The following is a 72089-nucleotide window of genomic DNA, read 5'->3' as shown; positions in this document are numbered from 1 at the left end:
ATATAACTGCTATAATACTGCCCCTATGTACAAGAATATAACTACTATAATACTGCTCCTATGCACAAGAATACAACTACTATAATACTGCTCCTATGTACAAGAATATAACTACTATAATACTGCTCCTATGTACAAGAATATAACTACTATAATACTGCCCCTATGCACAAGAATATTACTACTATAATACTGCTTCTATGTACAAGAATATAACTACTATAATACTGCTCCTATGTACAAGAATATAACTACTATAATACTGCTCCTATGTACAAGAATATAACTGCTATAATACTGCTCCTATGTACCAGAATATAACTACTATAATACTGCCCCTATGTACAAGAATAGAACTACTATAATACTGCTCATATGTACCAGAATATAACTACTATAATACTGCTCATATGTACAAGAATATAACTACTATAATACTGCTCCTATGTACAAGAATATAACTACTATAATACTGCCCCTATGTACAAGAATATAACTACTATAATACTGCTCCTATGTACAAGAATATAACTGCTATAATACTGCTCCTATGTACCAGAATATAACTGCTATAATACTGCTCCTATGTACAAGAATAGAACTACTATAATACTGCCCCTATGCACAAGAATATTACTACTATAATACTGCTTCTATGTACAAGAATACAACTACTATAATACTGTTCCCTATGTACAAGAATATAGCTACTATAATACTGCCCCCATGTATAAGAATATAACTACTATATTACTGTTCCTATGTACAAAAATATAACTACTATAATATTGCCCTTATGTACAAGAATATAACTTCTATAATACTGCCCCCTATGTACAAGAATATAACTACTATTATACTACCCCTATCTACCAGAATATAACTACTATAATACTGCTCCTATGTACAAGAATATAACTACTGTAATACTGCCCCTATGTACAAGAATATAGCTACTATAATACTGCTCCTATGTACGAGAATATAACTACTATAATATTGCCCGTATATATAAAATAACTAGTTTAATACACCACCCTTTCCTTTGAACTCTACTTTCAGAGTGTATATCTTCCTCTTCTGCAGTCTTTTTATAATTTATACATACTGGGGCTACATAAACAATTGTATTCTGATTATTTTGTCGCCGTCCTGTGGATCTTTCTTTCTCCATTTTCGAATTACATTTGGGTCAGTGCCGGCAGTCTGGCATTTTCTGCACTTGGCCAACAGATTTCGATATGATGTATCTTCAGAGTAAAGTCTTCTATTATTAATAAATGAATCCAGATTGATGCAATTAGCTGTGTAATCAAGCGAACTTAGAGATGAATTAGGTCAAGATCGTTTAGTTGAGTCTGTAATGTGAAATATAATTTATGTTGACCACGAACTGATTGCTGTGACCTCCTATCAACATAGTAAGGAGAACAATGTGACAGGGAAACTTATATCACACAATGCCTGGCGGTCACATAATCATGCATTTATATTTCAAAACATAAAGAAACCTTCAGCTAAAATATAAAGAGTGACAAGCAAAATAGATAGAAAGACAGACACATAGATATGAGATAGAATGATACTGTAAGTATATTCCTACATACAGTGATGACTGATGTAGCAGAGCTGGAAAAGCGATGAGAGATGGAGCAGAGCTGTAACACCAGTGACTGATGAAACAGAGCTGGCCCAGCAATGAATGATGTAGCAGAGCTTTGTCATCAGTGACTGATGTAGTAGTGCTGGTCCATCAGTGGCTGATGTACCGTAGCTAAGCTGGTGCATCGTTGGCTGAAGCAGCACAACTGGCCCATCAGTGACTGATGTAGCAAAGTTTTCCCAGAAATTACTGATTTAACCAAGCTGGTGCTTCGTTAGCTGAAGCAGCACAACTGGCCCATCAGTGACTGATGTAGTAGTAGGGCTGGTTAATCAGTAACTGATGTAGCTAAGCTGGTGCATTGTAGGCTGAAGCAGCACAACTGGCCAATCAGTGACTGCTGTAGCAGAGTTTTCCCAGAAATTACTGATTTAGCCAAGCCCGACTGAAGCAGCACAGTTGACCCAGAAGTGGCTGAAGTTGCAGAACTGGCCCAGCAAATTCTGGAACAGCAATGTAGCAGAACTGTAGCAATGGAGTTTAAATAGCAGTGCTAGAACATTAATGTAGCACAAAAGGAACCAACATGTTTGAAGAAGTTCAGCACATTATAGTGGGAGAATGCCATCTACCTGAATACTCCTGCGGTGTCCTGCCACCTGAGCCATGTTTAAAATATCAGGGATGATAACGTTATTAGAATGCATCAGGTTGCTGTGGCAACCTGACACATACAAGATGAAATAAGACCAGCTGCCAGTGTTTGGTCCTGAAAGTGGAATAGGTTACAGGAACAAGATATGCCATAGACTTTAGTAGCTTCTCCCCAAATGTGTCCCTATGCTTCATTCATTAACCCTTAATTCCAATTTCCTTTGATAATTCCTATGTTTACTTGGTCCAACCATTAATTATCACTAGATTGATTGGAGACTAATTTCTCTGGTAATTCAAGAATCTGTATTGGAGACATGTCATTTATTCACTTATCTGTAGGTGTCATTACATTTTTCCATGGTGGAGATAAATGTAAAACACCACCACATATCTCCAGTAATCTTTTTATGCCGGCGTTGATGTATGTAAATTTAGATATTTCTATGTCTGACTGGGCAGATTATCTTTAGTCATGTGGAGGTGGAAACAAGCAAAAATATATATACCCTTTAAGTGTCATGCAATTGGGGTCTCATCCATGGGGACTAAAACATAAATTGTTGCATGAGAATGGCGTCTATCACCTGTAGAAGCTATTTCTTGGCTCAGATCCTTTCATTTGCGTGGAGCATTAGTCTCTGCTTGGGGGAGGGGCCCGTGTCATCTTAGCGTTTGGGTGAGATCTATTAATAATACAACAAAAATATAAGATAAAAAATCAAAGTGCAAATGTGGAGATAAAATGACTCTCCGATCCAATCCTAGCTGCTTAATTAGCTCATTTACATAGAAATTACCTAAGCAAGTAGATGCATTCCTCTACCGAATCCTTAATTATTCCTATACCCCTGTGACCACAGAAACTGCAAATTATGCAGTAAACCGCATCCCTGACCACAGCACCTGGAAGATGTGGTCACAAGGACCCAAATAATGTCCTACAGAGCATCGCTCATACATTCAGATCATCGCTCATTTATATATACTGCAGATTATTACACCACTGTCCTTTCTCAAGATCAGTAGAACATTGCTCTGCCCCTTCTACCGACAGATATTCTGCAGACTATTGCACTACGACAGATCTGCAGAGCATTGACTACACACTAACTTGACCATTGGCCACTTTAAATAGACCATTACAAATATTGGATTTCTTTACCATGACCTTCTCGTCACCCTCATTGGAGTTTGTATCGTAACCTTCAATCTGTGGTTCTCCTTAATTAAACTGCCATCTTGGATGTCTGCTAACACGATTTCCTCCTTATGTAAAATCAAAGTAATGAGCGCTGCTCGATGTTATCTCAAACTTCTGCGGGATCCTATTAAAACTCTCCAAGATCTTAATTGCATCTGAATGTTGCTTTGTGCTTCAGTCTCAGGCCGAAAGCTAATGTGCGGCTCGCGATTTTTATGGTGACCTCTCCGGCTGCAGATTGATCGAAGGGTGCTGGGTCTGTTTGATCCTTAAACGATGCAACTTGTTTTATGAAGTAATAACACCTCAGAAGATGATCAGGAAAGGCCATTATTAGAATTTATGAAAGAAAAAAAGAGAAAGGAAAGAGCACCTTGTGCAGATCATACTAGGAAAACCTGAGTCTCGGTGTTGGAGGTTCTTACCTGCACCTGTTGTACAAGAGCAGGCACAATGCTGAGGAATAATGAGGTCAATCTGAATGGCTGCTGCTCCACCTGCTGGACTCCTTTGAAGTCCAGATAGAAATCACAAGGAAGGGAGAGAGATGGTGGTTTGGTTCTTCGCTGCCATGGGTAATGAGGTGATATACCACTGGGGTAACTGTATAAAAACTTTAATCGTTGCTACGAGTCTCGGAGCCGGTTTAGCTCCTTCATCAGGCAGGTGACACCGGCCCCAAAATGCGTAGCAATGAATAAAGTTTTTATACAATTACCCCAGTGGTATATCACCTCATTACTCATGGCAGTGCTGAACCAAACCACCATCTCTCTCCCTTCCTTGGATAATTAGAATTTAAGAATGTTAAGGCAGGGCTTACGCAAATGTGGGTGGACATACACTCAGGGCCAACGCCAAAACCTGGCGACCTCAGGTAAATTCTAGAGCCCTGCCAAAGTTTCAAGTAGAAAAAAAAGGGAAAAAGTATTTCAGCTCACCCATAGAAGCATTTGTTGTAATCCACATGAGATCCGAGCACGGAAAAAAATGTCTCTTTCCGACGTTGAAGCTTGTATGCAGGAGAAAAAAGGGATCCAGCTCCAGGAGTAAAAATATCAAAATTTTATTTCAACATGTTAAAATTTGGAAAACTGCTTACAGGCGATCGATTACACCATTCGGATGAAAGCTACCATGTAGCCGCGGCTACAGGTGTCCAGGAACAGATGTTGAGGACTTCAATGAGGGAGACCATCAGTCGAAAATAAGTATTTTACTGAACGATAACTTTGTGAGAATTATGTATAGAAGGTAGTTGGTACACAACTTCATGAATGCTTCCTTCACAATACAGAGCATTTTCACACAAAGTCTCAATTCCTTTCTCGCTGCTCGTTTGGTCTCTAGCTCTACTGTTTCACTCTCCTTCACCACAACTCAGTACCACAGTCCAGTTAGCAGGAGTCCTATTCTCAATCCGCGGTTCTGCGTCCTCTTTCCCCTCCAGGGAACTATGTTGATAGTATGGCCGGTCCTTAACTTCTTTGCTATTAACTACTTGGAACTCACAGGGCACTCTCTTTGTCTTATGTTCTCTGTCCCATCTTAGTTCATCACCTCTGAGTGACAAACTCTGAGCCGTATTGCTAGGAGTTCTGTCCCTTCTGTCCATTTTCCTTTTCTCTTTACTCTGGTTCATGGTAACCACCGTCTTGGTCTCTCCTCACTTCAGGACAGCCATGTCATGCGGCACTGTCCATCACCCAGACCCCAGGTCTGCTTCAGACGCTCACTCCACCTTTTCTACTTCCTGACAGGAAACTGTCTCTGTCCCTGCATTTTGTCCCCTCCCACTCTGGGCTAGTTCCAATTATTAACTCTCCTTACTATTGGGTAGAACACAACACTATCACCAATAACGTATGTCACAATACACATAACATATTAGGATACACTGCAACAATACATGTGTATTAAAGGGGGAATGTGGGCAGTATGTCCATCTCCTTACAGATTGTCATGGCAGCAGGGGGCCTCCTGCGTCTGCCATGTGTTTATATCTATTTTACAATAGACTTCAATTAGCAAGTATTTCATGGTATTGTACAAGCAATGAAATGATCATTGGTTCAAGTCTCCTAGGAGGACTAAAAAGAAGAAAAAAAAGAGAAAATATTTTTCAAAAATAAAAAATAGATTAATAAATAATTCAAATATAAAATAAATAAAAATACCATATTTGTTACCACCGTGTGTATAACTGTCCAATCTAATAAAATATTTCATGATGAACGCCAAAAACGAAAATAAATCTAAGTGGCCGAATCACTGTTTTTTGTTCACTTCACACTCCAATATAATGGAATTAAAGAAGATTAGGAAGTCGTACGGACCCCAAAATGGAGAGGATAACAACTACAGCTCGTATCGCAAAAAATGAGACCCTGAAATATCTCTAATGACTGAAAAATATTACTGTCAAAGCCAGTGGTGGAACAAGAAGCTTGTGGGCCCCAATGAAAAACCTCTAATGGGGCCCCCAATTCTTGCAAATCTTTAATCGTAATGGTCATTTTGGGCTCCAAAGGCTATGTGCACACGTTGCGCATTTTGCTGCGGATCCACAGCGGATCTGCAGCTGCGGGTCCGCAGCAGCTTTCCATGCATTTATAGTACACTGCAAAAACCAAATCCCACAGTATCAAATGTTAGGGACAAAGAAGAGATCCCACGTACTATATTAAAATCAATATTTTTATTAAGGCCACAAATGACAGTGAACTGTAAAAAACAATAATAAAAAAGCAAAATGCCGTCTAGGGGACGCCAGATTTACTTAAATAGGAAAATTCCCCACATGTAATTACTGATCAAATAAACTACTTTATTATCAACCAATTTATATCAATAAGTTCTTTTACTAACAAATCTAGTCCATCAAATGTCCAAAAGTTATCTATACACTGATATAACCAGGCTCAGTTTCTCAAGGCAGTCTATATTAACAATTATACCCTGTGTTAAATTAACATACGTCTCCGGAAGAAGCTGGCGGCGAAATGCGCGTCGGGGTGAGGGGACGCCAGGATTATCCACGCTGTAGGTAACTGTCAGCCTTTATTTATATTATATCAGTAATGCCATATCATTTCAACTACCACTATATACCGGGGAAGGACATTGGCAGGTATCCCTAGGGAGACTATGCAGTGATTACACTGGTCAACAGCATTTTTGGTGCCAAAGATATTTCATCGAATTTAGGGTATTTTTGGGGTGCTGATTCTAAATATGTCATCAGTTTTGCCAGATTGGCTCAAGTTTTTGAGATTTTTGGTATCTTATTTATAGCACTTGTTGGTAAATGCGACGCATCATCTCATTAATTTCTTTGGATTAGTACTTGAACTGAGCAGTTCTCAATATAGTTTTGTGTTAATTAGTGTTCTAAAAGTTTGTTCATAGCTTGATTTTTGCACTAACTTTATGTTGTTGTCTGTTTTCCAGTGAAAAGCATGAACTCATCAAGAAGAAGTTGTCTTAACGATCCAGACTCATTCTGTTACATTTGTGGTGAATACACACTGCCAAAACATAGAAGAAACATAACAGACTTCGTAAAAAAAGTGTATTTTGCCTATTTTGGGGTTATGCTTGGGGACCAAGACAAGTTTTGGGCACCACACATAGTGTGCAAAGCATGTATCGAATTATTACGAAAATGGAGCAAAGGACAAAGAAAAAGCTTCAAATTTGGTGTCCCAATGGTGTGGAGAGAGCCAAAAAATCATCATGATGACTGTTATTTATGGTAAACACAGGTACAGGCACATCTTCACAATGAGGGACAGGCCTTCTTGCAGATTCCATGTTACTCCCATTTTTGTTTCTTATGCTTATTGAATCCTTGCACTTGCACTGCACAGAAATAACAGTCATCATGATGATTTTTTGGCTCTCTCCACACCATTGGAACACCAAATTTGAAGCTTTTTCTTTGTCCTTTGCTCCATTTTCGTAATAATTCGATACATGCTTTGCACACTATGTGTGGTGCCCAAAACTTATCTTGGTCCCCAAGCATAACCCCAAAATAGGCAAAGTACACTTTTTTTACTTAGTCTGTTATGTTTCTTCTATGTTTTGGCAGTGTGTATTCAACACAAATGTAACAGAATGAGTCTGGATCGTTAAGACAACTTCTTCTTGATGAGTTCATGCTTTTCACTGGAAAACAGACAACAACATAAAGTTAGTGCAAAAATCAAGCTATGAACAAACTTTTAGAACACTAATTAACACAAAACTATATTGAGAACTGCTCAGTTCAAGTACTAATCCAAAGAAATTAATGAGATGATGCGTCGCATTTATCAACAAGTGCTATAAATAAGATACCAAAAATGTCAAAAACTTGAGCCAATCTGGCAAAACTGATAGCATATTCAGAATCAGCACCCCAAAAATACCCCAAATTCATTAAAATATTTTGGACACCAGAAAAAAAATTTTTTTTTGTTGACCTGTGTTATAGATATAAATTTTTCATTTCCCTGTATGTTAATTTAACACAGGATATAATTGTTAATATAGACTGCCTTGAGAAACTGAGCCTGGTTATATCAGTGTATAGATAATTTTTAGACATTTGATGGACTAGATTCGTTAGTAAATGAACTTATTGACATAAATTGGTTGATAATAAAGTAGTTTATTTGATCAGTAATTACATGTGGGGAATTTTCCTATTTAAGTAAATCTGGCGTCCCCTAGACGGCATTTTGCTTTTTTATTATTGTTTTTTACAGTTCATTGTCATTTGTGGCCTTAATAAAAATATTGATTTTAATATAGTATGTGGGATCTCTTCTTTGTCCCTAACATTTGATAATGTGGGATTTGGTTTTTGCATTTTGATGAAGTTCCCTAAAAAATATTGTAGAACATAAGTTGATTTGATTTACAGTACAATGTAAACCTATGGAAAACGCAATCCGCAGTGCCAATGCAGCGGAAAAAAACGCGTGGAAACGCTGCGGGTTACATTAGCAGCATGTCAATTCTTTGTGCGGATTCCTCTGCAGTTTACACCTGCTCCACAATAGGAAAATCCTCATAAAAACCGCGGTGAGGGTATGTGCACACGTCCGGAAAGTGTGCAGAAATTTCCTGAGAAAATCCTGAGGTTTTCCGTAGGAATTCTGCACGCGTTTTTGTCGCATTTTTATCAAGTATTTTGCGCGTATTGTGCATGTTTTTTGTGCGGATTTTTCACGTTTTTTTCTGGAGGTTCCCAATGCAATAGTATAGTGGGAAATCTGCTTAAAATCCGCAAAATTAATGAACATGCTGCGTATTTTTCCGCATGCGTTTTTTTTGCGGAAGAAAACGCAACATGTGCACAAAAATTGCAGAAACCATTAAAAATGATGGGATGCTTTATGTATGTGTTTTTAAGCGTTTTTGCAGTGGAAAGCTGCCGAAAACGCGCAAAAAGCACGAAAAATCCACGAATAATCCGGAACGTGTGCACATAGCCTGAATCCGCAGGTAAAATGCAGTGCCTTTTACCTGCGGATTTCTAAAATCCGCTGCAGAAAAATCCGCAGAGCTCCAAAATACGTGTGCACATACCCTTAGGGTATGTGTCCACGGTCAGTAAACGCTGCTTGTTTGACGCTGCACAGAGCTGCAGCGTCAAACACGCAGCGTCTAGATGTTCCAGCATAGTGGAGGGGATTTTATGAAATCCCGTGTCCACTATGCGTGGAAACACGCATCCGAGTTCCCTGCGACTCCGGACATGCTGCGCGTCTTTTCAGATCGCAGCATGTCCGTGCTACCTGCGGCAACGCTGCGTCGCCGCAAGTAATATCACAGGGCGCTATGCGAGGGTGCGATGATCCGGGATGTGTACAGTTAACACATCCGGCATCATCGCGTCCCAGAAAGGGGGCGGGGCTTAGCGCCGAGCGGCTTTGCTGCTCCGGCGATACCGCCGGCCATCCAGACCGTGGACACGTACCCTTAGGCTTCAGGACCCGGGTGCGATTGCAACCCTTGCATTTTTTTATAGCTATACCCCTGGTCACAGCTCTTGGTTGTCAAGGAGGAAAAAAAATAAAAAAAAATGAATTCTTGCCAAACATCCCACATAAACCTGTTGCCGTCCCATCCCGTCGGAGCTTTAGAAGGTACAATATGACGTTGTGGCCCTTTATGTTCTTTAACCTGTGGCCCGACATAAATAGAGCTGACTGCAATGCCGCACATTACCTGTACAAAGGTGTGGCGCTGTTTCTGATACAAATCAGCCACATTTTTGAACCCCTTTTAATTTAATTGATTTTTTTTGTTCAATGGATCACTTTTCTACAGGGGCCCCTGAGCATTAGGGTATGTGTCCACGTTCAGGTTTGCTTCAGGCTTTGGTCAGGATTTTATGCAGGTAAAATCCTGACCAAAAATGCACCTGAGGTCACTGGCAGGTCACCTGCGGTGTTCCTGCGTGTTTTGCTCATTGTAGCAACATGCTGCGTTCTGAAAAAACACACCACGCATGTGCGTTTTTGCGGGAAAAACGCATGCGTTTTTTAATGCACAGTGGAGACGGGATTTCATTAAATCCCCTCCACTATGCTGTAACATCTGGACGCTGCGTTTTTGACGCTGCGGCTCAATGCTGCGTCAAAAACGCAGCGTTTCCTGAACGTGGACACATACCCTTAGGGCCCAATTGGAGGCACATTGAACAGTCACCGTCATGTCCACTATGAAGGTGCTAGTTACAGTGTGTCAGCACACGCTGCGATACAAGCGGAGCGTGTCTCAGCTCTGAGAGAAGCCTTATCTCACCTCGCTCTTCTAAATAATTATTGATTTTAGAATAAATCCGCTTTCTGGATAAAGTTCTTTTAATTTAACGCTAGGGAGACCTCTCGCTGAGTTACACACCCCATAAACCTTATGTCCTTCCAATGCTGAATATTATATTAACCCCTTCACACTAGCAGAGGAGCACAGCATCCAAACATGGGGCCTAGTCCTTACAAATATATACCGGACCTCCATTATCAGAGACGTCTCACAGTAAGGCTGGAGTCACACTAGCGAGTTTTACGGACGTATGAGCGCAGAAAATACGTCCGTAAAACTCGCCAAACACACGGCACAATTATTCTCAATGGGGCTGCTCCTATTAGCCGTATATTACGGCGACGTATTATACGGCTTTCTACGGCCATAGTAAATCGCAGCATGCTGCATTTGTCAGCGTATTGCGCAAATAATATGCCAATGAAAGTCTATGGGGGCGAGAAAAATACGGATTCCACACGGACCAGCAGTGTGACTTGCGAGAAATACGCAACGGTGTTAGTGAAAAGCCAGTAATTCAATTGCCGGCTTTTCATTTCTCCTTCCCCAACCCGACAGGATATGAGACATGATTTACATACAGTAAACCATCTCATATCCCCTTTTTTTTGCATATTCCATACTACTAATGTTAGTAGTGTGTATGTGCAAAATTTGGGCGCTGTAGCTGCTAAAATGAAGGGTTAAATGGCGGAAAAAATTGGCGTGGGCTCCCGCGCAATTTTCTCCGCCAGAGTGGTAAAGACAGTGACTGAGGGCAGATATTAATAGCCTAGAGAGGGTCCATGGTTATTGGCCCCCCCTGGCTACAAACATCTGCCCCCAGCCACCCCAGAAAAGGCACATCTGGAAGATGCGCCTATCCTGGCACTTGGCCACTCTCTTCCCACTCCCGTGTAGCGGTGGGATATGGGGTAATGAAGGGTTAATGCCACCTTGCTATTGTAAGGTGACATTAAGCCAGATTAATATTGGAGAGGCGTCAATTATGACACCTATCCATTATTAATCCAATTGTTTCAAAGGGTTAAAAACACATATACACACACACACACATGATTAAAAAATATTTTAATGAAATAAACACACCGGTTGTTTTAATATTTTATTGCTCTCTCAATCCATTTGAAGCCCCTCGCTTGGCAAAATAATAAACCCACAATATACATACCCTCTGTAGAACTGTCAGGTCCCACGAGGTAATCCATCTGAAGGGGTTAAAATATTTTACAGGCAGGAGCCCTGCTAATGCAGCTGTGCTCGTGCCTGTAAGCCCCGGCGAATGAAGGAAATGTAGGTCAATGACCTATAGTTACCTTCATTCACGGTGATGCGCCCCCTGCTGGATGTCCTCATATGACCTGGAGCGTGGGAAAAAGTTCCCAGGCTGCAGTTCATGAGGACATCCACCAGGGGGCGCATCACCGCGAATGAAGGTAACTATAGGTCATTGACCTACATTTCCTTCATTCGCCGGGGCTTACAGGCACGAGCACAGCTGCATTAACAGGGCTCCTGCCTGTAAAATATTTTAACCCCTTCAGATGGATTACCTCGTGGGACCTGACAGTTCTTCAGAGGGTATGTATATTGTGGGTTTATTATTTTGCCAAGCGAGGGGCTTCAAATGGATTGAGAGAGCAATAAAATATTAAAACAACCGGTGTGTTTATTTCATTAAAATACTTTTTAATCATGGGTGTGTGTTTTTTAACCCTTTCAAACAATTGGATTAATAATGGATAGGTGTCTGTTATGATCCTTAGTGGCTGAGGATCACAGAAATAACTAGCTAAGTTACTGAACATAGAACGAGCTCTAGGGAGGTGGTAACTGGACTGACCGCAATCCTGATCCTAACCGATCACACTAAAGGTAGCCGGTGAACGTGCCTGAATTCCTAGACGTCTCGACGCAGCCTGAGAAACTAGCTACCCCTAGAGAGAAAGAAAGTAAGACCTCACTTGCCTCAGAGAAATAACCCCAAAGATATAGAAAGCCCCCAACAAATAATAACGGTGAGGTAAGGGGAAAATACAAACGTAGAAATGAAACAGATTCAGCAAATGAGGCCCGCTGATACTAGATAGCAGAAGACAGATAGGAAACTGTGCGGTCAGTAGAAAACCCTATACAAAATATCCACGCTGAGAATTCAAGAACCCCCACACCAACTAACGGTGTGAGGGGAGAAACTCAGCCCCCTAGAGCTACCAGCAAGCGAGGAAATCACATATTAGCAAGCTGGACCAGGACAGATAATAAACCAAGAAACATATTGAACACTGATGATCAAAAAATGAACAAACAGAAACTTAGCTTCACTTGAAGAGACTGATAACGAAGGTAGGCAGGAGAGATCAAAATAGCACTGAATACATTGACAGCAGGCAACAACTGAAAGTCCAGGTGCGCTAAATAGGAAACCAACCAGCAGATAACGAGACAGCTGATCCCAGCCACAGACCTGCAGAATGACAAAAAGAGCCACCAGAGGGAGCCCAAAGATAGCACTCACACAGTACCACTTGTTACCACAAGAGGGAGCCCAAAAACAGAGTTCACAACAGGTGTCATAATTGATGCCTCTCCAATATTAATCTGGCTTAATGTCACCTTACAATAGCAAGGTGGCATTAACCCTTCATTACCCCATATCCCACCGCTACACGGGAATGGAAAGAGAGTGGCCAAGTGCCAGGATAGGCGCATCTTCCAGATGTGCCTTTTCTGGGGTGGCTGGGGGCAGATGTTTGTAGCCAGGGGGGGCCAATAACCATGGACCCTCTCCTGGCTATTAATATCTGCCCTCAGTCACTGGCTTTACCACTCTGGCGGAGAAAATAGCGCGGGAGCCCACGCCAATTTTTTCCGCCATTTAACCCTTTATTTTAGCAGCTACAGCGCCCAAATTTTGCAAATACACACTACTAACATTAGTAGTGTGGAATATGCAAAAAAAAGGGGGATATGAGATGGTTTACTGTATGTAAACCCTGTCTCATATCCTGTCGGGTTTTTGTGAAGGAGAAATGAAAAGCCGGCAATTGAATTACTGGCTTTTCACAGATATCGCGCTGAATTAAATATAATACAGAATATATATATATATGTGTCTCAATGACATATATATATATATATATATATATATATATATATATATATACTGTAATATATGTTTTACTGAACATTTGAGCACATAAATCCATTAGATGTCGGTTTTGCAAGCCTGCGAGAAAATATCGCAGTACGGACGCCATACGGAGGATGCCATGCGCAAAATACGCTGACACACCCTGCCTACGGAGGACATACGGATCACTATTTTGGGAACATTTCTCCGTATTACGGCTGTAAAAAACGGACCGTATTGTCTTACGCTGAGTGTGACTCCAGCCTAAACACTGTCCTTAGCAACCAATCAGCGCTCAGCTTTCATTATACCAGAGCAACCAGTCAGAACTCAGTTTTGCCCACGGCAACCAATCAGAACTCAGTTCTTTATCAGAGAACCCAATCAGAGCTCAGCTTTCCTTTTACCTCAGCAGTGTGAGAAATGACTGAAGTCTTTGTCTCCTTCCTGCCGGTCACTTGTTCTCTGTGGAGATTAGTAGTGAAATGTGCGACTATGTTATGGTGTATTGTCATAGTACAAGTCGATGTACATACAGGATTATTCATAGAAACACGCAACAGTTCTGACGGACAATTTCTAGACCTTTCAGTTTCAGTAGAAAAAAAAACACTGTACATGGTTTGGTGTGAAAATGGTGTAACACAGGATCTGTCCACACACAGTGCCTAAAAAAATAGACATTTACATTGTGTATTGCAGACGTCCAGGAGAGGAAAAGGAGAAACCACTGCAAATTGATGTGAAAGCAACCCCTGAAGAAGCACGTCAGCAAAACAACATGGCTGCATTTACTGAATTCAGGGAGATGGTCGTGTGGTCTTCTAATAAGTATGTAGTTCTTCCATTACTTCTATTATACTTGTGTATATCTATAAATGAATATGCAAAAGATGATGAAGGCAGCACATCAATGGCTGAAATTTCAAGTGCGGTTCACCATGTGCAACATTTCGGTCCCAAGTGTGGACCTTTCTCAAGCAAGGGCTGCTTGAGAAAGGTCCACACTTGGGACCGAAATGTTGCACATGGACCAATAAATCGCACGTGAAATTTCAGCTATTGGTGTGCTGCCTTCATCATTTTTTGGATCTATTGTAAAGGTTTGGTACATGCCTGGAAGGCTTTTGCACCCTATTGTAATTTTGTGCTGCCTTTTGTTTTTAAATTATTAATGTATATGTATGTGCAGCGCTCCAAAGTCCTGGTCATTGCAGTATTGTCGCTCTTCCACCAGGGGGAGTGATGGTACGTCTGATGGCACTAAAGGAGTTCACCTGACCAGGTATCACAGTCACACACACACTTCACACTCCAACCACCAGGGGGAGCAAAGGGTTCTATCTATTAGGCCACTCCTCACACTCGGGTAAAACTGGGGGTTGGATAGGAAGTTAGGGAGAGAAAGCTGCTGGGTGAGACCCAGGAAAGACCTGTCAGGCAGACAGGGAGAGAAGGAGGAACATCTGAGCTGCAGACAGAGGTCCCTGTCAGGGGTGGGATCCTGACAGAGACTTAGCAAGAGATAGAACGTTACGGAGCTGCGCCTGCACCTCATTGCGGCAGCATCCTAAGAAAGGACAAGAAGCAGAGTATATTGTGGAGAAGTGAGAAACGAGATCACAGCACAAGGAGATAACACCAGGAGGAGTCCTGCCTTAAGATCGGTAACATCCTTCTGAGGCGCGTAGCCGGTGGCAGGAACACCGAGGGAGTAATAGGCTCTACGCATTACTTCAAACAACGGCAGGACAGTTAATTCCAAGTTGGCTGCCCAACCTTTAACCTAATGAAGACAACGGAGGCAAATTGTGGGAGAGGGGCGTCACTAGAGTCCCTATAAAATAGCTCCAGGCCTACCCCATCATACGGGTCGTCCTATCCATAGCAACTGGGGGACGGAGAGAGAAACAGAAACATACACGACAGTTGTTGTGAGGACTATCCCGTGGTGCTCAGCAGGGAAGTACTACAACACACAGGTGCTAGTAGGAAGGCTACTGATTTCCACCTGCAAAGGGAACTCTGGATGTGCCTTCGGACCGGCCGGACTCAGCCAGCCCTGTGAACAGTGCTCTGGACTGTGGACGTTGAAGTCTTCAGTAAAAGGTAAAGAGACTGCAACCTTGTGTCCTCGTTATTTACTGCCACCTACACGATCATCATCTACCTTACTGGGAAGCCCTGGGGACATACTTTACCTGTGGGAAGGTATTCCATCTAGCTGCCATAACATCAAGCCAGCGGACCCCTAAGCAGCGTCGGTCACCCTGACCGAACACCACAGGTGGCATCACGAACACTTGACAAACTACACCTTTAAATTGGGCGCCCCTTGGCAGGGCCACGGACCGGGTCGGGCCACCGTGACATCCCCAGAACCGAGACAGAGGGACCCGGTACCGAGTACCCCACTGCCCTGCGCCTGGGGGCGATCCATATGTATATATCTATCATGTAATCAACGATAGGTCCTTCTGTCCGGAGTCTCCAGTGCCTGCGCAGTGTTGCTCAGCGCATGCCGTACTACCATTATCTCCAGGGCATCGGCTGGAGAAGCAGCTTTGAGAGAGAGAGAGAGAGAGAGAGAGACTGATAAAAAGAAATGGGTTTAATAGCTGGTATATATACAGCTCTGGCAAAAATTAAGAGACCACTGCAAAATGATCAGTTTATCTGATTTTCCTCTTCATAGATATATTTTTGAGTAAAATGTAAATTGTTCTTTAATTCTATAAACTTCTGACAACATGTCTCCAAATTTCCAAGCAATACATTTTGTATTTTTTTCTGACAAAGAAAAGTGGTCAAAATTAAAAAAAAACAGGGCTTTCAGACCTCAAAAAATGCAAAGAAAACAAGTTCATAATCATTTAGAAACAACAATACTAATGTTTTAACTCAGGAAGAGTTCAGAAATCAATATTTTGTGGAATAACCATGATTTTTAATCACAGCTTTCATGCGTCTTGGCATGCTTTCCACCAGTCTTTCACACTGCTTCTGGCGCAAAAATGTAAGCAGCTCTTCCTTGTTTGATGGCTTGTGACTTCCATCAGCCTCCTGAAAAACATTCCAGAGGTTTTCAATGGGGGGTGGTCTCTTAATTTTTGCCGGAGCTATATATATATATACATATACATATATATTGTAGGGTTTCCACTCAGTCTTTTGCATTTGAAGTAAGCACAGGAAGCTGTTTCAGTAAAATGTCTGGGCTGGTTTGTTAACCCCTCAATGACCGAGCCAATTTTGATCTTGACCCCTTCACCCCCAAAGGTGGTTTGCACGTTAATGACCAGGCCAATTTTTACAATTCTGACCACTGTCACTTTATGAGGTCATAACTGTCAGGGAGAGACTTGGTGAGCGAGAGCTAATAACCCGGGCTCCTGCAATTTCCCTAAGACTAGGGAAATCCTGACTGACCCTCTACCTGAAGTTTACACTGATGGTGTGCATGTTCAGGCCTTGAACCTCACCCTAACTCCTGAGCTCAGCCCTAGGCTGAAACCTCCACCCACCACCCAGTGAAGAGGTAATACTTAAATACCCACAGTTAGCACAGACAAGGATAAAGGAAAATATACACCACGCCGCAGACACTCAGGAATACACTATAAATGTGCAGGGCAAAATAAACACATATATAGGAAGGAGTAAATAAGACGAAGGAATATACACCACCAGCAAGGAATCTCCAACCACCAGCTCTCCACTCCAGACCGAGATAACAACGCAAGACAGAAGCTATAATCGGCGACGCCCAATGATGAGGAGAACTATTTAAAGGCCATGGAAATGGCCCAGCTTCCAATCCGAGGATCAGGTAAATTAACCCCGGAACAGCTAGACAAAATCTAACAGACGCCAATGAGTAAATAGTGGTCAAAAGCGGAATTACCGCTGTCTGTCGGACGACCTGGTCTGAACAGCGTCCGACATGACAGTACCCCGCCTTCTACGAGGGACCCCAGGGCCCTCACGGCTTATAGGACCCGGCTTGTCCGGATGACGGCGGTGAAACAACCTGACCAGCAGGTCAGCATGAACGTCCGAGGCTGGTACCCAGGACCTCTCCTCAGGCCCATAACCACGCCAGTGTACCAAATACTGTAAAGTGCGACGCACTACACGAGAGTCAACCACCTTGGAGACTTCAAACTCCAAATTACCATCCACCAAGACTGGAGGTGGCATAGGCGCCGCGTCCACAGAACCCATCACCTTCTTTAGAAGAGACATGTGGAACACGTTGTGTATCTTATACACCGTATGGAGCTCCAATCGGTACGCAACTGGGTTAATGACGGCGGTGACCCTAAATGGACCAATAAACCGTTGACCCAATTTAAGGGACGGTATCTTGAGTCTTATGTTTTTTGTGGATAACCACACCCAGTCATCCACACTCAGGTCCGGACCTGGCACACGCCTACTGTCAGCCACACGTTTGTACCTAGCACCCACACTCAACAGGCGCTGTTTAACTCTCCTCCAGACTGATGATAATTGTGTTCCTAACTGGTCCTCCTCCGGAACGCCGGAAGAGCCCCTCTGACTCAAGGTACAAAATTGAGGATGTAGCCCGTAAACACAAAAAAACGGAGACTCCCCAGACGACTCCTGGCGGTGATTATTGATGGCAAACTCAGCCAAAGGAAGAAAGGTAGACCACTCCTCCTGGTTATCAGAGACAAAGCAGCGTAAGTACTGTTCCAAATTTTGGTTCATACGCTCAGTCTTTCCATTTGACTGAGGATGAAACGCCGAAGAATGAGATAACTTGATTCCCAGCCGTGAGCAAAGCGCTCTCCAAAATTTTGCCACAAATTGAGACCCCCTATCAGACACGATGTCAGACGGAACCCCATGAAGTCTGACCACCTCCTGCACAAATGCCTGAGCCAGAGTCTTAGCATTAGGCAACGCAGGCAAAGACACAAAGTGCAACATTTTAGAAAAACGATCAACAATCACCAAGATGACCGTGTTTCCAGCTGATGAGGGCAAATCAGTGATAAAATCCATGGAGATTTCCGTCCATGGCTTACTAGGTACCTCAAGAGGAAGTAGTGTGCCAACAGGACGGGAGCGTGGCGTCTTAGCCCTAGCGCACGTGGTACAAGCTGACACGTATGAAACCACGTCCTGTCGGATCTTGGGCCACCAAAACCGACGTGACACCAACTCCAAGGTACCTCTAACCCCTGGGTGACCAGCCAGGACGGCATCATGATGCTCCGCCAAAACCTTTAGGCGGAGATGAAGCGGAACAAAAGATTTGTTGACGGGAAGCTCAGATGGTACCTGTTGTGATCCTAATCGCAGAGGATCTCAGGGTCTTCAGCAAAGTCTGCAAACATAAAAACTAGCTCTTAGGGAGGTGGTAACTGAGCTGACCACATACCTGATCCTAGCCCACAAATAATAGCAGCCGGGGAACGTGCCTACGTTGGTTCTAGACGTCTCGCGCCAGCCGGAGATCTAACTAACCCTTTCAGAGAAAATACAGACCTCACTTGCCTCCAGAGAAAGATACCCCAAAGTAGATACAGGCCCCCAACAAATAATAACGGTGAGGTAAGAGGAAAGGACAAACGTAAGTATGAACTAGATTCAGCAAAGAGAGGCCCACTAAATAATAGCAGAAATATAGAAAGCGGACTTATGTGGTCAGCGAAAAACCCTACCAAAATATCCACGCTGAATATCCAAGAACCCCCGCACCGACTAACGATATGGGGGGAGAATATCAGCCCCCTAAGAGCTTCCAGCAAAATCAGGAATCACATTATGAACAAGCTGGACAAAAACAGAATAATACAAATAAACAAAAAAAAACAAGAAAGCAGGACTTAGCTTATGTTGCAAAAATCAGGACCAGTAGACAAGAGCAACCAGACAAGGACTGATTACATGGATGCCAGGCAATGGACTAAGACTCCAGGAAGTTTAAATAGAAACACCCAGAGTCTTAACGAAGCAGGTGACTACAAACCTGGGGAAAGAGTATCCAAGAGCCATACCGCGAGTGACCACAAGAGGGAGCCCAAAAGTATAGTTCATAACAGTACCCCCCCTTTAAGGAGGGGTCACCGAACCCTCACTACGACCACCAGGGCGATCAGGATGGGCAGCGTGAAAGGCACGAACCAAATCGGCCGCATGAACATCAGAAGCGACCACCCAGGAATTATCCTCCTGACCATAGCCCTTCCATTTGACCAGATACTGAAGCCTCCGTCTAGAGAGACGAGAATCTAAGATCTTCTCCACCACGTACTCCAACTCGCCCTCAACCAAGACCGGAGCAGGAGGGTCAACAGCAGGAACCACAGGCACAATGTACCGCCGCAACAAAGACCTATGGAACACATTGTGGATGGCAAACGACACAGGAAGATCCAAACGAAAAGACACCGGATTAAGGACCTCCAATATTCTATAAGGACCAATAAAGCGAGGCTTAAACTTAGGAGAGGAAACCTTCAGAGGGACATACCGAGAAGACAACCAAACCAAATCCCCAACACGAAGTCGGGGACCCACACCGCGGCGGCGGTTGGCAAAACGCTGAGCCTTCTCCTGTGACAACTTCAAGTTGTCCACCACATGATTCCAAGTCCGCTGCAACCTATCAACCACAGAATCCACCCCAGGACAGTCAGAAGGCTCAACATGACCCGAGGAGAAACGAGGATGAAAACCAGAGTTGCAGAAAAATGGCGAAACCAAAGTAGCGGAACTAGCCCGATTATTGAGGGCAAACTCAGCCAATGGCAAGAAGGTCACCCAATCATCCTGATCCGCAGAAACAAAACATCTCAAATAAGCCTCCAGCGTCTGATTAGTTCGCTCCGTTTGGCCATTAGTCTGAGGATGAAAGGCAGACGAGAACGACAGATCAATGCCCAACTTAGCACAAAAAGATCGCCAGAATCTGGACACAAACTGGGATCCTCTGTCAGACACGATATTCTCAGGAATGCCGTGCAAACGAACCACATTCTGAAAAAACAAAGGAACCAGATTGGAAGAGGAAGGCAACTTAGGCAAGGGCACCAAATGGACCATCTTGGAAAAACGATCACACACCACCCAGATGACAGACATTCCCTGAGACACCGGAAGATCTGAAATGAAATCCATGGAAATGTGTGTCCAAGGCCTCTTCGGGACGAGCAAGGGCAAAAGCAACCCGCTGGCACGAGAACAGCAAGGCTTAGCCCGAGCACAAGTCCCACAGGACTGCACAAAAGCACGCACATCCCGTGACAAGGAAGGCCACCAAAAGGACCTAGCCACCAAATCTCTGGTACCAAAAATCCCAGGATGCCCTGCCAACACTGAGGAATGAACCTCGGAAATAACTCTGCTGGTCCATTTATCAGGAACAAACAGTCTATCAGGTGGGCAAGAGTCAGGTCTACCAGCCTGAAATCTCTGCAACACACGTCGCAAATCAGGAGAAATGGCCGACAAAATCACTCCCTCTTTAAGAATACCAGCCGGCGCTGAGACTCCAGGAGAATCAGGCACAAAGCTCCTAGAGAGAGCATCAGCCTTCACATTTTTCGAACCAGGCAGGTATGAGACCACAAAGTCAAAACGGGAGAAAAACAATGACCAACGAGCCTGTCTAGGATTCAGGCGTTTAGCAGACTCGAGATACATCAGGTTTTTGTGATCAGTCAAGACCACCACACGATGCTTAGCTCCCTCGAGCCAATGACGCCACTCCTCAAATGCCCACTTCATGGCCAACAACTCCCGATTACCAACATCATAGTTCCGCTCAGCCGGCAAAAACTTCCTGGAAAAGAAAGCACATGGTTTCATCATAGAGCAACCAGAGCCTCTCTGCGACAAAACAGCTCCTGCACCAATCTCAGAAGCATCCACTTCAACCTGAAAGGGAAGTGAGACATCAGACTGGCACAAAACAGGCACCGAAGTAAACCGACGCTTCAGCTCCCGGAAGGCCTCAATGGCCGCAGGAGCCCAATTAGTGACATCAGAACCTTTCTTGGTCATATCCGTCAGAGGTTTAACAACGCTAGAAAAGTTAGCAATAAAACGACGGTAGAAATTAGCAAAACCCAAAAACTTCTGAAGACTCTTAACAGACGTGGGTTGAGTCCAATCATGAATAGCTCGGACCTTAACTGGGTCCATCTCCACAGCAGAAGGGGAAAAGATAAAACCCTAAAAGGAAACCTTCTGCACTCCAAAGAGACACTTTGAGCCCTTCACAAACAAAGCATTATCACGCAAAACCTGAAACACCATCCTGACCTGCTTTACATGAGAATCCCAATCATCAGAAAAAACTAAAATGTCATCCAGATAAACAATCACAAATTTATCCAGATACTTCCGGAAGATGTCATGCATAAAGGATTGAAACACTGAAGGAGCATTAGAGAGCCCAAAAGGCATCACCAAGTACTCAAAATGACCTTCGGGCGTATTAAATGCAGTTTTCCATTCATCTCCCTGCCTAATGCGCACAAGGTTGTACGCACCACGAAGATCTATCTTGGTGAACCAACAGGCACCCTTAATCCGAGCAAACAAGTCCGACAATAGTGGCAGAGGGTACTGAAATTTAACCGTGATTTTATTCAGAAGCCGATAGTCTATACAAGGTCTCAAAGATCCGTCTTTCTTGGCCACAAAAAAGAATCCCGCACCAAGAGGGGAAGAGGATGGACGAATATGTCCTTTCTCCAAAGACTCCTTTATATAAGAACGCATTGCGGCATACTCAGGTACCGACAGATTAAATAATCGTCCCTTAGGAAACTTGCTACCAGGAATCAAATCTATAGCGCAGTCATAGTCCCTATGAGGAGGAAGAGCACTGGACCTGGACTCACTGAACACATCCTGATAGTCAAGCAAAAACTCAGGAACTTCTGAAGGAGTGGAGGAAGCAATAGACACCGACGGGGAATCGCAATGAATTCCCTGACAACCCCAACTTGACACAGACATAGCCCTCCAATCCAGAACAGGATTATGAGCCTGTAACCATGGCAGACCCAAAACGACCAAATCATGCATTTTATGCAGAACAAGAAAACGAATCACCTCCCGATGTTCAGGAGTCATGCACATGGTCACTTGTGTCCAATACTGCGGTTTATTCTCTGCCAATGGCATAGCATCAATTCCTCTAAGAGGAATAGGATTTTCTAAAGGCTCCAGGACAAAACCACAGCGCCTGGCAAACGACAAGTCCATAAGACTCAGGGCAGCGCCTGAATCCACAAACGCCATAACAGAGTAGGAAGACAATGAGCAAATTAAAGTCACAGACAAAATAAATTTAGGCTGCAAGTTACCAACGGCGACAGGACTAACAAACTTTGTTAGGCGTTTAGAGCATGCTGATATAACATGTGTAGAATCACCACAGTAAAAACACAACCCATTCTGACGTCTATGATTTTGCCGTTCAGTTCTAGTCTGAATTCTATCACATTGCATTAAATCAGGCGTCTGTTCAGACAACACCGCCAAAGGTTTAGCGGATTTGCGCTCCCGCAAACGCCGATCAATCTGAATGGCCAGCGTCATAGAATCATTCAGACTTGTAGGAATGGGAAAGCCCACCATCACATTCTTAATGGTTTCAGAAAGGCCATTTCTGAAATTTGCGGCCAGAGCACACTCATTCCACTGAGTAAGCACGGACCATTTCCGAAATTTTTGGCAATACACTTCGGCTTCATCCTGGCCCTGAGAAATAGCCAGCAAAGCCTTCTCTGCCTGAATTTCAAGATTGGGCTCCTCATAAAGCAATCCAAGCGCCAGAAAAAACGCATCAATATTCGCCAATGCCGGATCACCTGGCGCCAATGAGAAAGCCCAATCCTGAGGGTCGCCCCGCAAGAAGGAGATAACAATTTTAACTTGCTGAGCTGAGTCTCCAGACGAACGAGGTCTCAAAGATAGAAACAATTTACAATTATTCCTAAAATTCCTAAATTTAAATCGATCTCCAGAGAACAGCTCAGGAATAGGAATCTTAGGCTCTGACATAGGACTGCCAATAACAAAATCTTGAATGTCCTGCACACGAGCAGCAAGCTGATCCACACTAGTAATCAGAGTTTGCACATTCATGTCTGCAGCAGAATTTCAAGCCATTCAGAGGTAAAGGGGAAGGAAGAAAAAAAAAAAAACTCAGAACTTCTCTTTTTTCTTTTAATCCCACTTCTGCAATGCATTAACTATTCAGTGGCCTGGCATACTGTTGTGATCCTAATGGCAGAGGATCTCAGGGTCTTCAGCAAAGTCTGCAAACATAAAAACTAGCTCTTAGGGAGGTGGTAACTGAGCTGACCACATACCTGATCCTAGCCCACAAATAATAGCAGCCGGGGAACGTGCCTACGTTGGTTCTAGACGTCTCGCACCAGCCGGAGATCTAACTAACCCTTTCAGAGAAAATACAGACCTCACTTGCCTCCAGAGAAAGATACCTCAAAGTAGATACAGGCCCCCAACAAATAATAACGGTGAGGTAAGAGGAAAGGACAAACGTAAGTGTGAACTAGATTCAGCAAAGAGAGGCCCACTAAATAATAGCAGAAATATAGAAAGCGGACTTATGTGGTCAGCGAAAAACCCTACCAAAATATCCACGCTGAATATCCAAGAACCCCCGCACCGACTAACGATATGGGGGGAGAATATCAGCCCCCTAAGAGCTTCCAGCAAAATCAGGAATCACATTATGAACAAGCTGGACAAAAACAGAATAATACAAATAAACAAAAAAAACAAGAAAGCAGGACTTAGCTTATGTTGCAAAAATCAGGACCAGTAGACAAGAGCAACCAGACAAGGACTGATTACATGGATGCCAGGCAATGGACTAAGACTCCAGGAAGTTTAAATAGAAACACCCAGAGTCTTAACGAAGCAGGTGACTACAAACCTGGGGAAAGAGTATCCAAGAGCCATACCGCAAGTGACCACAAGAGGGAGCCCAAAAGTATAGTTCATAACAGGTACCTCCTCCTGAGCTTCGGCAATCTCAGCCTCAACCACGGTAGTGAGAGCTGAAACCACAACACCCTTTTGGAGGATGGGTACTGGATCCTCCCGAGGTTCTCCCCCCGGAAAACACCTGGACAGAGCATCCGCCTTAGTGTTTTTAGACCCCGGTCTGTAAGTGACCACAAAATTGAACCGCGTGAAAAACAATGCCCAGCGAGCCTGCCTGGGGGACAGACGCTTGGCTGACTCCAAATACAGCAGATTCTTATGATCGGTAATAACAGTTACCTGATGGACCGACCCCTCCAAGAAGTGTCACCATTCCTCAAAGGCCAACTTAATTGCCAACAACTCCCTGTTGCCGATATCGTAGTTACATTCGGCGGACGACAGTTTCTTGGAGAAATAGGTGCACGGACGTAAACCACTCAAAGATAAGCCTTGAGACAGTACCGCCCCCACACCAACCTCAGACGCATCGACTTCCACAACAAATGGTTTAGATACGTCTGGCTGCACAAGAATGGGGGCTGAAACAAAACTGTTCTTAAGAAATTCAAATGCGCGCACAGCAGCCTCAGGCCAAACAGAGAAATTGGTACCCTTTTTAGTCATGTCAGTTAGCGGTTTGGCAATGATGGAAAAATCCTTGATAAATTTCCTATAGTAGTTAGAAAACCCAAGGAACCGCTGAAGTGCTTTCAGGTTTTCAGGACGTTCCCAATGCAGCACCGCCTGCACCTTAGCGGCGTCCATTTTAAAACCAGAAGCAGACACAATATAACCCAAGAAAGGCAACTCTTAAACAGAAAATACACATTTCTCAAGTTTAGCATACAGCTTATTCTCTCTGAGAAGCTGTAACACCTGCCTGACATGATCTAAATGAACCTCACGGTCGCAAGAATATATGAGAATGTCATCTAGGTACACGATAACGAATTTCCCCAAAACATGCGAGAACACATCATTGATGAAATGTTGGAACACTGCAGGTGCGTTAGTCAACCCAAACGGCATCACCAAATTTTCAAAATGACCCTCAGGGGTATTAAAAACCGTCTTCCACTCATCACCTTGACGGACTCTTATGAGGTTGTACGCCCCACTGAGGTCAAGCTTGGTGAACCACTTAGCACCTGCCACCTGGTTGAACAAATCTGGTATCAGAGGCATAGGGTATGGATCACGAACCGTAACCTGGTTCAACTCCCTGAAATCCAAACACGGGCGTAATCCGCCATCTTTCTTCTTCACAAAGAAGAACCCTGCTGCCACCGGCGAGGATGACGGCCTGATGTGCCCTTTGCTCAAGCTTTCCGCAATGTAATCTTTTAACGCTTGTCTCTCCGGACCGGAGATGTTAAACATCCTTGCTTTAGGTAATTTGGCCCCTGGTTTAAACCTGATAGAACAGTCATAAGGACGATGTGGCGGCAACTCTGAACAACCCTTCTCAGAGAACACATCCACAAAATCCTGAAGTGACTCCTGAACGCTTGAAGTCACCGCAGCCACACATGTGGCCAGGCAATTCTCCTGGCAGAACTCGCTCCACCGAATTATGTCCTGAGTTTTCCAGTCAATTACCGGGTTGTGCATAGACAACCAAGGAAAACCCAAAACCACCTGAGCAGGAAGATTCCTGAGCACCTTACATGTAACCCGCTCAGAATGTAGAACTCCAATGTGGAGTTTCACCTCAGCCACAAATTCAGTAATCTCCCCCTGAGAGAGAGGAGCAGCATTGATGGTGACCACGCGGATAGGATGAGACAGTTTTTCAATCCTAAAACCTGCTGTGCGTGCAAACCCCTCATCAATGAGATTTGTGGCTGAACCACTATCTACAAAAACAGTAATTGGCAGCTCACTGGCAGCAACAAAAACCTTAGCAGGGAGCATGCACTGAGAAACCACCATGGACGATATACAAAAGCTCAGACTGGTCTCCTCCACAACCTCTGAGCTCAGAAGTTTTCCGCCATTGCGTTTTTCTTAGGCAGCAGAGGACAGATGTTAATAAAATGACCAGTTTTACCACAGTAAAAACAGGCTCCCTGCTTCCTGAGCTCAGGGGCTCGATGCTTGACATGTGACACCCCTGCGATTTGCATAGGCTCCGTGGGCTCACCTGCAGCAACCTCACGTGAACCTAAACCCTCTCCCATAGGCGGTGTCTCATGCTCCCCCTGACGCAAACGGCGATCAATGCGGACAACTAGACTCACAGCGGAATCTAGAGAAGTAGGAGTCTCGTACATCAGAAGGGCTTTTTTAACCCTTCCAGAAATCCCATGTATAAACTGACTCCGCAATGCTGCATCATTCCATTGGGTATCGATCGCCCAGCGACGAAATTCAGAACAGTAGTCCTCTGCAACTCGCTCCCCCTGGCGAATAGAGCGTATCTTAGATTCTGCCAGAGCCATTCTGTCAGGTTCATCGTAGATTTTCCCAAGAGAAGAAAAAAAACTCTCCACAGAGACAAATGCTGCAGAATCAGATGGCAAAGAAAACGCCCATGCTTGGGGATCCCCACTTAACAATGACAACACCAGGCCCACACGCTGAGCCTCATTACCCGAAGATATCGGGCGCACACGGAAATATAGTTTGCAAGCTTCACGAAAAGAAACAAATTTACTGCGTTCCCCAGCAAATTTTTCAGGCAACGGAAATTTAGGCTCAGTAACTCTTCCTGTCGCTCCAGCTTGCACATTGGACACTGCTAGTCCCTATTGCTGCACTGCCCCCCTCAACTCAGTTACCTGTAGGGACAGCGCCTCCAACTGGCGGGTTATGGAAGTCATGGGATCCATGACAAAACAAAAAAAAAAAAAGAAACCCCTTTTTTTGTTGTTGTTGTTGTTGGGCCGATTATAATGTCAGGGAGAGACTTGGTGAGCGAGAGCTAATAACCCGGGCTCCTGCAATTTCCCTAAAACTAGGGAAATCCTGACTGACCCTCTACCTGAAGTTTACACTGATGGTGTGCATGTTCAGGCCTCGAACCTCACCCTAACTCCTGAGCTCAGCCCTAGGCTGAAACCTCCACCCACCACCCAGTGAAGAGGTAATACTTAAATACCCACAGTTAGCACAGACAAGGATAAAGGAAAATATACACCACGCCGCAGACACTCAGGAATACACTATAAATGTGCAGGGCAAAATAAACACAAATATAGGAAGGAGTAAATAAGACGAAGGAATATACACCACCAGCAACAAATCTCCAACCACCAGCTCTCCACTCCAGACCGAGATAACAACGCAAGACAGAAGCTATAATCGGCGGTGCCCAATGATCAGGAGAACTATTTAAAGGCCATGGAAATGGCCCAGCTTCCAATCCGAGGATCAGGTAAATTAACCCCGGAACAGCTAGACAAAATCTAACAGACGCCAATGAGTAAATAGTGGTCAAAAGCGGAATTACCGCTGTCTGTCGGACGACCTGGTCTGAACAGCGTCCGACATGACAATAACTCTGTTACGCTTCAATGGATCCTGGTGATCCTGAGATTGTTTTTTGTGAGATACTGTACTTCATGATAGTGGTAAAATTTCTTCAATATGACTTGCGTTTAATTGTGAAAAAAAACGGAAATTTGGCGAAAATTTAGCATTTTTCAAACTTTTAATTTCTATGCCCTTAACCCCTTCACCCCCAAGGGTGGTTTGCACGTTAATGACCGGGCCAATTTTTACAATTCTGACCACTGTCCCTTTATGAGGCTATAACTCTGGAACGCTTTGACGGATCTTGGCGATTCTGACATTGTTTTCTCGTGACATATTGTACTTCATGTTAGTGGTAAAATTTATTCGATATAACTTGCGTTTATTTGTGAAAAAAATGGAAATTTGGCGAAAATTTTGAAAATTTTGCAATTTTCCAACTTTGAATTTTTATGCCCTTAAATCACAGACATATGTCACGCAAAATACTTAATAAGTAACATTTCCCACATGTCTACTTTACATCAGTACAATTTTGGAACCAAAATTTTTTTTTGTGACGGAGTTATAAGGGTTAAAAGTTGACCAGCAATTTCTCATTTTTACAACACCATTTTTTTTTAGGGACCACATCTCATTTGAAGTCATTTTGAGGGGTCTATATGATAGAAAATACCCAAGTGTGACACCATTCTAAAAACTGCACCCCTCAAGGTGCTCAAAACCACATTCAAGAAGTTTATTAACCCTTCAGGTGTTTCACAGGAATTTTTGGAATGTTTAAATAAAAATGAACATTTAACTTTTTTTCACACAAAATTTATTTCAGCTCCAATTTGTTTTATTTTACCAAGGGTAACAGGAGAAAATGGACCCCCAAAGTTGTTGTACAATTTGTCCTGAGTACGCTGATACCCCATATGTGGGGGTAAACCACTGTTTGGGCGTATGGCAGAGCTCGGAAGGAAAGGAGCGCCATTTGACTTTTCAATGCAAAATTGACTGGAATTGAGATGGGACGCCATGTTGCGTTTGGAGAGCCCCTGATGTGCCTAAACACTGAAACCCCCTACAAGTGACACCATTTTGGAAAGTAGACCCCCTAAGGAACTTATCTTGATGTGTGGTGAGCACTTTGACCCACCAAGTGCTTCACAGAAGTTTATAATGCAGAGCCGTAAAAATAAAAAATCATATTGTTTCACAAAAATGATCTTTTCGCCCCCAATTTTTTATTTTCCCAAGGGTAAGAGAAGAAATTGGACCCCAAAAAATGTTGTGCAATTTGTCCTGAGTACGATGATACCCCATATGTGGGTGTAAACCATTGTTTGGGCGCATGGCAGAGCTTGGAAGGGAAGGAGCGCCATTTGACTTTTCAATGCAAAATTGACTGGAATTGAGATGGGACGCCATGTTGCGTTTGGAGAGCCCCTGATGTGCCTAAACATTGAAACTCCCTACAAGTGACACCATTTTGGAAAGTAGACCCCCTAAGGAACTTATCTAGATGTGTGGTGAGCACTTTGACCCACCAAGTGCTTCACAGAAGTTTATAATGCAGAGCCGTAAAAATAAAAAATCATATTTTTTCACAAAAATGATCTTTTCGCCCCCAATTTTTTATTTTCCCAAGGGTAAGAGAAGAAATTGGACCCCAAAAAATGTTGGCCAATTTGTCCTGAGTACGATGATACCCCATATGTGGGTGTAAACCATTGTTTGGGCGCATGGCAGAGCTTGGAAGGGAAGGAGCGCCATTTGACTTTTCAATGCAAAATTGACTGGAATTGAGATGGGACGCCATGTTGCGTTTGGAGAGCCCCTGATGTGCCTAAACATTGAAACTCCCTACAAGTGACACCATTTTGGAAAGTAGACCCCCTAAGGAACTTATCTAGATGTGTGGTGAGCACTTTGACCCACCAAGTGCTTCACAGAAGTTTATAATGCAGAGCCGTAAAAATAAAAAATCATATTTTTTCACAAAAATGATCTTTTCGCCCCCAATTTTTTATTTTCCCAAGGGTAAGAGAAGAAATTGGACCCCAAAAAATGTTGGCCAATTTGTCCTGAGTACGATGATACCCCATATGTGGGTGTAAACCATTGTTTGGGCGCATGGCAGAGCTTGGAAGGGAAGGAGCGCCATTTGACTTTTCAATGCAAAATTGACTGGAATTGAGATGGGACGCCATGTTGCGTTTGGAGAGCCCCTGATGTGCCTAAACATTGAAACTCCCTACAAGTGACACCATTTTGGAAAGTAGACCCCCTAAGGAACTTATCTAGATGTGTGGTGAGCACTTTGACCCACCAAGTGCTTCACAGAAGTTTATAATGCAGAGCCGTAAAAATAAAAAATCATATTTTTTCACAAAAATGATCTTTTCGCCCCCAATTTTTTATTTTCCCAAGGGTAAGAGAAGAAATTGGACCCCAAAAAATGTTGGCCAATTTGTCCTGAGTACGCTGATACCCCATATGTGGGTGTAAACCATTGTTTGGGCGCATGGCAGAGCTTGGAAGGGAAGGAGCGCCATTTGACTTTTCAATGCAAAATTGACTGGAATTGAGATGGGACGCCATGTTGCGTTTGGAGAGCCCCTGATGTGCCTAAACATTGAAACTCCCTACAAGTGACACCATTTTGGAAAGTAGACCCCCTAAGGATCTTATCTAGATGTGTTTTGAGAGCTTTGAACCCCCAAGTGTTTCACTACAGATTATAACGCAGAGCCGTGAAAATAATTTTTATTTTTTTTCTCAAAAATGATTTTTTAGCACCCAGCTTTGTATTTTTACAAGGGTAACAGAATAAATTGGACCCCAAAATTTGTTTTCCAATTTGTCCTGAGTACGCTGATACCCCATATGTGGGGGGGAACCACTGTTTGGGCGCATGACAGAGCTCGGAAGGGAAGGAGCGCCATTTGGAATGCAGACTTAAATGGATTGGTCAGCAGCCGTCACGTTGCATTTGCAGAGCCCCTGATGTACCCAAACAGTACAAACCCCCCACAAGTGACCCCATATTGGAAACTAGACCTCCCAAGGAACTTATCTAGATGTGTTTTGAGAACTTTGAACCCCCAAGTGTTTCACTAAAGTTTATAGCGCAAAGCCGTGAAAATAAAAATTCTTTTTTTTTTCACAAAAATGATTTTTTAGCCCCCAGTTTTGTATTTTTACAAGGGTAACAGGATAAATTAGACCCCAAAAGTTGTTGTCCAATTTGTCCTGAGTACGCTGATACCCCATATGTGGGGGGGAACCACTGTTTGGGTGCATGACAGAGCTCGGAAGGGAAGGAGCGCCATTTGGAATGCAGCCTTAAATGGATTGGTCTGCAGGCGTCACGTTGCATTTGCAGAGCCCCTGATGTACCCAAACAGTACAAACCCCCCACAAGTGACCCCATATTGGAAACTAGACCTCCCAAGGAACTTATCTAGATGTGTTGTGAGAACTTTGAACCCCCAAGTGTTTCACTACAGTTTATAACGCAGAGCCGTGAAAATAAAACATCTTTTTTTTCCCACAAAAATGATTTTTAGCCCCCCAAATTTTTATTTTCCTAAGGATAACAAGAGAACTTGGACCCCAGAAGTTGTTGTTCAATTTGTCCCGAGTACGCTGATAACACATATGTTGGGGTAAACCCCTTTTTGGGCGCACGGGAGAGCTCGGAAGGGAAGGAGCACTGTTTTACTTTTTCAACGCAGAATTGGCTGGAATTGAGATTGGACGCCATGTCGCGCTTGGAGAGCCCCTGATGTGCCTGGACAGTGGAAACTCCCCAATTCTACCTGAAACCCTAACCCAAACACACCCCTAACCCTAATCCCAACGGTAACCCTAACCACACCCCTAGCCCTGACACACCCATAATTCTAATCCCAACCCTAATCCAAACGTAAATGTAATCCAAACCCTAACCCTAACTTTACCTCCAACCCTAGCCCTAACCCTAACCCTACCCCTCACCCTAACCCTAAACGTGACTGAAATACGTGTCACTAAAATACGTGTCACTAAAATACGTGGCACTGAAATACGTGGCACTGAAATACGTGGCACTGAAATACGTGGCACTGAAATACGTGGCACTGAAATACGTGATACGTGGCACTTAAATACGTGGCACTGAAACACGTGGCACTGAAATACGTGATACGTGGCACTGAAATACGTGGCAGTGAAATACGTGGCACTGAAATACGTGGCACTGAAATACGTGGCACTTAAATACGTGGCACTTAAATACGTGGCACTGAAACACGTGGCACTGAAACACGTGGCACTGAAATACGTGATACGTGGCACTGAAATATGTGGCACTGAAATACGTGGCACTTAAATACGTGGCACTGAAATATGTGATACGTGGCACTGAAATACGTGGCACTGAAATATGTGGCACTTAAATACGTGGCACTGAAATACGTGGCACTGAAACACGTGGCACTGAAATACGTGATACGTGGCACTGAAATATGTGGCACTGAAATACGTGGCACTTAAATACGTGGCACTGAAATATGTGATACGTGGCACTGAAATACGTGGCACTGAAATACGTGGCACTGAAATACGTGGCACTGAAATACGTGGCACTGAAATACGTGGCACTGAAATACGTGGCACTGAAATACGTGGCACTGAAATATGTGATACGTGGCACTTAAATACGTGGCACTGAAACACGTGGCACTGAAACACGTGGCACTGAAATACGTGGCACTGAAATACGTGGCACTGAAATACGTGGCACTGAAATACGTGGTACTAAAATATGTGGCACTGAAATACGTGATACGTGGCACTGAAATACGTGGCACTGAAACACGTGGCACTGAAATACGTGATACGTGGCACAGAAATACGTGGCACTGAAATACGTGGCACTGAAATACGTGGCACTGAAATACGTGGCACTGAAATACGTGGCACTGAAATACGTGGCACTATGACTGTCAGAAAATGTTCATTAAACGGTTAGGGGTGAGGTTAGGGGTAGAGTTAGGGTTAGGGTTTGGATCCCTTTATCACCTTGATGGTGGTGGGTGGCTTTTCAGTGTGTTTTCTGTTTTTTTTCGATAAAAATGCATGCGTTTTTAACGCAAACAAACGCATGTGCTTAAAAACGCAAGAAAATACTGCAGGTTGTATTTCTGAAAATGAACGCATGCAGAAAAAAACCGCATGCGTTTGAAAACGCGACCAAACGCGTACAAAAAAACCGCATGCGTTTTCAATGTCAAATATAGGGAAAAAACGCATGCGTTTTTTTGTGCAAAAAACGCTGCAGACAAAAACGCAAGTGTGAAACCAGCGACGCTTTTTATAGCAAAAAAGTTTTTGCGTCTCCACATTTTGAGACCTATAATTTTTCCACATTTTGCTCCACAGAGTCATGTGAGGTCTTGTTTTTTGCGGGACGAGTTGACGTTTTTATTGGTAACATTTTCGGACACGTGACCATTTTTGATCGCTTTTTATTCCGATTTTTGTGAGGCAGAATGACCAAAAACCTGCTATTCATGAATTTCTTTTGGGAGAGGCGTTTATACCGTTCCGCGTTTGGTAAAATTGATAAAGCAGTTTTATTCGTCGGGTCAGTACGATTACAGCGATATCTCATTTATATCATTTTTTTATGTTTTGGCGCTTTTATACGATAAAAACTAAAATATAGAAAAAATAATTATTTTGGTATCGCTTTATTCTCAGGACTATAACTTTTTTATTTTTTTGCTGATGATGCTGTATGGCGGCTTTTTTTTTGCGGGACAAGATGACGTTTTCAGCGGTACCATGGATATTTATATCAGTCTTTTTGATCGTGTGTTATTCCACTTTTTGTTCGGCGGTATGGTAATAAAGCGTTGTTTTTTGCCTCGTTTTTTTTTTTTTTTTCTTACGGTGTTTACTGAAGGGGTTAACTAGTGGGGCAGTTTTATAGGTTGGGTCGTTACGGACGCGGCGATACTAAATATGTGTACTTTTATTGTTTTGTTTTTTTTATTTAGATAAAGAAATGTATTTATGGGAATAATATATTTTTTTTATTATTATTTATTTAGGAATTTTTTTTTTATTTTTTTTTACACATGTGGAAAAATTTTTTTTTTACTTTTTTACTTTGTCCCAGGGGGGGACATCACAGATCATTGATCTGGCAGTGTGCACAGCACTCTGCCAGATCGACGATCTGCTGTGCAGGGCTGCAGGCTTTCCAAGTGTCTGCTCTGAGCAGACACTCGGTAAGCCACCTCCCTCCCTGCAGGACCCGGATGCCGCGGCCATCTTGGATCCGGGACCTGCGGCGAGGAGGGAGGTAGGAGACCCTCAGAGCAACGCGATCACATCGCGTTGCTCCGGGGGTCTCAGGGAAGCCCGCAGGGAGCCCCCTCCCTGCGCGATGCTTCCCTATACCGCCGGTACACTGCGATCATGTTTGATCGCGGTGTGCCGGGGGTTAATGTGCCGGGGGCGGTCCGTGACCGCTCCTGGCACATAGTGCCGGATGTCAGCTGCGATATGCAGCTGACACCCGGCCGCGATCGGCCGCGCTCCCCCCGTGAGCGCCGCTGATCGATGATGACGTACTATCCCGTCGGCGGTCATACGGGCCCACCCCACCTCGACGGGATAGTACGTCAAATGTCGGGAAGGGGTTAAAACACGTCACACAAAATAGTTCATAAATGACATTTCCCACATGTCTACTTTACATCAGCACAATTTTTTAAATATATATTTTTTTGTTAGGAAGTTAGAAGGGTCAAAAGTTGACCAGCGATTTCTCATTTTTCCAACAAAATCATTTTTTTTATTGATCACATTACATGTGAAGTAAATTTGAGGGGTTTATGTGATAGAAAGTACAGAAAGGTGACACAAGTCTAAATAACTGCACCCCTCAAAGTACTCAAAACCACATTCAAGAAGTTTATTAACCCTTCAGGTGCTTCATAGAAACTGAATCAATTATGCATGGAAAAAATGAACATTTTATTTTTTTCACAAAAAATGTACTTTAGACTCAAAGTTTTTTGTTTTCACAAGAGAACCAGGAGAAAATGGACCTCAAAATATATTGTGCAATTTTTATTGAGCATTCCCATACCTTATGTGTGGGGGAAATCTACTGTTTGGGCGCACGGCAGGGCTCGGAAGGGAAGAAGCGCCGTTTGCCTTTTGAATGTAAAATTTACTGGAATAATTAGTGGATGCCATGTTGCTGTTGGAGAGCCAATGATGTGCCTAAACAGTGCCTGTGTTTATCAGGCAATCCCTACATGTTTTGTAACTAACCGCCACACACATGTGGCCGCGGGGACTTGAACATGTGACTTGAGCACCAGCGATACTCGAGTAACGAGCACTTGCGTTCATCACTAGTAAATATCTTACATTCACATCAACTTATAATCTTTTGAAGTTACAGGCATGAAGTCTGAGCCTGAAATACTGATATTTTTCACTTACCCTTTCTATCAGATGCAGTGTTGTCATGGAAAACAGAACCAATAATATCACATTCACACCTAAAGCCGCCACTGTTGTCATTAAAATTAGTAGTGCAGACTCAGGCTTTGGACCTGTAACTTGTAGGGATCATATCTCAGGCCAGAAGTAAAATATATAAAAAATGTTTTTCACATTTCTTATGCATATTCATGAGGCTGATCTTCTTGAAGGTCTCTTTAAGGCCTGTCCCACACGTCCAGATAATTCCGGTACCAGAAAAATCGGTACTGGAGTTATCCGTGTCCGTGTGTCCGTGAGCTCACGTGGCACATCAGTGTGGCACACGTGCGGCAGCCGTGTGCCGCCCGTGTGCCGACTGGGTACCACATGGACCGTGCAGGAGACAGCGCTAAAGTGAGCGCTGTCCCCTGCTTTGGGTGCTGAAGCCGCCATTCATTTCTTCTCTCCAGCAGCGTTCGCTGGAGAGAAGAAATGAAAAATCATTGTTTTTTGGGGTTTTTTGCGGTTGTAATAAAGATGTTTGTCACCACCCCCCTCCCACTACCTGTGCGCCCCACCGCTGGAAAGAAAATACTCACCCGGCTCCCTCGAAGCGTCCTCTCCGCGCCGCAGCTTCTCCTGTATGAGCGGTCACGTGGTGCCGCCCATTACAGTGATGAATATGCGGCTCCACCTCCCATAGGGGTGGAGCCGCATATTCATGACTGTAATGGGCGGCACCACATGACCGCTCATACAGGAGAAGCTGCAGCGCGGAGAGGGCGCTTCGAGGGAGCCGGGTGAGTATTTTATTTCCAGCGGTGGGGCGCACAAGGGGTGGGAGGGGGGTGGTGACAAACATCTTTATTACAACCGCAAAAAAACCCAATGATTTTTCATTTCTTCTCTCCAGCGAACGCCGCTGGAGAGAAGAAATGAATGGCGGCTTCAGCACCACGCTGGGGGGACAGCGCTTACTGTAGCGCTCTCTCCTGCACGGCACACGGACTGCACACGGACAGCATCCGTGTGCGGTACGTGTTTTACACGGACCCATTGACTTTAATGGGTCAGTGTGATCCGTGCGCTCCCAGGAACACTGACATGTCTCCGTGTTTTGCACGCGGACACACGGTCCGTGAAAACACGCAGACATGTGCAGAGACACATTGATTTTAATGTGTCTATGTGTGTCAGTGTCTCCGGTACGTGAGAAAACTGACACCTCACGTACCGGAATCACTGACGTGTGAAACCGGCCTAAATCGAGTGTGTCATCAGAAAATGACCTATTGTTTAAATCAGGGTTTTGTGTTACATGCACATTAAAAAAATGGCCAGTATTTGTTTTCTTATCACGAGCTGCATAAAAAACATAATTGGTAATGTTTCGACACTGGCCACTAAGGTTATTTTAGAGACTCATGTTTCACATTTTTTAGCAGGCTCATTATCAGCAGAGGCAGGATTGTTATGACAGGTAAAACTTCTTATAAGGGTATGTGTCCACGTTCAGGATTGCATCAGGATTTGGTCAGGATTTTTCATCAGTATTTGTAAGCCAAAACCAGGAGTGGGTGATAAATGCAAAAGTGGAGCATATGTTTCTATTATACTTTTCCTCTAATTGTTCCACTCCTGGTTTTGGCTTACAAATACTGATGAAAAATCCTGACCAAATCCTGATGCAATAATATTAGAAAATACCTACAATTAGAAATGTAGCGTAGTTCTTCTGCTTCACTATGTTGCTTACCCCATGTGCAGGGCATTGCAGTATCTTAAGTATCCATGGTTACAACCACTCATATAGGTTAGTGGTTGTATCCATGGATATCTAAGCTACTGCAATGCCATGCACATAGGGTGTAACAGACATAGAGAATCAGACCTATACCACATTTCTACTTGAAGGTATTTGTTAACCTTATTATTATTACATCTACTACATATTGGGATAGGATCTTGGAGATGGAAATACCCTTTTAAAGATGGAAGCTTAAGGGTATGTGCAGACGATCAGTAAACGCTGCGTGTTTCTGCTCATTCATGAGTAAAAAGATAAATTCATTGCGTAGTACCAGTTACAACCCTTAGAGGTCATTAGTTAGCCATGTATCCTGTTTCTACATACACAAGTGTTTTCTGCTTTAAAGGGAATCCGTCACCTCATTTTTCGCAGATAAGCTGCGGCCACCACCATCAGGGGCTTATCTACAGCATTCTGTAATGCTGTACATAACCCCCCCCACCTGATGTAACCTGAAAGATAAGAATAATAAATTGGATTATACTCATCCAGGGGGCGGCCTGTTGAGGGCAGATCGAAGTACTGCAGTGTGCAGGCAGCGGGAAAGCTCAGAGAGGCCCAGCGCCTGCGCACTGCTGTACTTTACTCTGCCCTCAACAGGGCAAATCAATACGCCTGCGCAGGAGCCGCAACAGGGAAGCAAGGAGGATGATGACATCGTATGAAGATGGGAGGCGCCGGACCCAGACCTGCAACGCCCATCAGACCCAGACCGCCCCTGGGCGAGTATAATCTGTTTTTTCTTATCTTTCAGGTTACATTGGGGTCTTATTAACAGCATTACAGAATGCTGTAGATAAGCCTCTAATGGCGGTGGCCGCAGCTTATATGCGAAAAATGAGGTGACTGATTCCCTTTAAGTAAGCAGTGTATTCTTGTTAGAACCTCAGCTCTCCAAGTAGAAAGAGTTTTGCAGACACGTGTTCCCGGGCTTTCTGAAGAGATACATGTGTGTCCTGGCTCTCTCTCTTCACTACAATCACCCCCTTTACCAGTGGTTCCAGGTGAGAGTCTAATGCATTTGCAGCGCCCCAGAGTCCTGGTCATTGCAGTAGTATTATTCCTCCACCAGGGGGAGTGATATTATGTCTGAGGGCAATAAAGGAGATCTCCTGTCCAGGTATCACAGACACACCACACACTTCACACTCCAGCCACCAGGGGTAGCAAAGGGTTCTATCTATTAGGCCACTCCTCACAGTTAGGTAAAACTGGGGGTTGGAGGGAAAGTTAGAGAGAGAGTTCCTGGCTGGAGACAGAGAGAAAGGTCTCCAGACCGAGCTGGCTGGAGCGAGGTCCAGTCAGATCCAGACTGCGGTCTGAGGAGGACGAGGGACCATGGAGCTGCGCCTGCCCCACGTGCGGCAGCATCCCAAGAAAGAGACATTGAAAGGAAGCGTGTTCTAGTGAGTGAGAAACGAAGGCATAGCAACAAGTGGATTCCAGAGAGGATAGTAGACGAGAGGAGCTGCATCCTTCTGGTGCGCGTTCCGGTAGCCAGAATACCGAGGGAGTAAAGTGCTCTACGCCATTGCTTCAGAGACTGGCAGGACAGTCAATTCCAAGTTGGCTGCCCGACCTTAATACCTAAGAAGACACGGTGGCAACTTGTGGGGGTCGGGGTGTCTCTAGGGTCCCTATAAACAAGCCTCAGGCCATCAGTCATACGGGTTTTGTTCCATCCGACCACGGGGAACAGAGAGAGAAGAGTAATAACAGTGAGGACTTCATTAGAGCTTAAGCAAGTGAGGACCTACTGTGTTACTGTGCGCATAGGAAGGCTATTGCATTCCACCTGGATAAGGACACTCTGGATTTGCCTTCAGACCGGCCGGACTCTGCCTACCCCGTGATCCGGAGCCCAGGACTGTGGACACTGAAGCCTTCAGTAAAAGGTAAAGAGACTGCAACATTGTGTCCTTGTTATTCACCGCGCCTTACACCATCACCATCTACACTCTGGGAAGCCCTGGGGATACACTTCACCTGTGGGAAGGTATACCATCAAGCTGCCATAACATCACCCCAGCGGACCCCTAAGCAGCGTCGGTCACCCTGACCGAATACCACAGGTGGCGTCACGAACATTATACAAACTACACCTTTAATTGGACGCCCCTCAAAGGGCCACGGACCGGGTCAGGCCACCGTGACATCCCCCGAACCGAAGGACCCGGTACTGAGTACCCCATTGCCCTGACGTGGGGGCGATTCACATTTATGTGTTTGTGTTAGAATCTGTACATGCTAGCCATTATGCAGCCACCGTGTAGTGTATATTGTGCTCTGTATCCTTATAATGTTCTTTGCACTGCATACAGATAGATCCATTTCTGAATATAGCAGAGCAGTGCTAGCTGCATGAACTTTGCCTTAGATAGCTATGATTACTGCATCTCTGTATTACACTGCTACCGTACAGTTGCTGTAATGTCCCAGTTACTGATGCTAATTACCCTGTATCATGCTGTTGTCGTAATGTGCCAGTACTGATATGCTGTTTAGTCTTTGCAGTTTTTACCATTGTCATCTACTATCATCCATCAATATCATTATCAGTACCATCCACTACGATTGTCATCCATTATCATCTGTTATCGTTCACATTATCATATCAAAAAATATAGACTTAAGAATCCATACAGTCTGTTTACTGAGAAGTGGATGAAAGGTTTATCTGTATGCTTGAATCCTCACACCATCATACGTGGAGGAAGGCAGAACACTGCGAGTTGGACGCTGCATTCTGCAGCGTCCAACCCGCAGCATTCAGATGTTACAGCATACTGGATGGAATTTAAAGAAATCCCATGTCCACTATGCGTCCAGAGACGCCCGCAGGTCACCCGCAGACGGACATGCGCCATGTTTTTTCAGACCCCAGCATGTCAATTTCACCAATACAATGTATTGGAGACGCGGTGATTCTGCGCCGTTCAGTGAACACTTGCGGATTCACCTGCGATCAACAGATGGTAGCACTTTGGACGCAGCGGACATGCTCTGTGTCCAAAGCGCTGCCAATTCCTGATCGTCTGCACATACCCTCAAGCTTTTAAATCCTTTCACAGAAGAACCAAATTAAATCTGCATGTTTATACCTGGCTCGTATCCACCGCCCTGCACTCACATATCACGGTAATTGCACCAATTTGCTTCATCTGCCGCAGTTTATGGATTTGGAGTTATTATCCGGGATGTCAGAGGAATTACATGTCCCGTTCGGTTGTAAATAAGCATCTTTACACTCCATCAGCTCTCATACATTACATGGACACATTCCCCTACGCCACACATAGTAATTACAAGCACCAAATGGAGAAAAATGTTAGAATTAGTCTGGTGGGGGATTTCTGTTTAATTTCATATATTTAAATGATAGAAAACAAAGTTGTATTTATATCGCCTTATATTGTTAGGGAAGATTGAAGGAGGATTCTGATTTAATATAAATGACTATAAATCCTGGTATAATAAAATGTGTTTCCATTCTTCATTTTTTCCAAGATTTCTGCGTCTATCCATCTAACTAGTTCACAAAAGAAAGCAGCAAATCCAGGAAAAGGAAAAGTGGATATTAATTTAGCCCATTGATATGACATTTCATAAGGACTTGCTTTGAGATTTTTCTTGCTTTTTCTTGCTCTTTCTTTCTTTCTTTCTTTCTTTCTTTCTTTCTTTCTTTCTTTCTTTCTTCACTTTTGTTTCTTATTTTCCTTTTTCTTTCTGTTCTCCCTTTTTTTTCTCTCTGGCCGGTTGCAGACGAGTGTTTGAAAAATCATTCGAGTTTTCATCCTGAAAATGTGGACAATTTTCATTTAATTTTTATCTGATTTTCATCATTGAGCCATCTCTGTGTCCGTTTTTTACATCTGTGTGATGTCCGTGTGCGATCTTCTGTTTTCATACAGTTACATTAAAAAATATATATGATCAAATACAGTTTCCTAGGTTAATAATAGAAATGTATCAATAACTTTTTTTTTACTCGCCTGTAGACTTGAATGGGTGAGTCTTATTTTATATATGCACTAAAGAAATGCATGCTGTGATTTCTTTTTTTCTCAATGACGGTCGGATCAAGAGAAAAGTTGTTAACGTGAACAGCATTATTGAATAACATAGGTCAGTGTGCTGTCTTTGTGCAATCTGATCAAAAATTGGACAGCACACATCCGATTTTTCCTTTATCTTATCTATGCAGCAGGTGAAATAAGTTTTGAACACGTCACCAGGTTTCTAAGTAAATATATTTCTAAAGGTGCTAGTGACATGAAATTCTCACCAGATGTCCATCGGTGACAACCCATCCAATCCACACCATGGGGAACTATAGGAATGTAATGTCCAGCTCAAGGAAAAAGCAGGCCTTACCATTATTTGCACAGTAAGCAAAAAAAACTGAAACAAAAACCTAAAGAGATGAACTGGTATAAGTTGGTGTGCACGCAACGTGTAGGCGAAAGGTCACTGCACACATATTTATACAGACTGCTAGTGGGAGCTCGCTGCATATATATACAGCCACCACTAGGGGGAGCTCACTGCATACAGATTTATACAGCCACCGCGAAGGTGAGCTCACTGCATACAGCTCCATTAAAAAAAAATCTATCTTCTTTCCCAAAACTCATGAGCTCCCCCTAGTGGATGGAGCAGGAGGGGATGAAATTTATCATTTATACCTGTCTTTGCTGGGGATTAAGAACTCTGCATCATTGATGCTCAGATCCAAACACTATCAAGATATATTAATAAACTAACCAGCATAGAGGTTTGTGAATGCAGAAAGTTGAACGTTAACATTAGATGTTTTCTAAGTGATGCTATGTGATCTACATTTCATTGTATTAAATACACTGCAAGATTTACGGGCATCCAAGTGAGGAAGTTTGATGATTTTCTGGTTAACATTGGTTCAGGAATTAAACCTTAGGTTAGAAGTAACACTACCACGGAGGAATTTATATTGTTGTTCCAGGTTCAGATATATGGAGTGAGCGTAAGTGATAATGAAAAACCTTATTGCGGGTATTCACAGTGCAGTATTTCACGACGAGTGCTGCGAGCCTATAAATCATAAAGACCTTTACACATTGCACCCATACAGATATTGTTTTTTTTTTCATGGGCAGAAGAATGTCGGCAACCAATCTGGGTCTAAGACACATTGCAGAAGAGAATAATATAAGATAAATAAAACATCTTCCCACACCGGCTGCCGCCGTCTCATCTTGATTGCCTCGTTCTCCATTTCCAATTCTAAACATGTCCCGAGCCTGGCCTGAAATGAAAGCGGGTTTTTAACAGCCAGTGTTCTGCTAAAGAAACTCCCAAAATGAGGACACGGACCTGGTTCCTCCAGCTCATCAATCATCTGCAAGAGGCTTTGCAAACAAAGTTCAGGATGTTTAGAGCTTGTTCTCCGGGACGAGATTTATATTAAATTATGAAAATCCAGTTTTCAGACTAAGAACAAAGATAACTTTCTTACAGGCAACCAGAGGTGGAGATAGCAACTAACTAGGGGAGACTGAAAGCTGTCCAGAGAGGAGAATGTATTACATTGGCATATAGTCAGACAGCATTGACAATATGGCGGCTACAATATAATGCCTGCATTGACTATATGACAATATGGCGGCTACAGTATCATGTCTGCATTGACTACTGTATACAGTGACTACAAGATTGTAGTTACTTTTACCATATGGAGGCAGAAATATTATTTCAGTTAATATATAATATACTAGATAGAGGCCCGATGCTCTCGCATCTGGACGGCACTAATGTCACGATGGGGGCAGGCTTTGCAGCATTGAGAATCTCTCCCCCCATGTGCTCACCCACCTATCTACTCTCTCTTTCCCCATGTGCTGACTTCTCCAGTCTGTGCTCTCTTCTTTGACCCGTCTACCACATGTGTTATCCCCCTTGTCTGCTGTGTTGTGCTTTTGCTGCTTTCCTTTCATTGTCATTGGCATACTTTTTAGGAGAAGCCATGTTGGCGTTGATATTTGCTTTTTAAAGGGGTTTTCCCATGAGCGAAATTTTAAAAATCTGTGTCTGACTGTGTACAGAACATACCACAGCTCCTGCGCAGGGGAGGAAGCAAAAGACAATACTGACATTACATCAGGTGATTACAGAGGATACATTTTGTGAGGTAAAATATTGTTTAAAAACAGTCAGTGAAATATTTTACCTGACAAAAGAAATCCTCTGTGATCCCCTGCTGTAATGTCAGTATTGTTTTTTGCTTCCTCCCCTGCCCAGGAGATGTGGTATGCTCCGTGCACGGTCAGACACAGACAATTTTTAAAATGAACTTTCGTTCGTGGGAAAACACCTTTAATGTGACCGGCTTCCTCTGCCTGTACACACGTCACGCATCTGCCGCCGGGATCAGCCGAATGATTCACTGCACGTGCGCAGAATTCGCGTAGGCACAGTAAATCAGACCGTCGCCATCTTTGTGCAGACCTATAGTTAAAACTGCGCATGCGCTCCTCCTGTACAAAGATGGCGGCGGTCAGTGAATCATTTGGCTGATCCCGGCGGTGGCGTGTTCGTGACGGTGTTCCGCTGGTGGTACCGCGCAAGAGGCTGCATACGGCGTATACAGTGTGTGTGTGTGGTGCATATGGCATGTACAGTGTGTTTATGTGTGTGGTGCGTACGGCGTATACAGTGTGTGTGTGTGTGTATATGTGGTGCATATGGCATATACAGTGTGTTTATGTGTGTGGTGCGTACAGCGTATACAGTGTGTGTGTGGTGCGACGTGTTCTGCTGGCTGGTGGTACCGCGCAAGAGGCTAGTACCACCGACAGCTTCCATATTGAGACTCCCATCACTTGGGTGTCCCAGTATGGAGGTGAGTGAACTTTTGCTGCTTGTAATTCTGGGATCTGGACACATCTGGACGGAACAGGATGTGAAGACAAGGTAAGTACAGTACAGACCAAAAGTTTGGACACACCTTATCATTTAAAGATTTTTCTGTATTTTCATGACTATGAAAATTGTACATTCACACTGAAGGCATCAAAACTATGAATTAACACATGTGGAATTATATACTTAACAAAAAAGTGTGAAACAGCTGAAATCATGTCTTATATTCTAGGTTCTTCAAAGAAGCCACCTTTTGCTTTGATGACTGCTTTGCACACTCTTGGCATTCTCTTGATGAGCTTCAAGAGGTAGTCACCGGGAATGGTTTTCTCTTCACAGGTGTGCCCTGCCTGGTTTAATAAGTGGGATTTCTTGCCTTATAAATGGTGTTGGGACCATCAGTTGTGTTGTGCAGAAGTCTGGTGGATACACAGCTGATAGTCCTACTGAATAGACAGTTAGAATTTGTATTATGGCAAGAAAAAAGCAGCTATGTAAAGAAAAATGAGTGGCCATCATTACTTTAAGAAATGAAGGTCAGTCAGTCGGAAAAATTGGGAAAACTTTGAAAGTGTCCCCAAGTGCAGTGGCAAAAACCATCAAGCGCTACAAAGAAACTGGCTCACATGAGGACCGCCCCAGGAAAGGAAAACCAAGAGTCACCTCTGCTTCTGAGGATAAGTTTATCCGAGTCAGCAGCCTCAGAAATCGCAGGTTAACAGCAGCTCAGATTAGAGACCAGGTCAATGCCACACAGAGTTCTAGCAGCAGACACATCTCTACAACAACTGTTAAGAGGAGACTTTGTGCAGCAGGCCTTCATTGTAAAATAGCTGCTAGGAAACCACTGCTAAGGACAAGCAACAAGCAGAAGAGACTTGTTTGGGCTAAAGAACACAAGGAATGGACATTAGACCAGTGGAAATCTGTGCTTTGGTCTGATGAGTCCAAATTTGAGATCTTTGGTTCCAACCACCGTGTCTTTGTGCGACACAGAAAAGGTGAACGGATGGACTCTACATGCCTGGTTCCCACCGTGAAGCATGGAGGAGGAGGTGTGATGGTGTGGGGGTGCTTTGTTGGTGACACTGTTGGGGATTTATTTAAAATTGAAGGCATACTGAACCAGTATGGCTACCACAGCATCTTGCAGCGGCATGCTATTCCATCCGGTTTGCGTTTAGTTGGACCATCATTTATTTTACAACAGGACAATGACCCCAAACACACCTCCAGGCTGTGTAAGGGATATTTGACCAAGAAGGAGAGTGATGGGGTGCTACTCCAGATGACCTGGCCTCCACAGTCACCAGACCTGAACCCAATCGAGATGGTTTGGGGTGAGCTGGGCCGCAGAGTGAAGGCAAAAGAGCCAACAAATGCTAAGCATCTCTGGGAACTCCTTCAAGATTGTCGGAAGACCATTCCCGGTGACTACCTCTTGAAGCTCATCAAGAGAATGCCAATAGTGTGCAAAGCAGTCATCAAAGCAAAAGGTGGCTACTTTGAAGAACCTAGAATATAAGACATGATTTCAGCTGTTTCACACTTTTTTGTTAAGTATATAATTCCACATGTGTTAATTCATAGTTTTGATGCCTTCAGTGTGAATGTACAATTTTCATAGTCATGAAAATACAGAAAAATCTTTAAATGAGAAGGTATGCCCAAACTTTTGGTCTGTACTGTATATATTAAGATAATGTGTCCCACAACAACAATACAAGGATCTTGGTGCTACAACAAATAAGAAAATGTCCTTTTTTGCTCTCGAGCTTGAACAGTTGAAATGTTTCCTTTCGTTAACTCCAGTTACAAATGGCAACCCATATTCCTCTGCTTCTCACCCCATAGACTTTTTTCACTGTTCGTTTAGACACCACCAACTCTGTCCAAGTGAAGACCAGAAATCTAGAAACGTTTTTGGCTACCTCATCTGAGAACTGCATAATATAAGGACAGAGTCCCTTATTCCAGCCAGGTGCAATCTGGCTTGTTTCTCAGAACCAAAGGCTCCAGGGGTCCCATTGCCAGATTGCCCTCATTATAAGCAGCGTACCAGGCATGGAATGGGGCCCAGGCACATTTCTTTCACAGGGGCCCCAAGCTGTCAGTGTCCACCCCTCTTTCCAGCAATGTATCACTTAGATTACTGGATGCAGCAGTTGTGATAAAATCCCTGTTTTCTCTGCTGTAAATCTAGCAGAGCTCAGAATGCTGAGCCTTATATAACCCCGCTGACACCCCTGATTGGCAGTTTTCTGTGTACACTGTTATCAGAAATCTGCTAATCTGTTATGGGGGCCTGGTTGGACTCGGAGACAAGAGAAACCCAATCCTGTAGTGATAATCTCCTGCTGATGAAGCACTGATTATTTTTTTTTAAACAGCAACACACATACCAATAATGGACACATCGCTGGAATCAGAGTCTCTGCCACTACATTATGCTGCTCTCAGATTGCAAAAACTTCCTTATAAATTATCTTTAGCCTGAATTATCATGGCTTTATTAGATGATGGCTACCATACTAATTTGATTATATGGAAGCTACAATATCTTGGCTGCATTTTCTACAATGCGGCTTGATATAATAGGTTGCTACAATGTTATGGCCACACTTGCCAACCCATCCGGGATGTTCCTAGAAAAAGTGGTAACTGCTCGGACTGCTATAACCTTCCTGAAGTTAGTTCTCCGAGAAAGCTCCTTGTTTGTAATGCTGGGATGCTTCATCATCAGACCTGGCCCTGGCAATCTAAGGCACATCCAGGGGGCATGATAGAGGCATGTAGGCGGTGGAACTAGCAAACCATGGCTGAATTAACAATCCTTGACCAGATTACCCTATGATTATGGATTGCTAAACTGTAGCCAAGTCATACAATTTGCTTTAAATTTCGTGCTCTTGCCCAAAGAGATCCCATATATATCACAATAACTTCTCCCTGACCATTCAAAGAGCTGTGACTTCCTTCCCAATTCTGCAGATTTGGTTTTGGTTTTGTCACATTTGCACTGGTATAAATGACCTGCTTTTATCTGAGATGTTTCCTTTGATTTATAGATATTACACAGTTGCTCGGCCATGATTACAGCTTCACTGAAAATATATCACTTTCCGCATTTAAAGTTTGTGCTGATTCAGCTCTATAATGACATTAGGTCAGTGCGCTATTTATAAGAAGATAACGTCTCTCATGAATTCCTCGTGATTTGTTGTAACATTCACCCATTTATAAGTGACTCGTTTGTTGCCATTTGTATAGAGAATAATCTTTTACTGTCTACCCCTCTCTGCCCCCTTTAAAAGACTCCCAAACAGTAATCTATAGAAAATATTCACTTTTTATACATTGATCTTTGGCAAAATACCTATATTGACCGGATGAAGTTCATTTTGTTGGTGGTGCCTATGCCTGGACCTGGAGTGGATGCAGTCAGAAGAAGGCTGTTGAGCAGGAACAATATATGGGCCTGTGAAGAAACCGGATTATATCTTAATTACCCAGATGACTATTTTTAAACCTCCACAGAGAGAGAGAAATTTAGTCTAAGAAGAGGTTTCACAGGTACCCATTCAGATGAAGACGTTTATTCTCAGCGAGGAAAGGAAAGTCTAAGACCTGGTATACGAGAGATGCCCTAATGTGGCTACCAGGTACACATAAATTGGCCATTTTATGCACTAAACGCTCTCATTTTTTCATATTTCTAGTGCAGTAATGCAGTTCAACTTTAAAATTTCATGTTTGCATATTTTAGCGCTACAGTGTGCTGCCTTATTTATTTGTTGGAGCAGCCAATATCATGGCACCATCACGAGGGACGCAGATCTATCATTCTACAAGAAACCTAGGGGGTTTTTGGCTCTGTTTGGAAGAATACAGATCTACTCCAGTGACCATCGCTGGACCATGGATACATTTGGAGAAAGCCAGAATTGGGACACGCTGGTCACCTGGCTCCATGGAGATGTCCGAATAAGCCAGATTGTGATTCTAGTGTCAGCTGGTCTTGTACCTTGTATGGACTCAATGGACTGTCATCTTCCTGTCATGCCGCTACCGCTCCCCGCGCCATGTCATACTCACCTGTCCTCGGCGTCCTGGCGCGGTTCCTCTGCTGCTGCGTCCTCCTTCCAGAGCTCGCTCCCGGCTTCTGCTGCTCGTCGGGTGCGCGCGCACGCCAGGTTCAGTTCTGCGCGCGCACACTTCTAATCTTTCTGCTTGCACTTCCTATCCTGTCCTCTCTATCTTCTTGGAGGACTCTCACCCGGAAGTAATGCGCAGAGCTACTATATTTACCTGCCTCTTCCTCCCTCCTGCGCCTGATGCTCATTTGTGTATTCAAGTGCTCTTGGCCGCCCGTGATCTCTGTGCATTCCCTTGCTCTCTGATTTTGGGTCTCTTTTTGTTTCTCCTAGTCGCAGTCCTGTGTTTCAGCAGCACTCTCGTCAGTTCCTGTGTCTCGTCAGTTCCTGTGTCCCTTCAGTTCCTGAGTCTCTGCAATTCCTGTGTCTCTGCAGTCTGTTTGTCTCAGTAGCTCTGTGTCTCTGCAGTACCCTCGCCAGTCCCTGCAGCACCCTCGTCAGGTCCTGTGTCTCTGTTTGTTTCTGCAGCTCTGTGTCTCTGCAGTATCTATCTGTCTCTAGTCCTGGTTGCTCCCGCCAGTCTAAGTGTCTCCTCTGCCCCTCTGGTCCTGAGTCTCCGCTGGTCTCTCTTTTTCTCCCGTCCAGGTCCCCCAGCTTCCGTGGCGATGGTCCCTCACGGGCCTGCCCCTAACTCTCCCTGTATAGGGGGCGGTCTCTCTGGTCAGCTCGTCCGTGAGGGGATCGTCATCACGGTCTAGTGGGTCTACTTTTTGTTTTCTACTACAGAGTCGTCACAGTAGCATCAGGCCATGGACCCCGCTGGTGTCTCCGCCACTCAAAAATAATTACTTTTTTTGCGGGAGAACCAGACTAGGATCATGTCTTTTTTAAAGAATATGGAGTCACGCCTAGCGGCCTTACAGTCCTCTGATCCTGGTAATGCCTCACAATTGGCTAATCTTCAGCAAGAGCTTGGCCAACACTCAGTCCCATATTTTGAATTTTATGGGCTCTGTGGATAATCGGCTCCTCTCTCTCCAAAATGTCGCCTCTGTTCCGATCCAGGCCTCCGCTCCACAACCCTCGCCCCGTCTGGCCAGGCCTCCTCGATATGGCGGGGATCCTAAGTTATGTCGCGGTTTTCTTAATCAGTGCCAACTACATTTCGAGTTGTCACCGCTACTTTACCCCACCGACCGAGCTAAGGTAGCCTTTGTAGTTTCCCATTTGGAAGATGAGGCTTTGGCATGGGTTAATCCTCTCTGGGAGCGAGACAATCCTCTGGTCACCCAACTCATTCCCTTCTTGGATACCTTTCACAAGGTATTTGATGAACCTTGTCTTCTGGTCTCTACCACTGAGTCCCTCTTCAACCTTCACCAGGGTACTCTTTCCGTAGCCCAGTACGCCATCTGTTTCTGGACGCTGTCCTCAGATTTAGGTTAGAACAATGAGGCTTTGGTTGGTGCATTTTGGCGAGGTTTGTCTTCTTGGATTAAGGATGAGCTGGCAGGACGGGACACTCCCACTACTTTGGATGATCTTATCTCCTTGGCGATACGCATTGATTTGTGCTTCCAGGAGTGCTCTCACGAGGTTGTCAGAGAGAGGAGACCCCTTCGTCTGTCTACTGCTACACGAGGTGCTTCTTTCTCCCAAACCGCTTTGGTTGCCTCCTCATCTTCTCCTGAATCCATGCAGGTTGATCGCCTCAAGTCTGCCGAGCAATGCCGCAAGGAGAGACTCGCACAGGGTCTTTGCTTTTATTGCGGCAGTGCCTCTCATCTTTTGTGTTCCTGTCCCCATAAGCCGGGAAACACCTCTGCCTAGGACAGGTAAGGGAGGCTTCCCTAGGTAGCTATGATTCCTCTTCACCTCTGATTCTGTCTGTTATCTTACATTTGGGTTCCTGTCGCTTCTCCCTGGAGGCTTATGTTGATTTGGGTGGAAACAGGAATGTTGAAACTTTGTTAAATTAGAGATTGTTAACAGACTTGGGATTCCTATTAGGCCCTTGGAGACTCCTAGACAAATAGCTTCTGTCGATGGTCAGCCTTTGCGGGAGACCATCAACTTGGTCACGGAGGAGGTTGAACTTCAGATTGGAGCTCTATACCATGAGAAATTGGCTTTTTATGTCTTGCCTTCTCTGTCTCATTTATTCCTTTTGGGGCTTCCCTGGCTAAGAAATCACGAGCCCACTCTGGACTGGCGTACTGGAGACGTTTTACGTTGGGGACAGTCTTGTCTGAATATGTGCCTGCTCCCCGTCAAGCCTGCAAGTTCTTCTCGGCCTGCCCAGGAATCTGTGAACATTCCTTCTGCCTATGGCTGTGTTGCGGATGTTTTTAACAAGGAGGCGGAGATCCTACCACCGCATCGCCCTTATGACTGTCCAATAGACCTAGTTCCTGGTTCTACTCCTCCCAGAGGTCGTATTTATCCTCTGTCTCCTACCGAGACTCAAGCCATGTCCGAATATGTCCAAGAGAATCTGGCCAGAGGCTTTATTCGGAAGTCTTCCTCTCCTGTAGGAGCTGCTTTTTCTACGTTAAGAAGAAGGATGGTTCTCTTTGTGCCTGCATTGACTACCGGGGCCTCAATAGTACCACGATTAAAAACAAGTACCCACTTCCTCTCATTCCGGAACTCTTTGATCGCCTGCGTGGAGCACGAATCTTCACTAAACTGGATCTCAGAGGAGCTTATAATTTGATCCGTATCCGCTCGGGAGACGAGTGGAAGACTGCGTTTAACACCAGAGACGGCCATTACGAATATTTGGTTATGCCCTTCGGCTTATGCAATGCACCTGCAGTCTTCCAGGAGTTAGTGAATGATGTTTTCCGGGATCTACTTTACACCTGTGTAGTAGTGTACTTGGACGATATTCTTGTGTTTTCACCAGACCTGTCTTCTCATAGAAGAGATGTTCGGCACGTACTTCTGCGTTTGAGAGTCAGCTGTATGCAAAACTTGAAAAGTGCGTTTTTGAACAATCCTCTCTACCTTTCTTGGGTTTCATCATTTCCGATGCTGGCCTGCGTATGGATCCAGGAAAAGTGTCTGCTGTGCTCAACTGGCCGCGTCCACTTGGAGTTAAAGCAATTAAGCGATTTCTGGGATTCTCAAATTATTATCAGCAGTTTATCCCTCGCTTTTCCTCTTTATCTGCTCCCATCTCCTCTATGATACGTAAGGGTGCTAACCCTCACCATTGGCCTGCAGAGGCCAAAGAGGCTTTCCGATCCCTCAAACAAGCTTTTGCCTCCGCTCCAATACTTCAGTGTCCTGAAGCCAATAAACCCTTCGTCCTTGAAGTTGATGCTTCTGCTATCGGAGCCGGAGCTGTGCTTTCTCAAAAATCCTCTTCTGGTCGACTCGTGCCCTGTGGCTTTTTCTCCAAGATCTTCTCTTCTTCTGAAAAGAATTATTCCATCGGAGAGAAGGAACTTTTGGCCATCAAATTGGCACTGGAAGAGTGGCGGTATCTGTTAGAGGGGGCCTTACATCGTTTTGTAATCTACACGGATCACAAGAATCTGTCATATATTCGTTCTGCGCATAGACTAAATCCCTGGCAGGCCAGGTGGGCCTTGTTTCGCCCGGTTCGACTTCGAGCTTCGCTTCCAGCCTGGTAATAAAAACTTCAAAGCCGACGCTCTGTCCAGGTAATTCCAGTCGGTGGATATTGAGGAGGAGCCAACGCACATCATCGATCCTGCCAGAGTCATCACGGTTGCCCCAGTCTCTCTCACCTCTTTGCCACCGGGTAAGACTTTTGTTTCTGAAGGGAACAGGAGACATGTCCTACTTTGGGGTCATGCCTCCAAACTGGTGGGACATGTCGGTTTCAAGAAAACTCTTCGTCTAATCTCTCGCTACTACTGGTGGTCGACTCTGTCTAAGGATTCCGAGGTTTTGTCGCCTCTTGTCCTTCCTGTGCTAAGAATAAGATTCCTAGGCACTTATCTTCTGGGCTTCTACATCCTCTTCCGGTACCTTCTACTCCGTGGCAACATTTGGCAATGGATTTCATCACTGACCTGCCTCGTTCTTCTGGTTGCACCGTTATCTTTGTAGTCATGGACCGCTTTTCTAAAATGGCTCATTTCATTGCTCTTCCTGGTTTACCTTCAGCTCCTGAATTGGCGAAGATTTTTGTCCACCATATTTTTCGTGTTCATGGTCTACCCCAACATATTGTTTCTGACCGAGGAGTCCAGTTCACCGCCTGATTCTGGAGATCCCTCTGTAAGTCGATGAACATCTCGCTTGACTTTTCTTCGGCCTACCATCCACAGTCCAACGGCCAAATGGAGCGTACTAATCAGACTTTGGTGACCTATCTTCATCATTTCTCCAATGCCCATCAGAATGATTGGGCTGATTTACTACCGTGGGCCAAATTTTCTTATAATAACCATTCCAGCAAAGCTTCTACCAAGTCTCCATTTTTTATCGTCTATGGTCAACATCCTGGTCTTTCTCTACCGTTTCCTCCTGTCTCTACTGTACCAGCGGCTGATCTTCTGTCTAGAGAGTTCTCCAGGGTCTGGCAGGAGACCAAGTCCACTCTCGAACTTGCTCAACTTAGGATGAAGAGACATGCGGATAAAAGGCGTCTTGATTGTCTTCAAAATTTATCCATCTTAAAATCCCTTCGCATAAGCTGGGTCCCCGCTATATTGGTCCTTTCGAGGTTTTGACTCACATTAATGATGTCTCCTACAAGTTTAAGTTACCCGTCTCTCTTCGTATCCCCAATTCTTTTCATGTGTCTCTCCTTAAGCCTGTGGTTTTTAATCAGTTTCATGCTTCTATTCTCAGTTCTCCTTCACCTATTTCCACCGATGATGTCTTTGAGGTTAAGGACATTCTAGCCATGAAAAAACTTAGAGGAAGAACTTTATTTTTGGTGGACTGGAAGGGGTTTGGTCCTGAGGAGAGGTCTTGGGAGCCCCGGGAGAACATTCAGGCTCCTCGAATTTTGGCTAGGTTTCTTTCTTGTCATAAAAAAAGGGACATAAAGACGGGGTACTGTCATGCCGCTTCCTCTACTGCTCCCCGCACTCTGTCATACTCACCTGTCCTCGGTGTCCCGGCGCGGTTCCTCTGCTGCTGCGTCCTCCTTCCAGCGCTCGCTCCCGGCTTCTGCTGCTCATCGGGTGTGCGCGCACGCCAGGTTCAGTTCTGCGCGCGCGCACTTCTAATCTCTCTGCTTGCACTTCCTATCCTGTCCTCTCTATCTTCTTGGAGGACTCTCACTTGGAAGTAATGCGCAGCGCTACTATATTTACCTGCCTCTTCCTCCCTCCTGCGCCTGATGCTCATTTGTGTATCCAAGTGCTCTTGGCCGCCCGTGATCTCTGTGCATTTCCTTGCTCTCTGATTTTGGGTCTCTTTTTGTTTCTCCTAGTAGCAGTCCTGTGTTTCAGCAGCACTCTCGCCAGTTCCTGTGTCTCGTCAGTTCCTGAGTCTCTGCAATTCCTGTGTCTCTGCAGTCTCTGTTCGTCTCTGCTGTCTCTGTTCGTCTCTACAGCTCTGTGTCTCTGCAGTACCCTCGCCAGTCCCTTCAGCACCCTCGTCAGGTCCTGTGTCTCTGCAGTCTCTGTTTGTTTCTGCAGCTCTGTGTCTCTGCAGTATCTATCTGTCTCTAGTCCTGGTCGCTCCTACCAGTCTAAGTGTCTCCTCCGCCCCTCTGGTCCTGAGTCTCCGCTGGTCTCTCCTTTTCTCCCGTCCAGGTCCCCCAGCTTCCGTGGCGATAGTCCCTCACGGGCCTGCCCCTAACTCTCCCTGTATAGGGGGCGGTCTATCCGGTCAGCTCGTCCATGAGGGGATCGTCGTCACGGTCTAGTGGGTCCACTTTTTGTTTTCTACTACAGAATCGTCACACTTCCTATGCTTGTCGTTACCTCCTCTCTATGTGTGCACCAGGGTCCTGGTCGTCACAGTAGCATTGCTTTCCTCATGGTGAGAGTGATGTTACTCTTGATGGCAAGAAGGGATAACTGTAACCAGGTAAACACAAGCATGCAACACATTCACACTCCAGGCCACCAGAGGGAGCTTTTGATCCTATTTACTAGGTGACTCCCCATATATATGGTAGTTTTGGAGGGAAAGGACAGAACAGTTATTGTCAGGAAACAGACTGGAGCAGTCTGAGGCAGAAGAGGGTTGCAGCAGTTCCTGGAAAGAGACTTACAGAAAGCCAAATATATTGCAGTGAGCGTGCAGGACAGCAAAGCACAGGAGAGGATTCCAGTGGGAGACCAGCCACGAGCAGGCTGCCTGCTTCTGAGGCGCAGAGACCGGTAGCCGGAACACCGAGGTTGTAAGGGCCTCTACAACTTACATCAGAGACCGGCAGGACAGCTGAACTTCAAGTTACCTGTCCGCCTTAATACCCAGGAGACACGGTGACACCTTTAGAGCCCAGGGCGTGCTAGAGTCCCTATAAACAGACTCAAGTCGCAGTCATATGGGTTATGTCCTATCCTATATGGGGGGACAGAGAGAGAGAACATCTGTGAGGACCTTATCTGAAGCCATACGCAGTAAGGAACTACAACACCACGGCGCTAGAGGTAGGCTTTGATTTCCACCTGGAAAAGGGGACTCCTAACTTGCCTCCAAGACGGCCGGACCCTGCCTGCCCTGTGATCTGGTGCCCTGGACTGTGGCTGCCTGAAGTCTTCAGTAAACAAGGTAAAGAGACTGCAAACCCGCGTCCTTGTTCTTTACTGCGCCATTCACCATCTTCCATCTACACACCGGGAGCCCTGGGGATATACTTCTCCTGTGGGAAGTTATACCATCTAGCTACCATAACATCACCCCAGAGGACCCCTTAAAGCAGCGTCGGTCCCCACTGACCGCATACCACAGGTGGTGTCACGAATATAAACTTTATTCCCTTTAAAGACCTTTCTCTTTTACATGGGCGCCCAGGGCCACAGACCGAGTCGCCACCATGACATCCCCCTGTGAAATACGACCCGGTACCGAGTACCCCACGGCTCAGGCAGGGCAACTCACACCATCTTGGGGAATTTTGCTGGAACTGTTCTATGTGTTATCTGCCTGTTTTATGGTTCAATAAAGCTTTGCCACACTGTTTTACGCTCACCCTGTGTTGTCTTAAGTAGCATTATGCCCACGTTAACGGGAGAGCTGGTGTTAGGCGGGACAATCCCTGGTCCATGAAGTTACGGCTAGCGGACCTGGGCGCCCACCGACCCCCCCATGTCGCCACAGGACCCTTTGCAGTCCTATAGCTCATCATAAAGCACAATTCCTGCTTTAGGGCCAGAAGTGGGCCCCTTTACTTCTTGGGCCCCTGTGCAGCTGCACAGGTTGCACCAGTGTAATGTCTGCCCCTGGCCTGGACTTCCAGGATGTCACACAGTTGCTCAGATGTTACTGCAGAGATCAGAAAATTCTTGTTATTATACCCTAATGGTTTTCCTCAGGTTTGTGAGTAGTTTTCATACATTACACGAATTACATTATATAATCATCATGGGATAAAAAAACAAACTAATAAATAATGTGTTATGTTCTGCATTGTAGTGTCTGGAGCTGCTAGGGAGGTAAATATTGATGCATTGTGGTATTTGGTTCTTCTAGGGTAGTATTTTTGCTGCACTGTTGTATCTGGCACTGCTAGGGACATACTTGGTGCTGCATTGCAGTATTTATTTGGTGCTGGTGTGTTGCACTATGGTATTCGGTGCTTCTGGACATGTATTTTGTGCACACAGTGACTGTACAGAAGGAAAATATGGTCGTCCTCGTCCATTCTGGGACCTGGAAGACAACACGCAGCATGCAACAAGCACATAAACCATTTAAACTGTAAAGGCCCCGTCTCACTTAGCGACGCTAAAGCGATCCCATCAACGATACGACCTGTCAGGGATCGTTGCTGCGTCGCTATGTGGTCGCTGGTGAGATGTCAAACAGTGAGATCTTCCCAACGATCGCTGCTGCGATCTCACTGTTTGACATCTCACCAGCGACCTGTAGCGACCTGTACAATGATGTCACATGGGAGCTATTATGACGATTCAGTGTCTGAGTCGTCAACGAGGTCGTTGGTAAGGTGTCAAACACAGCGATGTGTGCTACCCAGCGGGACCTCAACGATCAGAAAATGGTCCAGGCCATTCCGACACGACCAGCGATCTCACAGCAGGGGCCTGGTCGCTGCTACGTGTCACACATAGCGAGATCGCTACTGAGGTCGCTGTTGCGTCACAAAACTTGTGACTCAGCAGCGATCTCGCTAGCGATCTCGCTTAGTGAGACGGGGGCTTTAGTCTTTCTCTCTTCTGGGGTATAGAGTGTTCATTTCCAGTGAGAGCACTGATCCCAAAATCAAAGAGCACAAGTTCCATCAAAGAGCACAGAAAAACAATAGCCTTTAGGTTCACACATTAACAGTTACCTGACAGTCCATTGGCATAGTCCAGTTCCTTCATGGGTCCGCATGACCCTGGTCTCACCAACTTATAGAAACTGATACTTCGTATCTAAGTTCCTTTTATTCACATGCCTGTTGGGCAACACAGCAACAGCTCCAGTATTTTTTGAGCACAGTCCATACTGTCCGTCATCTGTCTTTTAAGACAAGGGTACAATTAAGACAGTCCTGACCCAGGTAAATCAGGGGGTCGTCCGTTTCCATGGAGGTGGGGGGGGGGACAAAAACACAAAACACTTTGGCCATCCTGGCCAGTATCCAGGGGTTCACAGCACTTAGGGCCTCCTACCCTCAGAAACTCTGAACAGTTCCTTCTAGTATCTCTTTACTGTGCAACAGGCACAAGTAAGTCTTACAGAGCGGAATCCTCTTCAGGTGTCCTCATTTTCTTCTTCCTCGGGAGGTTGTGGGAACTGACTCCATCTTCAGGAAGGTTCTGGCAGTTAGTTCCTGCAGCCTTCGGGGCAGGTGTTTGTTCTCTACAGCACTCTGGTCACAGAGGATAGTATGGCTGGTGCCGAATTAATCTGTAAACCCCTGCCTGCACTGTGGGTCATAGGCGACAACTACACCCCTGGAAGCCAGTTCATGGTACCTTGAGGCTAGCGGTCCCATGAGTATGTCCCCAGCCCTGCTTCTGGCTCATTTCTTCGCTTTCGCCAGCCCAGCCACCTCAGATTGCTCACCAGTTGCCGGATTCTGGTTCTTCCTTCCACAGTCCTCAGGAACCACAGTGGTTAAAGTGGCAGTCTGGATTCTGGCCTTGGTGGCTCCATGAAGTTGTCCGGTTGCAGATCACAAGCTCCGGCCACCTCCGCTGTTGCACCAGCTTGCTCTGGCTCCGGTATCCCTCCGGTCACACCCTCAGAGGTCTCGCTCGTCTCTGCCATGGTCTCAACCTGTTGTACTCTCGCCGATTCACAAAGGGCCTCATCTCTTTCGACTCCTGGGATCCATCATGGTTTGGTTCTATCCTTTCTTGGGTGGAGGTACTTCTGGCTTACCTGCTTGCTTTTTGTCAGCATTTGCCCGTTCTCCATTTTCTCAGTGCAACGGGCGTGGTTTCTTTTTCCTTTGTCGTGCCCATTGGAGGCTGATACTGCTCATCATGGGCCGGTCCCTCTGGACAAGCCTTTCCCTGGGCTGGACAGACTTTTGTGTGGTTTCTCTTCGGGCAGGTCCATCTAGCCATTTTGTGCCACTCACCACCATCTTGTCGCTAGTGTTCAACGTCATCTTTGTTTTCGCTGGATCCTTCTCCCCATATGTCGAGTTTTCTCGATGCATGAATCGATCCTGCCGACTACTCCAAATGTAAAGTAAAAACACAAAAATTGAGCTTGAATTAAGTTGGTACACATGCAGCACATAAACGCATGTTCACATTGGCCTTAAAACATATAAAACCTACAAGAGAAAAAATGAGCAAAAAATCTGCTGTAAATAAGTAAAAAGCAATAAGTGCACCTAAATAACACAGACTTTTTAGTAATACTGCTTTTGATTAAGGCTACTTTCACACTAGCGTCGGGCTCGGCCCGTCGCTGTGCGTCGGGCCGACGTTCCTGACGCTAGCGTTGTCTCCGCCGCACAACGGGGGCAGCGGATGCATTTTTCCAGCGCATCCGCTGCCCCATTGTGAGGTGCGGGGAAGTTCGGGGAGGTGGGGGCGGAGTTCCGGCCGCGCATGCGCGGTCGGAAAAAGCGGACCGTCGTGAACAAAAAACGTTACATGTAGCGTTTTTTGCTCCCGACGGTCCGCCACTGCACGACGCATCCGTCGCACGACGGGTGCGACGTGTGGCAATCCGTCACAATGCGTCGCTTAATGTTAATTAATGGTGAAAAAATGCATCCTGCAAACACTTTTGCAGGATGCGTTTTTTCGGCAAAACGACGCATTGTGACGGAATGCAGTTAACGCTAGTGTGAAAGTAGCCTAAAAAAAATAGCATAAAAGCCATCCCACCACGACAAGCTAGAGTTCTAGTCCTCTTCCTCTCTGAAGAGACAATTTGCATATTTCCCAGAGGAGCATTGCGGCTTTAAGTCTCCTCATCCTGACATGCTTAACATGTCACTCTCCGCAAGGAGAAGCGATACTTCTTGGATCCCAGTCAGACGCCTCTCACTCCGCTAAACCAGATCTTCACTTTGCACTGATGAGGGGCAGTACCCCGAAACACAGTGTCTGTAAATTGAGATTCTGGTTTGGTTTTTTTCCTAAGTCATGTGTCAAGGCTCGATAAAGGGTCGACATTGACTGTTAGGATTGCTACTTCCAATAGGTGGCACTAGAGTTCTAGTCCTCTTCCTCTCTGAAGAGACAATTTGCAGACTAACCTAATTATCCTTATACTATATTCTATGCTGTCCTAAGCTTATTCTTATGCTATATTCACATTATGCATTAACACTTTATATACTGTACTTCACCATAACACATTATATCACATTACATTAGAAATACGTTACTTCACATATAAAACCGCACAACGGCAGTCATGTAGTGCGTCTGTTGTCTTCATGGGGCAGGAACAGGGTAAGACAGTCCACATCCTTAAAGGAGGAAAACACAGTCATCATGGACTGGTTGGAAAAAAAAAAGTCTGCATACAGTCACTGTACAGGAGCAAAAGTACTCACACACTGAACAGGAGCTAGAGACTGCAAAAAGTCATTACACAGTGAGGCCTTGCACAGTGAGGCCTTGCACAGTGAGGCCTTACATAGTGAGGCTTCATTCAGACATTGTTGATTTCTTATTTATGCAAAAAATGGTTCATGTTTGGTCAGTGTGTCAGTTTTTATCATCCGGACCGTGATGATTCCCAAGCTTTTCCCATTCATTGCAATGTTAATCAGGGATGGCACACGAGTGCATCCAAGACTTGAATGGGTCATTTTCAACTGTTCACTCAAAAAATTGGACATTTTTCTGGGATTTGTTTGCCGACAGTCAGCAAAAACATGGTCATGGGATCAACCTCATAGACTATAATGGGTATGTGTTTTATCAATAAAAACTACGAATAGAGCATGTACTTAAAAAACGGATGCCTGAATGAGGTCTCACTGCATAGTAGGAAGTGACTGCACACAGCAACTGCACAGCAAGAAGAGACTGCACACAACAACTACCCAACAAGTAGAGACTACACAGAGCAGCTACCCAACAACAAGAAACTGCACAGCAAGAAGAGAAGAGACTGCACACAGCAACTACACAGCAAGAAGACTGCACACAGTAACTACACAGCAAGAATACTGCACACAGCAACTACCCAGCAAGAAGAGACTGCACACAGCAACTACACAGCAAGAAGAGACTGCACACAGCAACTACACAGCAAGAAAAGACTGCACACAGCAACTACCCCGCAACAAGAGACTGCACACAGCAACTACACAGCAAGAAGAGTCTGCATACAGCAACTATCCAGCAAGAAGAGACTGCACACAGCAACTACACAGCAAGAAGACTGCACACAGTAACTACACAGCAAGAAGACAGCACACAGCAACTACACAGCAAAAATACTGTACATAGCAACTACCCAGCAAGAAGCGACTGCACACAGTAACTACACAGCAAGAAGAGACTGCACACAGCAACTACCGAGCAAGAAGAGACTGCACACAGCAACTATACAGCAAAAAGAGACTGCACACAGCAACTACACAGCAAGAAGAGACTGCACACAGCAACTACCAGCAAGAAGAGACTGCACACAGCAACTACATAGCAAGAAGAGACTGCACACAGCAACTACACAGCAAAAAGAGACTGCACACAGCAACTACACAGCAAGAAGAGACTGCACACAGCAACTACCAGCAAGAAGAGACTGCACACAGCAACTACACAGCAAAAAGAGACTGCGCACAGCAACTACACAGCAAGAAGAGACTGCACACAGCAACTACCAGCAAGAAGAGACTGCACACAGCAACTACCGAGCAAGAAGAGACTGCACACAACAACTACACAGCAAGAAGACTGCACATAGTAACTACACAGCAAGAAGACAGTACACAGCAACTACACAGCAAAAATACTGTACACAGCAGCTACCCAGCAAGAAGCGACTGCACACAGTAACTACACAGCAAGAATACTGCACACAGCAGCTACGCAGCAAGAAGAGACTGCACAAAGCAACTACACAGCAAAAAGACTGCACACAGCAACTACCCAGCAAGAAGAGACTGCCCACAGTGACAACCCAGCAAGAAGAGACTGCCCACAGTGACTACCCAGCAAGAAGAGACTGCACACAGCAACTACACAGCAAGAAGAGACTGCACACAGCCACTACCCCCTCCAGACTGCACACAGCAACTACTCAGCAAGAAGAGACTGCACACAGCAACTACCCAACAAGAAGAGACTGTACTGTTGTGAATTGAACTTTTTGGCTCCCTCTTGTGGTCACTAGCGACATGACACTTTGATTTTCTTTCCCCAGCTTGGTACCCACCTGGTTCGTTAGTCCAGGGGTGTTGCTATTTAAACTCCCTGGATTCTCAGTCTGGTGCCTGGCATCGTTGTAATCAGTTCCTTTCTGTTTGCTCCTGTCTGCTGGTCCTGGTTCTTTGCAAAATAAGCTAAGTCCTGCTTCCTTATTTTTTGGTTATTTGCATTGCTCTTATTTTTGTCCAGCTTGTACTAAATGTGATTCCTGATATTGCTGGAAGCTCTAGGGGGCTGATATTCTCCCCCCGTGCCGTTAGACGGTTCGGGGGTTCTTGAATATTCAGCGTGGAAATTTTGAAAGGGTTTTTGCTGACTGTATAAGTCATCTTCCTATATTCTGCTATTAGTCAGTGGGCCTCTCTTTGCTAAAACCTAGTTCATTCTTACGTTTGTCTTTTCTTCTTACCTCACCGTTATTATTTGTTGGGGGCTTGTATCCAACTTTTGGGGTCTTTTCTCTGGAGGCAAGAAAGGTCTATTGTTTCCCTTTAGGCTATGTGCACACGTTCAGGATTTCTTGCAGAAAATTCTGGAGAATTCCGGACATTTTCTGCAAGAAATCCGCAAGAAAACCGCGTGCGTTTTTGCCGCGATTTTGACGCGTTTTTGCCGCGGTTTTTTCCGGACACTTCCCAATGCATTTTAAGTGGGAAATCCGCAAAAAACCCGCAAAATTAATGAACATGCTGCGTTTTTTACCGCGATGCGTTTTTACCGCGGAAAAAAACGCATCATGTGTACAAAAAGTGCAGAATTCATTAAAAATGATAGGATGCATAATATAAGCAGATTATTTGCGGTTTTATAGCGTTTTTATAGGGGAAAAACCGCAAATAATCTGCAACGTGTGAACACAGCCTTAGGGTTAGTTAGTTCTCCGGCTGGCGCGAGACGTCTAGAACCAACGTAGGTACGTTCCCCGGCTACTGCTATTTGTTGTGCTAGGATCAGTTATACGGTCAGCCTAGTTACCACTGCCCTATGAGCTGGTTTTTTGTGTGTGCAGACTTGGTAATAACCTCTGAGACCCTCTGCCATTGGGGTCATAACAGTATGCCAGGCCAAAAGTAATACTTAATGCATTGCAGAAGTGGGATTATAAGAAAGGAAATTCTGAGTTTTGTTTTTTTTTTGTTTTTTTTTTTTTCTTTCTTCCTCCCCTTTATCTCTGAGTGGCTTGAGCTTGCTGCAGACATGAATGTCCAGACTTTGATTACTAGTGTGGATCAGCTTGCTGCTCGTGTGCAGGGCATTCAAGATTTTGTTACTTGTAGTCCTATGTCAGAACCTAAAATACCTATTCCTGAACTGTTCTCTGGAGACCGATTTAAGTTTAGGAATTTCAGGAATAATTGTAAATTGTTTCTATCTCTGAGACCTCGTTCGTCTGGAGACTCAGCTCAGCAAGTAAAAATTGTTATCTCTTTCTTGCGGGGCGACCCTCAGGATTGGGCCTTCTCGTTAGCGCCAGGAGATCCGGCATTGGCAAATATTGATGCGTTTTTTCTGGCGCTCGGGTTGCTTTACGAGGAGCCCAATCTTGAAATTCAGGCAGAAAAAGCTTTGCTGGCTATCTCTCAGGGCCAGGATGAAGCTGAAGTGTATTGCCAAAAATTTCGGAAATGGTCCGTGCTTACTCAGTGGAATGAGTGTGCTCTGGCCGCAAATTTCAGAAATGGCCTTTCTGAAGCCATTAAGAATGTGATGGTGGGTTTCTCCATTCCTACAAGTCTGAATGATTCCATGGCGCTGGCTATTCAAATTGACCGGCGTTTGCGGGAGCGCAAAGCCGCTAATCCTCTGGTGGTGTTGTCTGAACAAACACCTGATTTAATGCAATGTGGTAGAATTCAGACTAGAAATGAACGGAAAAATCATAGACGTCAGAATGGGTTGTGTTTTTACTGTGGTGATCCTACACATGTTATATCAGCATGCTCTAAACGCTTAACAAAGGTGGTTAGTCCTGTCGCCATTGGTAATTTGCAACCTAAATTTATTTTGTCTGTGACTTTAATTTGCTCATTGTCTTCCTACCCTGTTATGGCGTTTGTGGATTCAGGTGCTGCCCTGAGTCTTATGGATTTTTCATTTGCCAAACGCTGTGGTTTTGTTCTTGAGCCGTTGGTAAATCCTATCCCTCTTAGAGGTATTGATGCTACGCCATTGGCGGAAAATAAGCCGCAGTTTTGGACACAGGTAACCATGTGTATGACTCCTGAACATCGGGAGGTGATTCGTTTTCTGGTTCTGCATAAAATGCATGATTTGGTCGTTTTGGGTCTACCATGGTTACAGACCCATAATCCAGTTTTGGATTGGAAGGCAATGTCTGTGTCAAGTTGGGGCTGTCAGGGAATTCATGGCAATTCCCCGCCGGTGTCTATTGCTTCCTCTACTCCTTCGGAAGTTCCTGAGTATTTGTCTGACTATCAGGATGTATTCAGCGAGTCCAGGTCCAGTGCTCTTCCTCCTCATAGGGACTGTGACTGCGCTATAGATTTGATTCCGGGTAGTAAATTTCCTAAGGGAAGATTATTTAATCTGTCTGTACCTGAGCATACCGCAATGCGTTCGTATATCAAGGAGTCTCTGGAGAAGGGGCATATTCGTCCATCCTCTTCCCCTCTTGGTGCGGGATTCTTTTTTGTGGCCAAGAAGGACGGATCTTTGAGACCTTGTATAGACTATCGGCTTCTGAATAAAATCACTGTTAAATTTCAGTATCCTTTGCCTCTGTTGTCAGACTTGTTTGCCCGGATTAAGGGTGCCAAGTGGTTCACCAAGATAGATCTTCGTGGTGCGTACAACCTTGTGAGCATTAAGCAGGGAGATGAATGGAAAACTGCATTTAATACGCCCGAAGGTCATTTTGAGTACTTGGTGATGCCTTTTGGGTTCTCTAATGCCCCTTCAGTGTTTCAGTCCTTTATGCATGATATTTTCCGGAAGTACCTGGATAAATTTATGATCGTTTATCTGGATGATATTCTGTTTTTTTCTGATGATTGGGACTCCCATGTAAAGCAGGTCAGGATGGTGTTTCAGGTTTTGCGTGAGAATGCTTTGTTAGTCAAGGGCTCAAAGTGTCTCTTTGGAGTGCAGAAGGTTACCTTTTTGGGTTTTATTTTCTCCCCTTCTGCGGTGGAGATGGACCCAGTCAAGGTCCGAGCTATTCATGATTGGACTCAACCCACGTCAGTTAAGAGTCTTCAGAAGTTCTTGGGTTTTGCTAACTTCTACCGTCGTTTTATCGCTAACTTTTCTAGCGTTGTTAAACCTTTGACGGATATGACCAAGAAAGGTTCTGATGTTGCTAACTGGGCTCCTGCAGCCGTGGAAGCTTTCCAAGAGCTGAAGCGCCGGTTTACTTCGGCGCCTGTTTTGTGTCAGCCTGATGTCTCACTTCCCTTTCAAGTTGAAGTGGATGCTTCTGAGATCGGTGCAGGGGCCGTTTTGTCGCAGAGAGACCCTGGTTGCTCTATAATGAGACCATGTGCTTTTTTTTTCTAGGAAGTTTTCGCCTGCTGAGCGGAACTATGATGTTGGCAATCGGGAGTTGTTGGCCATGAAGTGGGCATTTGAGGAGTGGCGTCATTGGCTCGAGGGTGCTAAGCATCGTGTGGTGGTCTTGACTGATCACAAAAATCTGATGTATCTCGAGTCTGCTAAACGCCTGAATCCTAGACAGGCCCGTTGGTCATTGTTTTTCTCCCGTTTTGACTTTGTGGTCTCGTACCTACCGGGTTCAAAGAATGTGAAGGCTGATGCTCTTTCTAGGAGCTTTGTGCCTGACTCTCCTGGAGTCTCAGAGCCAGCTGGTATTCTTAAAGAGGGAGTTATCTTGTCGGCCATTTCTCCGGATTTGCGACGTGTGTTGCAGAGATTTCAGGCTGGTAGACCTGACTCTTGTCCACCTGACAGACTGTTTGTTCCTGATAAATGGACCAGCAGAGTCATTTCCGAGGTTCATTCCTCGGTGTTGGCAGGGCATCCGGGGATTTTTGGCACCAGAGATTTGGTGGCTAGGTCCTTTTGGTGGCCTTCCTTGTCACGGGATGTGCGGTCGTTTGTGCAGTCCTGTGGGACTTGTGCTCGAGCTAAGCCTTGCTGTTCTCGTGCCAGCGGGTTGCTCTTGCCCTTGCCTGTCCCGAAGAGGCCTTGGACACACATTTCCATGGATTTCATTTCAGATCTTCCGGTGTCTCAGGGCATGTCTGTCATCTGGGTGGTATGTGATCGTTTTTCCAAGATGGTCCATTTGGTGTCCTTGCCTAAGCTGCCTTCCTCTTCCGATCTGGTTCCTCTATTCTTTCAGAATGTGGTTCGTTTGCATGGCATTCCTGAGAATATCGTGTCTGACAGAGGATCCCAGTTTGTTTCCAGGTTCTGGCGATCCTTTTGTGCTAAGATGGGCATTGATTTGTCGTTTTCATCTGCCTTTCATCCTCAGACTAATGGCCAAACTGAGCGAACAAATCAGACTCTAGAGGCTTATTTGAGGTGTTTTGTTTCTGCAGATCAGGATGATTGGGTGACCTTCTTGCCATTGGCTGAGTTTGCCCTTAATAATCGGGCTAGTTCCGCTACTTTGGTTTCGCCATTTTTCTGCAACTCTGGTTTTCATCCTCGTTTTTCCTCGGGACATGTTGAGCCCTCTGACTGTCCTGGGGTAGATTCTGTGGTGGATAGGTTGCAGCGGATTTGGAATCATGTGGTGGACAACTTAAAGTTGTCACAGGAGAAGGCTCAGCGTTTTGCCAACCGCCGCCGCGGTGTGGGTCCCCGACTTCGCGTTGGGGATTTGGTGTGGCTGTCTTCTCGGTTTGTTCCTATGAAGGTCTCCTCTCCTAAATTTAAGCCTCGCTTCATTGGTCCTTATAAGATTTTGGAAATCCTTAATCCAGTGTCCTTTCGCTTGGATCTTCCGGTGTCGTTTGCCATTCACAACGTGTTCCATAGGTCTTTGTTGCGGCGGTACGTTGTGCCGGTGGTTCCTTCTGTTGAGCCTCCTGCTCCGGTGTTGGTTGAGGGCGAGTTGGAGTACGTGGTGGAGAAGATCTTGGATTCTCGTCTCTCCAGACGGAGGCTTCAGTATCTGGTCAAGTGGAAGGGCTATGGTCAGGAGGATAATTCCTGGGTGGTCGCCTCTGATGTTCATGCGGCCGATTTGGTTCGTGCCTTTCACGCTGCTCATCCTGATCGCCCTGGTGGTCTTGGTGAGGGTTCAGTGACCCCTCCTTAAGGGGGGGTACTGTTGTGAATTGAACTTTTTGGCTCCCTCTTGTGGTCACTAGCGACATGACACTTTGATTTTCTTTCCCCAGCTTGGTACCCACCTGGTTCGTTAGTCCAGGGGTGTTGCTATTTAAACTCCCTGGATTCTCAGTCTGGTGCCTGGCATCGTTGTAATCAGTTCCTTTCTGTTTGCTCCTGTCTGCTGGTCCTGGTTCTTTGCAAAATAAGCTAAGTCCTGCTTCCTTATTTTTTGGTTATTTGCATTGCTCTTATTTTTGTCCAGCTTGTACTAAATGTGATTCCTGATATTGCTGGAAGCTCTAGGGGGCTGATATTCTCCCCCCGTGCCGTTAGACGGTTCGGGGGTTCTTGAATATTCAGCATGGAAATTTTTATAGGGTTTTTGCTGACCGTATAAGTCATCTTCCTATATTCTGCTATTAGTCAGTGGGCCTCTCTTTGCTAAAACCTAGTTCATTCTTACGTTTGTCTTTTCTTCTTACCTCACCGTTATTATTTGTTGGGGGCTTGTATCCAACTTTTGGGGTCTTTTCTCTGGAGGCAAGAAAGGTCTATTGTTTCCCTTTAGGGTTAGTTAGTTCTCCGGCTGGCGCGGGACGTCTAGAACCAACGTAGGTACGTTCCCCGGCTACTGCTATTTGTTGTGCTAGGATCAGTTATACGGTCAGCCTAGTTACCACTGCCCTATGAGCTGGTTTTTTGTGTGTGCAGACTTGGTAATAACCTCTGAGACCCTCTGCCATTGGGGTCATAACACTGTACACAGCAACTACACAGCAAGAAGAGACTGCACACAGCAACTAGGCAGCAAGAGGAGACTGCACACAGCAACTACACAGCAAGAAGAGACCACACAGCAACTACACAGCAAGAAGAGACTGCACACATCAGCTACACAGCAAGAAGAGACTGCACTTTGCACACAGTGGCAACAAATTAAGGGTCAGAGACACAGAAAAGTTTAGTGCACTTAAAGGGACTCTGTCACCTGAATTTGGAGGGAACAATTTTCAGCCATAGGGGCGGGGTTTTCGGGTGTTTGATTCACCCTTTCCTTACCCGCTGGCTGCATGCTGGCTGTAATATTGGATTGAAGTTCATTCTCTGTCTTCCGTAGTACATGCCTGCACAAGGCAATCTTGCCTTACGCAGGCGTGTACTATGGAGGACAGAGAATGAACTTCAACCCAATATTGCAGCCTGCGGGTAAGGAAAGGGTGAATCAAACACCCGAAAACCCTGCCCCTATGGCTGAAAATTGTTCCCTCCAAATTCAGGCGACAGAGTCCCTTTAAAATATTTATACCCACTCAGTGGCGTAACTACAAAGTTATGGGCCCCGGTGCGAACTTCCAAATGGGGCCCCCCTCCCGGGCCGGCCCCGGCCCCCCCCCCCCCGGGCAGGCCCCGGCCCCCCCGGGCCGGCCCCGGCCCCCTCCTTCCCCTAGATACGCCTCGGACTGTTGCCGTGCAGGAGGAATCTCCTGCACTGCAACATGGTGTTGGGTGCCAGCACAGCTCGCACAGTGGTATATACAGCACAGCCCACACAGGGGTATATACAGCACAGCCCACACAGGGATACATAGAGCACAGCCCACACAGGGATACATAGAGCACAGCCCACACAGGGATATATAGAGCACAGCCCACACAGGGATATATAGAGCACAGCCCACACAGGGATATATAGAGCACAGCCCACACAGGGATATATAGAGCACAGCCCACACAGGGATATATAGAGCACAGCCCACACAGGGGTATATACAGCACAGCCCACACGTGACACAGGGATATATACAGGTCATAGACGCCGGTATATTTAAATGCGGCGGCGGCAGCACTGGTGGGGGGAGGGGGAGGAACAGTGCAGCGGCTCCCATTGTCTCAGATATAGGTACAGCACCTACAATAACTCCAGACCAGAGCCGAATGATGTGACCACACAGGGGGTACACCCACAGGTCCAGGGTACTACATTACAGTGGGCACAGACCTGAGCCATTACACACTGTGCTGGGCATAGTACAGGGCACTGATCACTCAGGAGTCACCAGTATGAAGACCCCTAGTGATCACTGTGTCACATCAATTCCAGGACACCAGCCTTCTCGTGTCACCCATTAGCAGCTCACCCTGGCCCCCACACTGTGGAGGTGGCAGAGCAGTGAGCGGGCAGGTGACGGGATATACAGTGTGTGCCACCCAGCTCCTGTCACTGCCCGGCTGCGGACCACCTCCCCCCACTACAACCCGAACTTTTCCCCAGCACTCACTCATAGCTGGAACAGGACGCGGTCTCGACTGCTCCCTCCGTAACACTCCGGGACTCCCGGCACTGCACTACCCTAGTCGGACATCCCCGCTCCTCACACAGTCTTCCGGTCCACCCGCCTCACTGCTGGGGGCCAACTTCCGCATCGCACAGGGACAACGGCCCCACCCAGACATCACCAGCCGCGCCCACTGCCAAGGCAACGGCTCCTCCCATTGGCCCACTATTGGCACCGGCTGTTCTGACCTGCCGGCCCCCTGACCTGCTGGGCCCGGTCGCAATCGCGACCGCTGCGACCGCGGTAGTTACGCCCCTGTACCCACTGCATCCAATGTTTATCACAGATGCCGTTTCTTCCGCTGCGTCACCCACCTAGATAGAGATACATTGCTGCTGTGGTGCGCTGCATTTCCTCTGTTGCAATGGGCTCTGTATATAGAACTGTCAGTGATGGATTTGAGCAGGATAATGAATCACTGTATTTCCCACTGGTTAAATGAATATTTGTTTGAATCCATTTTTGAAAGCACAATTTCTGAATAATTGATGTTATGCCGTTTTCTTCATCCCCTTGTGGGCAAATTTGTTTCCTCAGATTTGTGCGGCAATGAGTGGAAAAAGCAAAAAATGTTCAGTCAATAGAACTTAATTGACAAGCTGATTGGCCACGTCCCCACCGGCACGGCATAGAGAATGTGCGTTCAAAGAAAAGTTTTGAAAATTAAATATGCTTACAAGGTGCACCCAAGGGACACCCTTGAGGTAGCAGACGCTGGATCACAGTTATGTCAAACTGTAAGAGCAGCAAAATAGCAAATATGCAAAATACTAGAAAAAATTACATGACCATAATAATAGGAAGGTTATAGAAACTGCCAGCAGGAATCGACCTTTGTACCATAGCAAAATATGTGCACTCCAAACAAGGATATAGGTAACATAGAGGCAACCCTTACCATTGCCAATGGACTCCTTTTGCTACCTCATCTGAGAACTGCATAATGTAATGGCAGAGTCCGATTCCAGCAATGTATCAAATGTATCACTTAGATTACTGGGTGCAGCAGTTGTGATAAAATCCCTGTTTTCGCTGCTGCAGATATAGCAGAGCTCAGAATACTGAGCCTTAAATTACCCTGCCCACACCACTGATTGGCAGCTTTCTGTGTACACTGTACAGAAAACTGGTAATCCATAGTGGATGCCGTGGTGGACTAGGAGTCAGGAGACACCTGGTCATCTACTAATAGTCTCCTGCTGCTGAAACACAAATTTTATTGAAACAATGACATGCAACCAAACAAAAGATAATACAACCACAACAAAAGCTGAAAGATAAATCTATAAGAAAGTTGTAAACTTAGACTTTATTTCCATAAAACTTTAAACTTCTTAAGTAGAGATGGGAGAATCAATGCATATGACTTTGGTCCAGCAGCCAGGGCAGCACTCCATGACTGATGGTCTGGAGCCCTGTGAATAGTCTCTTATTTGATGGCATCCGTGGCTCTTATTTTGATTAGCATGGTTGGTGTGATGCCATCATCGTGGCATCATGCATACATGACCTTGCGCCAGCCCGGCTAATCAAAAGTAGAGTCACAGATGCCACCAGGAAAGAGGTTGTTCACAGGGTTATATACAGTGGGACAAAAAAGTATTTAGTCAGTCAGCAATAGTGCAAGTTCCACCACTTAAAAAGATGAGAGGCGTCTGTAATTTACATCATAGGTAGACCTCAACTATGGGAGACAAACTGAGAAAAAAAAATCCAGAAAATCACATTGTCTGTTTTTTTAGCATTTTATTTGCATATTATGGTGGAAAATAAGTATTTGGTCAGAAACAAACAATCAAGATTTCTGGCTCTCACAGACCTGTAACTTCTTCTTTAAGAGTCTCCTCTTTCCTCCACTCATTACCTGTAGTAATGGCACCTGTTTAAACTTGTTATCAGTATAAAAAGACACCTGTGCACACCCTCAAACAGTCTGACTCCAAACTCCACTATGGTGAAGACCAAAGAGCTGTCAAAGGACACCAGAAACAAAATTGTAGCCCTGCACCAGGCTGGGAAGACTGAATCTGCAATAGCCAACCAGCTTGGAGTGAAGAAATCAACAGTGGGAGCAATAATTAGAAAATGGAAGACATTCAAGACCACTGATAATCTCCCTCGATCTGGGGCTCCACGCAAAATCCCACCCCGTGGGGTCAGAATGAACACAAGAACGGTGAGCAAAAATCCCAGAACCACGCGGGGGGACCTAGTGAATGAACTGCAGAGAGCTGGGACCAATGTAACAAGGCCTACCATAAGTAACACACTACGCCACCATGGACTCAGATCCTGCAGTGCCAGACGTGTCCCACTGCTTAAGCCAGTACATGTCCGGGCCCGTCTGAAGTTTGCTAGAGAGCATTTGGATGATCCAGAGGAGTTTTGGGAGAATGTCCTATGGTCTGATGAAACCAAACTGGAACTGTTTGGTAGAAACACAACTTGTCGTGTTTGGAGGAAAAAGAATACTGAGTTGCATCCATCAAACACCATACCTACTGTAAAGCATGGTGGTGGAAACATCATGCTTTGGGGCTGATTCTCTGCAAAGGGGCTAGGACGACTGATCCGGGTACATGAAAGAATGAATGGGGCCATGTATTGTGAGATTTTGAGTGCAAACCTCCTTCCATCAGCAAGGGCATTGAAGATGAAACGTGGCTGGGTCTTCCAACATGACAATGATCCAAAGCACACCGCCAGGGCAACGAAAGAGTGGCTTCGTAAGAAGCATTTCAAGGTCCTGGAGTGGCCTAGCCAGTCTCCAGATCTCAACCCTATAGAAAACCTTTGGAGGGAGTTGAAAGTCCGTGTTGCCAAGCGAAAAGCCAAAAACATCACTGCTCTAGAGGAGATCTCCATGGAGGAATGGGCCAACATACCAACAACAGTGTGTGGCAACCTTGTGAAGACTTACAGAAAACGTTTGACCTCTGTCATTGCCAACAAAGGATATATTACAAAGTATTGAGATGAAATTTTGTTTCTGACCAAATACTTATTTTCCACCATAATATGCAAATAAAATGCTAAAAAAACAGACAATGTGATTTTCTGGATTTTTTTTTCTCGGTTTGTCTCCCATAGTTGAGGTCTACCTATGATGTAAATTACAGACGCCTCTCATCTTTTTAAGTGGTGGAACTTGCACTATTGCTGACTGACTAAATACTTTTTTGCCCCACTGTATATAGCAATTGGATAAAACGTAACCTTTATTAGGTCTGAATAAAAAAATGTAAAACACACAACATACAATCAGGGGAAGGACAAAACCCTTGTGCCCATGTGACCCTAACCAACACAGAATGGGGAAAAAAAGTAAAAAAATATGAAAATACTGACAGTACCGTTGGAC

General features: G+C 45.0%; 3 long non-coding RNA genes across 5 annotated transcripts; 1 reads left to right on the top strand and 2 right to left on the bottom strand.

Moving 5' to 3' along the window:
- Positions 1-13831: 13831 nt before the first annotated feature.
- LOC143809574 (uncharacterized) lies at positions 13832-40819 on the top strand. Of its 2 annotated transcripts, none has more exons than XR_013222344.1 (3): positions 13832-13900; positions 14116-14244; positions 40685-40819. It is a non-coding gene; the product is annotated as an uncharacterized LOC143809574 (long non-coding RNA). The 2 variants fall into 2 exon arrangements; XR_013222345.1 differs by having other exon boundaries at positions 13894-14027.
- Positions 40820-40857: 38 nt separating this feature from the next.
- On the bottom strand, positions 40858-56838 carry LOC143809573 (uncharacterized). The gene is made up of 3 exons (XR_013222343.1): positions 56621-56838; positions 47451-47552; positions 40858-40972 (listed from the first exon to the last, which is right to left on the bottom strand). It is a non-coding gene; the product is annotated as an uncharacterized LOC143809573 (long non-coding RNA).
- A 903-nt stretch (positions 56839-57741) lies between these two features.
- Positions 57742-69224, bottom strand: LOC143809572 (uncharacterized). Of its 2 annotated transcripts, none has more exons than XR_013222342.1 (3): positions 69043-69224; positions 59132-59215; positions 57742-57959 (listed from the first exon to the last, which is right to left on the bottom strand). It is a non-coding gene; the product is annotated as an uncharacterized LOC143809572 (long non-coding RNA). The 2 variants fall into 2 exon arrangements; XR_013222341.1 differs by lacking the exon at positions 69043-69224 and adding an exon at positions 68672-68882.
- Positions 69225-72089: the final 2865 nt, after the last annotated feature.

This window comes from Ranitomeya variabilis, chromosome 2, assembly GCF_051348905.1.
Source record: "Ranitomeya variabilis isolate aRanVar5 chromosome 2, aRanVar5.hap1, whole genome shotgun sequence".
Lineage (NCBI taxonomy): Eukaryota > Metazoa > Chordata > Amphibia > Anura > Dendrobatidae > Ranitomeya > Ranitomeya variabilis.
This window is presented reverse-complemented; position numbering and strand designations above follow the sequence as displayed.